The sequence below is a fragment of the Cinclus cinclus genome, chromosome 18, assembly GCF_963662255.1.
Source record: "Cinclus cinclus chromosome 18, bCinCin1.1, whole genome shotgun sequence".
NCBI classification, from domain to species: Eukaryota; Metazoa; Chordata; class Aves; order Passeriformes; family Cinclidae; genus Cinclus; species Cinclus cinclus.
The window spans coordinates 5,824,152-5,896,240 of record NC_085063.1 but is presented as its reverse complement, the minus strand read 5'-3'; positions in this window follow the sequence as shown (position 1 = coordinate 5,896,240).

The following is a 72,089-nucleotide window of genomic DNA, read 5'->3' as shown; positions in this document are numbered from 1 at the left end:
CTGGCAAGGCAGAGGTTCTGGTTCCTGGCCCTGCTGTTGTCCTGTGTTTTGGCTCCAGCAAGCTGGATCAGCACCCCATGGTCTCAGTTTTCCCTCCATTCCTTTGTCCAGCTTTTTCATTCTTGCAGATATCATTTTGCCCTGTGTGAGCACTTCTGGCCATGCTAAGTAGAAGATCCCATGAAATAACCTACATGTGCTCCAGCAAGGAACACAGAAGCCATACTGCTCCCAATGTCAATGAGAAACTGTTAACTCCTGAATGTCTCAAAGATGTCATTTCAGAGAGGGGAACCTGAGGCAATGACAAGTCTTTGCGAAATATCTGTGGAAGGATAGAGAACTATCCAGAGTATCATTTTGGGTCAGACACTGACACTGGGAAAGCTAAAAGCTGGTGAAAGCAGTTTGCTTCCACCAGCTTCTGGGATAGTGGGGCAGTGGGGTGAAGGTTCTGGGGAGAGGTTGAGAGTTTTCCTGGGCTATAGCACCTCCTCAACTTGTGCAGAAGAATAACACAGCTGTAGATATCTGTGCAGGACCTTCACATGATGAGTTTGGAGGGCATAAATGAAGTTGGCACAGATTTATGAGATGCCAGCAGGGGACTGGACTGGCTGACTGCAGGAGTGTGAGGTGCAGTCTTTTCTGCACAGGGCTGCAGCTTGTCTCACTGCCAGATCAACATTATTTTCAGTTTCCCTTATGGGCACTGTGCTGCCACACTGCTGCTCCTGGCTTATGAGAGAATTAACTCCCTGTAGTACCAGTGGAGTATAGGACAGCTTATGTTTTGTACTGGGTTCCTTCCAGCATACTACAGAACAGATCCTCACTCTGGTAACAGCAGTAAATGTGTTTAACACCATGACTTTGTGAACATCACCCTGATTCATGCTGTTGTCTCTAACTGATTGTTACTACAATTCACACTAGAACCCTGAATCGAGGAATTGCCCCTAAATGCTTGTGGGATGGCTGCTTCTATATACATTAGAGTTATCTGGTTTGGGTTGCTCTCACTATCAAGATCATAGATAAAAACATGAGAAGTCTAATCATACCTACCAGCTCCTATCCTCCCTTGGAACTTCAGCTGGTATCTCTTCATAGATCCTAAACTGGCCCATCTCCAGCTGGAACTGATTCCTCAATCAGAGGAACATTGGGTCCCCTTAAACCTGGAACAATTTAAAAGTTCTTTCCCATCACAACAGCTTTGACCGGGACTGCCTTCCTTAAACTGCCTCCAGAGTATTCTGTTTCATAACCAAACTGTTCATTATTATTGCTCTTTCCAAACTACCTTTGGTGGGACTCCTCTTCAACTTGTGTCTTGTTTAGAAGCAGTTTTGATGTCTCTTTTTGGCCTTTCTGTGCCTGAATGACCTCTGTAGGGGAAAGCTGGTGACAGCAGAGCTGCACCTCTTCTGATAAAACTCCCCATATTCATTCTGAGTTTGTAAGTGCACAGTAACATCACGCTACTTTAATTATATGTTTTCCTGCGCCTTCTCTTTCATCTTTCTGTAACTTTGTCAAGGTTGTAAACACACCTAGGCCTTAAGGCTCCTTCAGCAAGGGTTGCTTTCAAATCCATCTACACATTTTCCTTCTATGGATCTCCATGTTCTGTACTTCCCCAAATTGCAGGGCTGCAGTAAATGCCTGGGACTAATGCATGTGTACAAAGCATAGACTATAAAAGCAGAACAGTGTGATGGCGTTAGCAAGCACCTCTGATGAAAGATGAACACAGAAGCTGCAAGAGCCTTTCTCACATGTAGTTCTGTGGCTGGCAGACTTTCCATTTTTGTGATGCAGTGAATTGTTAAAACCTCACTGAAATATCAGCTTGTTTCACAACGGGTTCCCATTTTTCACTGACCCATTTTTTGTGTGTTTGGCTGACAACTCCTATGAAGGTTCCCTGTCCCATACTGGATTTCTTTTAAAATTGTTGTTTTAATTTGCCTTGTATTTTTATTTTTTTTTTTTTTTTGTTAAATGAATGTAGAAATGATTTGCTGAGAAGACATGGGATTTTTCTGGAATATAACTATTATCCTTTAAGAAATCCAGGCTTCTCGAAGATGCTGCCCCTTTAAACAGGACAAAAAGAAATCAACCATCTCCTGGATAATGCCATTCTCATCAACATGCAGGGAGCTTGCTTGTCTGTCACGTCGCCCACATCTTCTCAATCACTCCCTTTCATTTATCCTATTTTGCCCCTATTTTAACTCGTGCTGTGACTGATACTCAATGACAGACAGAAGAAATCCAGCTGAGCATCATCCCTCCTTTGCTTCCTCCCAGGAGATGCAGTGTAGGACCTTACCTGGCAGAGATCAGTGCTAAGGCACTTGATGGAACCTGAGTGGGGAGAGACTTTTTACAGCTAGAGGAAAACACTGCCAACCCAGAAAGATCTGGGTGATGAGCTCTGTTGTAGACACCTGTTCTTCTGACTGGTTCCCCCTTTTCCACGTGTGAAGAGACAGTAGGTGTTTTGCAAGCAGTTGCAGTTTGGAAAACATGATCACAAACCCTGACTAATGTTTGTGGCTGGTGGGTCCGTGGCAACTAGTCAAAGCAAGTGTTAATTACTATGGCTATTGCTGCTAATTTATTATTTAATTTCACTGTATTAGTGTGGCATTGCAGGGCCCTAACCTGGAGCCACGGCCCCAACCTGGAGCCACGGCCCCACGGGCAGGACACTATCCAAACACAGAACAAAGCAGCGGTCCCTCTTGCCATGAACTTGCAGCCTAAATATCCTGGTGTGTTGACTCCTGACCTGTAACCTAGAGGTGTTTGAGGCTCCTGACTGCAGGGATCCCAGAGCTCATACTGGTCTATGTCAGAGTGCAGTGGAGCTCTGTGGTTGAGCAATGGTGCTACTGACCCAATTGCCCAACCAGGAGGAGGTACCAGCCTGGGCACTTGCAAATGCAGGTGGAGAGATAGATCTGTGGGAGAACACTGAGGCTCACAGATAAAAGAAGAATACATATTTCTGGTCTTCTGAACTCGAGACTTAAATCTGAGCCTGGAGCAGTTTGCTCCCGTTTAGAAAACACAAGTCCTCTCACATGGCTGATTCATGGCAGTCTCCTCCTCAAGCTGTCTAGCACATGTCTACAAGCTGATGCATTGACACACAGCAGCTCAGGATGGAGTTATCCCTCCCTGACATGTGTGTTCCTGAACAGCAGCCAAATGGAGCAGCCAGCTCTGAGGCTGCTCTCTGATTGATCCAGTTCATGAAGACCTGCCCAGCGATTTCCATGCATATCCTGGGAAGATTAACACACCATGCTGTCAAGCAGTGTCCCACAGCACTGCAGGAGAAAGCCTTCAGTTAACCCTGTGTGCTGCCAACAGCTGGAAACTGGCTTTAATGGATCTGCTGGGTTTTCTGTTATAAATGATCCAACTGCATTCTGCTAATTGTGTTTCCCGGGTATTTCTTCAGGACATAAAATAATGCTGAGATCCCATGGGTCTTTCTTTTATTTATGTCAGCTTACTCTGAGCTTCCCATTCTAGTGAGAGCCTTGCAACTGTCAGTGATAATAATAGTAAAAATACTTAGTGCAACACTTTCTGTCTCTCCCTTAATTCAACAGTAATATAATTACCTAGAAAAAATTCTAAAGTATGAAATAATATAGGCCAAGATTCTGGAGGGCCTGGATGGGAACTTGGCTGTTGTTTTCCAAAGGAAAAGAGATTCCACTCCTTCTGTACATGAAGACTCATGCCTATTACCAACAGTTTGGAGTTTGCTGTTGAAACAAATTTAATCTCTCTTTAATTCTATGTTTTATCTTGGATTAGGCTGTCCTTGCTGGGAATTCAGAGTCTCAGGGTGGGAGGATGCAGTGACCCTAGGAGACACGGATCAGGTTCTGTTCAGACTTGCAGGAGCTGGGGTAGCCCAGCCTCCCAGCTGCCTCTGGGACTCCATCCTCAGGATTTGCTTCCCTGCTTTGGCCATTGCTGCGTCAAAGTCAGGGGGAACTGAGTCTGCAGGGATAACAAGCCGAGAAAGAGTGCAGGGAAAATCAGTATAAGTGTGCTCCAAATCAGCCCCTGCCTCTGAACAACCTCACAGCTTGGAAAAGCAACCCCTGCTTGGCATCTTCCAGCAATATGGATAATGTGGCACTGGGCAATTTGCTGGGTTATCTGAGGTCAGCAGAGTCCGACCTCTGGAAGGGAGGAAGAGGGAAAGCAAGCAAGATACTGTGCCAGGCAATACACTGTCACAGCTTGTTCCTCAAGCCCCAGAAAACTCCACACCCATTTTATTCTTCACTGTTTCCTCATCAGCTTGCGTGAGATGCTCCTGGGCAATGGATTTAGGAAAACCCTGTCATTTACACCTTATGGGGAAGCAGCAACAATCTCCATGGGAACCGGGCTCCCCCAGCCCAGCTCCACCCAGCAGGTGAGGATGGATGACCTGCCAGCTCACGGCACAGGAGCAGAGTGGATGGAGGAGGATGGACAGACGGGGGGAAGGCACACCTGTGGGGAGGTTGCTGCTGCTGGCTTCTGTTTGCTCGCTGTGGAGGTTTCTCTCTGGCTGACTTACAAGGCAACATCTGGCACATGCATAAAGAGAACATGATGGCTGATCACTCCAAGGGCATTTATCTTCATGAATGAGGAGGAGAGGGTTACAGTGGTGGAGCCCCAAGGAGCTGGCCTGTCTCTCCTCACCGGTGAAGATTAATGTGTTGTGGGATGTTGGCTAACACGTATTGTGTGCACACACAATGTACCTTTCCCTCCCATCCCCTTCTCCTTCCCCCAGCTCTCCTCTCATGGACTAATGGACTAATACAGCTTTGAATGATGACAGGTTACATGGAATACATTCCCTCTCCCCACAAAATGCAGGGGAAATCTGTAGCAAACAAAGTGCTTAAAATAGTTAAGAACTGGAGGGAAAACAGCTTATGGATTTTCACATCTTTATCTCTCTGATATAAACTGGACTTAGAGTATCTTCTCTTTTCAAATATATGGCCCCTGAATTAAATTCTTGCATTCTTTTTTTCTTATGTCATCCAATTACAAGACAGCACCATGGCTCACATTTGTATTTAAAAAAGCAGATTGCTTTCTTTTAGTAGTTCAAGAATAGAGGAGGCTTTTCACCCCAAACCAAAGATTTTTGAAGATGGGTGGGCACATGAAGGCAAATAAGAAACTGTATTAGATATTGGTCTTGCACGTATCTTTGCAATGTTGCAATAATCATTTAGGAGCAGGGTTGCTGCAAAATTGCTGTATGCAAAGGACAGAAATTAGCAAGTGGGAAAAAATACAAGAAAAGACAATGAAATGGCACATCTAAGCACAGAGCTGCCTTATTTATACCTGTTGTATATTTTGCCTAGAAACCATTGGTTCAAATTGTGTAGAGACTGATCTGTGCAAAGCATCTTCACTTGGAAACATTTATTTTACAGGTAAAATGAGTCCTCTTTGTACTCAGTGCTGCTCCAAGCTTTTGGGCTGCTGTGGGTTTTGGGTTTGGAAAAATCCAAGGAGCATGTCTCTCTCCAGGCCGTGATCCTGGCCACTGTGAGCAATGACAGGACTCCCTCCTGCACTGGTGGTGAAACATATGGCTGGTCCACACAGGTCTAGAAGGGAGAAATTAAAATAGCTATGGAGATATGGGAACAAGGGAAAAAGCCTTTATGGGGGGATGAAAACCATAAACATGGCAGCAGGCACGAGATGGGAAATTCGAGGGATTGGAATGACAGGAGTTTGTGGCTGAACTGGGAAGAGAAGTACTTGCATTTTAAGGCGTCTTGAGGCAGAGGGAGCTGACAAGGACAGGCAGAAGTATTTGTAAGCATTAAGGGGAAATATGACCAGCTCTCCTCCAGAGAGAAAGGTGTCCTTAGAGGAGCACACCCTGTCCTGCTGCAATCTGCTACAACAAAAGGAGCAGATTTACAAACCCTCCTGAGCATTTACAGGAGACAATTATTCTGGAAAAGGGCTACTCCTCATCAAATCCATTTTCTCATACAGTCTATCACTTACAAAGTCTCATGTAGGAAACTGGTAATCTACATAAAAGTGAAAGGAATGTCATGCAGAATAGCTTAAAATATGGATCCCCCATCACACAGCCTGTCATGTCTTCCTACTGTATTTCCATCACTGCAGACAACATAATGCCACTGCACCAGTCATGTTTCAACTAACACCTCAAGTCAGGTAGACACATAACAGGTTAATTAGGGGCTTTGGCAAATTGAGTCCACGGGCTGTAATTACCAGCACTCAAGACCTACAATTTCTGTTTTAATTAAAATAAACAGTGTGGAGAAGCTGACATCACACCAGAGTAACCAGCGTGTAAGTCACAGTTAATTATATTAAGCTGTGGCCTCCATCATAAAAAATACTCGGTTTGGATCTGGATTTATAGAGACTGACTTTACCATTCCAGCAAAGTTTAATTGCTGTACAGAGGCCACTGACTGGTCTGGACAAGTCGGTGTTGGGATGATGGGATATGCCGTGTGTGCGGAAGAGCTCCTTCTCCTCTTGGGGTGGAAGCAGGCGGTGCCAGCACTTGAATCCTTCCTTCATTGCCTCCTGTCAACCTCTCACACCCTGACAAGTCCTAGTTGTGCCCCATCCACACTCGGGCTGCCTCTGTCAAAAAGGACAGAGACCTTCTGCCTTTTCCAAAGACCATGGCCAGGGAAATTGAACCCAGGGGAAAAAAGCTGAAAAATTAGCTTTTGGGGAGAGTCCGGGAGATGGGAGGTGTAGGGCTCTGATGTGCTTTGGACACCTCTAAGCTCAGGGAGTCCCACAGTGATGGAGAGTCAAGCTCTGGGTATACCTGAGCACTCCCAGGGCACGGGTGGCACATTCATCCTCTGCATGCAATAAACGCTCCTGCTCTGGCACAGCTCTTGCCTTTCTCTCCTCCTGCGCTCCCAGGTAATTCCCTCGGCGGTGTTGCAGCGTAGCCACGACCCACACTGCAGCCTCTCATCCGCCACCTCTCCCGCTTCTCCTCCTCCACCCAAGCTTCCCTCCCAACCCTGCCTTTTGTCTCCTTCACCCACGTTCAACCCTGTGCCTCCTTTGATGCCACCCGACGTGCGAGGTACAGCCAGACCCACCCTGCCCAGCCAAAAACACACCTGTTTTGCAAACCGGTCCAGGTGTATCGGACACACGCTGTTCTGGGATGGCTTTTATTGCATTACACAACCCTGCTGCCTGGGAGTCTGCAGCAGGAGCAGCCGTGGAGGAGCAGACGTCCTGCAGGCTTGCCAGGACTCCCAGCAGGGCCCTGCAATACCTGGGCAGATAATTAGACACTCAGCAGGGTAGAGGTGTCAGATCTCAGGTTTGTACTTTTCCAGTCTGGTTATGAAGAGCTACCCGGTGTCCCCACAAGCTTTCAGTCAAACCACAGATGATAAAGCCCTTGACAGGCTCCTTGCAGGACCTGGGGGGACTCACCTGAGCTCCTTGTTGCTACTTGGAACTGTCAAGGATCATCAATAAAATGATGGAGAAATTGTCTGAGCATTTCTTGGGGGATGTGATGGTAACTCCAGCAAAAACTGCAGGGTGATGCCATGTGCCACTGGGGATACAGTGAGACCCCCACAAGTGACAGATTCAACTTCTGCAGTGGAGCCTGGGGAGTGAAGCACTGAAATTCCACATGCCCCTATCAATGCACTTTACGTCTAGGACCAACCTGCCCGTGGAATCCCTGGAAAACAGCATATCAGGGGAGCTTTGATGATATGATCTTCCTGGGGAGGGAGAAAGGGAGTGTAAGGCAGGGAATGCTGCTGTTTTCTGTTGTGAAAGGTGTGGACCTGGTTAATCACCCCAGGATGTTGGATGGGCAGTTCAGACACAGAACAGACAGCATTTTTCTTTTGCTTTTTTTCTGAACAAGAAAACATTTAAAAAATCATTTCAGTCTATTTTCAAGCATGTAAATGCTATGTAAATTGCCTTATGTTTCTTTAGGTTTTGCATTAACCTAACCCCTTTTTTCCCGAAAACAAATAATATACTCAGGCAGTATAAGTGGAAACAGTTGCTCTTTATTCATTCAGTCACTTCAGGATTTGTTTTTGACTTCCACCAACAGTGGTTGATACTTATTTAGTCAAGTATTATTTCCCTGCTACCTCTCCATATGAAATTTTGACTTTCTGTGATGTTTTGATTAACATATAATTAACCAGTAATTTTTTCAGAGCCATGGGCCTCATACTGAAATTCTTCTTTTCAACATATCTTTCACTGCCCTGCCACTATTTCCTAACAGCTGCTGCAACCTGCAGCCCAATTATTTTCATTTCCACGAATTTTGAGTCCAACCTAGTAGAAGCACCTTAGTGAGCTTTAAATTCAGCAGTTAATATTTAAAATAGAGCTCATTAAGCACTGCTGTCCAGCTGGCCATGGGTATGGCTGTTGGCTTGTAGCTCACCTACAGAGCCCCACAGAAAGGTGGTGTTTGTTTGTTTGGGGTGTTTAAATGCAGGATTGCCCTCTGCTTTTGGTAACCAAGTGAGACACCCCATGCGAGCTCAGACAGCAGTATTTGGTGCAGACCTGTGTGTTGCCCAAGCAAGAAGATTGCCCTGTGCTGTGGGTCACTAATACTTTTGGCTACTGCAGGTGAAAGCAAAGTGACAAAGCAAAGTCCCCAGTGCCCAACCCTGAGCAGGGTGAGCTGTGGCACTGCAGGCACTGGCAGAGCTGCTGTGATGTGGGCACTGCCTGACCAGAGGGACCTGGAAAGCCGAGAGTGTTCCTTCCCCTCCGGTGAGGAGGAGGAGGAGGAAGAGGCAGGGTGGTGGCTCAGAGGAACAGCAGAGCCTTTGGGGCTCTCCAGTTGTGCCCATGGGCTCTGCCAGCCCCTCGCCACCTTCAAAGCACCCAGAAGCAGAAGCAGCGACCTCCCTGCAGGAATGGAATTCTCCCCCAGGCCCCTGCTCCTCCAGGGCCATGCACACCAATTTTGGGACACGTCCGAGCCCTCCTGCTCCCACCCCATGGCTCCTTAGCCACCACTCCAGCTCTGCAGAGGGGCAGTGCCAGGGGCACAGGGGGCTGCCCCAGGCAATGCACTGACCCAGGGCAGGGCCACTTTCTCTCCTGGAAACCATCAGCCAGGACAGAGGCTTCTAGCAGCCAGGACACCAAAATTACTGTTGTTTGTGCTGCCAGGATACCACAGCATTATTCAGGATTTTATCCCACTGGAGGGATGGGTCATTCCACAGCACTTGGGCTTTCACTGGGTCTGGGGATGTGTGGTTTTAAATTCTTTTACCTAATTGTAATGAGCCATTTGGACTCTTTCCTCCTCTTTTTAGAACTGTTGCCAGAGAGTTTGTCCTGAAAATGCTAGTTACAGTGTTGTGTTCTTTTATTTTCCTCCTCTTATCAAAGCAGGATGCCAAGAGACAAATTTATAGTCCTGTGTAACATCCTCTTTCATATCCTCCCTTGCACACTCCAGGGAAAGCAAAGTGCCTGTACACCAGGCCCTTGATAGGTCAGATCAGAGAGCAGGCAGGAGCAGCCCCAGTCTGTGCTCATGAGAGGCTTTTACAAACCCCATCAGAGGGATGGGATGAGTTTTCCCTCACTTCATCCAGCTTGGGAAAGGGGCCAACATCCTTCTTGAACCCTCTGTCCGTACATAAACCATATACCTTTCATTTGGTGTTCCTGGATGGTGATGTGAGCAGCTGGGGGGACACTGAGCAGCGTGGCTGAGATTTTAAAAAGGAGACCCATCACTTGGAGGGAGACTGAGGAGGCTGGAGGGAAGAGGAGAAGGGAAGAGAAGCACAGAAGCAACACAGTCCAATCATATCCTGCTGCTGGGACAGGGACAGAAAATCCTTTTCATGCTACTGGAATTTCAGTGTCCCTGAATCATAATCCATTTAAACTCAGGTAATAATAAAGTGACGCCTAAGTTCTCATCACTGAGTGAAGACACACCATGTGTGTTCTCTTGTGTCTTCCTTCAGTGAAAGGTGCTGGTACTGACCAATGAACTACTACAAGAGCCCATTGTTTTCTGGTTTGCATTTACCACATCCTAGGTCTCAAGGGGGTTTCCTAAGCCTGATCAGAACTGCATATTTTTGAGGAAAAATGAAGTACATTCACATCTACTGAAACTTTTTAAAAACTCCCTCTCCTGCTTTTTTTCCTTCTGATCATTTTGCTCTGGATGCACCCTCAGGCCTTGATCTTGTAGGACAGAAAGCAGCTCCCAAGAATTGGAGGGCTGAAACCTCCCTTCTTTCAAATGCTGCCATAAACATTTCCAGCAGAGTAATATAACAAGGAGGCACCTGAATTTCTAGAGTCCAGCATTGCAGAGAAATATCACCTCTGCCCTGCAATCTTGCTTTTGAAGTGACCTGGCTGTGGGATGATGATGGGTGAGCTGCTAAAACCTCATTAAGGTCAGCGAAGCACATCCCTTGGGTTTTGGGGGCACAGACTTCGGGCTGCCTTTGTGTTGAGGCTGGAGCAGACCACTTGGAAATGTTTAAACAAAAGGAAAAAAATTAAAGCCAATTACAGTTGGTAAAAAATAGGGGGTGGCATCTCTGCGGGCAGAGAAGGCTGCAGGCCATGGGTGCTCATGCACAGCCAGGATGTGCCCATGAAGCTGCTCTGGGGTGTTCCCAGTGCTGGCAGTGTTTTGGGGGACTGCCCTGGTTTTTCCTCAGCTGTCTCAGCAGGTGCCCTGAGTGGCATTTCTCCCATAATCATTATGCCATCATCTGGATTGCCTTTGGAATTAAAAATAGCTTCAGACTGGAGTGGCTGGGCCATGATGGGTCAGCTGGTGGGAAAGGAAAAGCCCCTGTTCTCTACCCACTGGATATTTTGGAGACCTTGTGCAGGCAGACAGCCAAGGTGTGTGAGTGAGGAGCTTTATCTTGGCAGCACTTGGGTGAAGCCAGCTGAAAAAAACCCCTGCTTTTTCACAAAGCTTTCTTCCATCCCATTACCAACATGCTTCATCTCACTGGGGAACTCGCTGCAATGAGTGACATAGATGCTGCTGAGAGACCTCCTAATAAAAATGTATTTCCCACACTTACCCCAATTAACAGAACAGGGGTCAAAGTAGGTTGAAGGTTTCAGTTCAGTGAGGTGTTTTGAGGAGGGGGCAAAGGAGGGTTTGAGAGAAATTTGACTTTTCTGCGAAATAAAGTGGATGTGAATTGAATGAGATGAATATCCACACATTTTTTGTTGTTATTGATTTCTGCAGATGTTGGAAGTTTTGATTTCAAGTGAAACTTTTCTTTTTGCCATTTCTATTCTTCTTATGCTGTTCAGATACAATTCCAATCCATGCCAGCAGCAGTAGTGGGGGTGACAGATCAGGTGTCACATCATGCTGAAGATTTTACCCTCCTTTCCAGTAAATAACTTTTGCTCTGCTGGGGAGGGGCAGGACATGACCTGCTAAAGCTGCCTTGAAGTGAAAAATTACTCTAATTCCTAAATGAGCAAAAATACTGGATATTGACACAGTTGCAACACCAGGAACCCTGGAAAGCCTCAGGAAAGAGAAATGGAGGGCTCCAGAGCTGTGTGTGCCCCAGACAGGGCACCAGCCCCGCAGAGATGCTGCTCTCCTCTCCAAGCCCACTGGGGTGTCTGTGCACCCCCTGTGCTGAAAGATCAGTGCTGCCTTTCCCCTGGGCAAACAGCTTCTCCTGAAATGGCCAACGTGCTGCCATCAGGTTTTGTGGCTGGTCCTTCCAGCTCTTCCCCCCACATCCAGAAAAGAGGAGATAAGGAAACCCCTTTGGTGCAGTGAATAGGTAGCAGCTTTTGTGCCCTCCTCTGCTGCCCCTTGCAGCCCGGTGATGTGGGGATTGCTGGTATTTCCTGAGCAGCTGCTGGATGCTACACACCTTTAGGAGCTCCAGGTCTGACTCCTCCACACCCTTTCCCCTTCAGCAGAATTCACACAAAAGCAGGGGATAAAAAACCAAAACAAAACAAAACAAAAAAAAAAAAAAACCGACAAAAAACAGCCAGCTATAAAAGCCAGCCTGGTGCTCACTTGGATGGAGTGGCTCTGCTCTCAGTCATCTTTGAAAAGCTGGTGCAGCCCCAGTGTCCTGGAGGCACTTTTGGGGTGAGGTGTGAATTGGAGTATTCAGACAATATATTCCTCTGCCGCTCCTGAGTTCACTGGAATGGTTTCTTAAATATAATGTAGATGATTATATTAATTTAGAGCCTTTTCTAAAAATAGCTTCTTCTTTTTTTTTTTTTTAAGAATCTATGCACTGTACTTTGTTTTTAATTCTTTCTTCCCTTTTTTTTTAATAGCTTTTTTTTTCCTAAACAAATGTTACAATCCAGGTGCTTTCTGCCATCTGCATATGGAGCCAGGTTGAATCAGCCCTGGCTTGTTCTGTTCTTGGTAGCTGCTGCTCCTCTGACACCTCTCAGATCACACCGACAAGGAAAACTTTCATTCCTCAGCCTGTAATTCCTGTCTCTGTGTGTGGGACAAGCTCACACACCTTGTAACTATTTCACTTCAGCTCAGAACTCATCTCCTCATTACCCAGATATAATTACATCTGACAAAAGTATTGAATGCACCAAAGCACAAAGAAAAAAGACAGAGGGATTAAACTGATTCAGGTCTCTCACCCCTGAACATTATGCCCCCATAAGGAACTCAAAGAGGAAGAGGATGAACAATTGTTGAAGGATGAGTGCTATGGTTCCAGGTTATGGTCTCTCACATGGCACCTGAAGATTCAGACAATTATGGAAACTATAAAGAAAAATCCATCTCAGTACTGAGATGGGAGCACAGGGATTTTTTTTTTTTAATTTGTTTGTTTTCCTTTTCTAACAGGAAAGCAGAAAGCCCGATATGTGACTTAACATTTAACTTTGCATTACAGGTGGGTTTTCACAGGCACTTAGGGACAGCCTAGCAGCTGCCATGGAGCCTAGCGCTAAAAGAATAAAAAAGCAGGAAATCATTTGAGAAGAACTGATAACAATAAGAACAGCACTTCTGGAAGCAGGGTCAGGTGAGGGGTGCACGGCTGATGCCCTTGCTGGAGTGCTGTGGTCAGGGGTGCAGCTGGGGCTGGCGATGGGCAGCCACAGCAGCTGTGGGGTCCCCCAGGAGCTGCTGGTCACTGGGGATGCTGCCTGTCCCCCTTTGGACCCCCTGTGTGCCCTGCCTGCCTCTGCTCCCGGGCAGCAGCGTGCCTGCAGCAGGCCTTCCATAAACTTAGCAGCAGGTTTATGTGCTGCTGAAAACTTGCGGAAAGGTCGTGGCAGAGGACAGCGCAATTTTCTTGTAAAAGCTTTGCTGACGCATGCCAGGGAAAACGTCAGGAGGGCAGGAGAAGCTGTGGATCACTGCCTGAAAGTTGCTTTCCTTGTCGCCCCTCCTGCTTTGTTTTAATTACAAAATGGGGAGGAAAAAACAATAGAGGTATCTTCTTGTAACAAACGGAGGAAAAGAGAATGTAAACACGCAGAGGAGTGCCCAAAAAATTACCTGGGAAATTCCGAAAGGAAAGTATTTTGTTTAAAAATTTCAATTAAGGTTGCTAAGTAACAACATTGTATCTACTTATCAGCTCATTTACAAAAATCCAAGCACTGAAAAACCGAGACATTAATAGTGGTGGAGACATAAATCTTACGCGGCCGACATAAGTGTACATGCATTATTCTTATCAAGTACAAAGAAAGTAAATACATATTTCATCACAACAAGCTTAATGCTGACCTCTAAATAAATAGCTGTCTTTCATTAGCAATCTCAAAATAAAACGTAAAGCAAACCCTATTAAAAAGACCCATAAAAATTATGTATGTAGACACTAATGACACATATTGATCAGCTTCACGTGCAAAGCCATACGCATGCATAATTCTGCCACAAATCAACATGGTTATGTGATTTTTTTTCTTCAAACCAGACATTCCATAATATTCTCAAGGAAACATAATTATCAAGGATTAACTAAAAGTCAGCTGTCACTTTGATAGATATATATGTTTTGTACAAACACTCCTGTAAGCCTCAGTACTCACTGTATATCTTAAGAGCACTTTACCATTGTAACTGAGCTTACCAAAGGAATATGATTTCAAAGGTCAGAGTTGGGGCTGCTGAGTTCTGAGGACGTTCAGCAGTGCTGTGTTTTATGCTTCGTAAAGCTCCATCTCTCTGCTTAGCGCTAATTAGCAGAGTCCCTTGTAATCAGTGGCGCCATTCCAATTTCCATTAGCTAAGTTTTGGACTCCAAGGGCTGTTCCTTCCACGGTTGCCCCATTTCAGTTGAGCACTTTGCCATATGCCAGCCCTTCTGCAGGTGCTTCGCTTGGAGAAGTGTTTATGTTTGAGTGTTGGGATGGATCACAGGGTGATGCAGGACCACGTGGGAATGTGCTCGCCATACCTCAAAACCCCAACTCTAAGGTGCTTTGTCAAGCACTCTTTGTACTTCTCAGGAATTTTGGCTGTTTCCAGGGGACAGACACTGGACCTCCAGCCAGGCCCATGTCATGGGTGTTGGATCCTCTGCGGAGCTGTGGCCAAACCGAGCTGAAGGAGCACAGATGGAATGGTGAGGGCAAGGGCTGAAGGGGAACAGCATGGCAGCCTCGATGGACCAGGGTGATCCCCAGAACAACCTATGATTTGACCAGATGACATAAATTTGTCACATCAGCATTGTCAGGGCTCCAGGCCAGCCTGCCACGAGCCAACATTCCTGGCCGTGCTGAGATCTCCCATCCAAGCCTTCCCACATCACATCCATCGACTGAGACTTTCTGCTGGATGAACAACTGATTTTGACTCCTTGTAGATAACATTTGCTCTGCAGTTATTGCCACAATATATCAAATCTTTTTTTTAAAAAAAATCACACTAAGTGCACCGAGGATCATATTGTCGCTGAAAGAAACTTCTGAAAACTCACGGAAAATAGTTAAATCCATTCAGCTTTGAACACTTTAAAAACTGATCAGACCTCTTTCTTAAAGCCCTGAAGTGCTTTTAACTCCCACTGAAGCCAATCAGGGCTCTTTGAAAGCAGTGAATGGCAGAACTAGCCCCTGAAACATGTGAGCCCGGCTACTGAGAGTGGAAGCAGAAAATAGGTTACCCCTCCCAGCACAAAAATGCAGATGTGAATTAACGCCACATATGTAATGACATTTAAAAGCTACATTCAGTAGAAGGAAGAAATATGAAAGAAATCCATCAACATTAATTTAACTCAGACAAATAACTATTACTCAGTGTAAGCCAAATTGCAAACTGCAAGGACTCATGTATCAGTATATTTTAATGATCACTCCACCCCCAAAAATGTTTAGACAAAAAATGGATAAAGTAGTCCTTTCATTCAATGGCTCATTAAAAAAAAGAAAAAAAAAGAGCAAAACTGTGCTGAGATTTGAATTAAAGTGTTCATTTTGAAGTAATGAAGAACTATAAAAAATCTCTCAGGTTCTTAACTCCCCTCCTCTTGGGAGAAAGAGAAGGGAAGAGAAGTTTGTGTAGCTGTTCGTGTTGTGCAGAAAGCAAGAGTTTTTCAAAGCCTTTCAGCTCTGCTGATGAGGAAAAAAAGTTTTTCTTTGAAGCTAGTTACACTGCTCCCCTTCCTTGTTTTCCCCTCCCATATTTCTTGGATGGAGCACTGTGGAGGAAGGGGTGGTGAGAGGAAGAATATGTCTGTGTGGGCAGAGAACCACCAGGAAGGGACTTCCCTTTAAAATTCCTCTTCTTGTACCTTATGAGTAAGTTCAGAAGGGATAGAAAATTGGGAGAATGTGGGGAAAACCCCCAGGTTTCTTGACCAGTAGCACTAATTCAGATTTTGGCTGCCACCTCTTCCCAATAATCCACTTCATTTTCCCCACTGCAAAAAAGGAAAGCCTGGGCTCAGACCTGGAGCAGTGATGATGATGGTGATGATGATGAGACCAACATTGGTTTCAGATTAATGTTGAGCAAGGAATTAGCAATTAAAATGCTGATTGCCACTGTGCAGTCCTTTTCCTTAACCAGCACAGAGAGCACATGGCTGTTGGACAGTGATGTGCAGTGACTGAAGAAAACGTATTGTAAGGCAGAGGTAGGGGGAAAAGTGTGTTTAAGATTTCAGGAATACCCTGTGTAGGCAAAGAATAACATACAGTGGCTGCTAAGCATATGCCAAAGATATTTTTTAAATAAAAAAATAAGTAAAATAAAGGTATTTCAAACTTAATAATTTTATAGGCTATAATCAGTTTGTATTAATCTGTCTAAACATGCCAGTGATGACAGCACTTCCCTGTAGCCAGATAATAAATCAGGGTCTAAGAAGCAAAGAAATTCAGAGACTTCTTATTTTGTATGCTTTGTATGCTGGAATAAGTAATTTATGTCCATTTAGATTCACTTGGATATATTTAGTCTTGAGTCTGAATTTATCTTTAAAATCTCTATGTATGGGATACAGGGAAAGAAAATACTTTACACCTGCTGATACCTGCCTGTATGCCACTTGCACTGTTTATTTTAGGAAAACAAGAGGGACTTTTTTTTCTTTTCTGATCCCTTCAACAGGGTGCAGAACTAATTTTTAGCTCATTATGGAGGTAATGTTGCCTTGCTTATTTGACTTGGGCTGTTTCCATAACATCTGCTTTCGTGCAGAGGCGCTGGGCGCTCCATGGATGGAAGCAGCTCTGTATGTGGTTACATTCACATGTTGTTCACTTAATGAAAGCCTGGCAATTGGCCCGTTTGAAACACATCTGAACCACAGAGAGCTGCTCCACGCTGCTGCTATCCAGGAACCTCGAGAGGAGGGACATGGCATTGTCTGTGCTTCCTTGAGGGAGCTCAGCTAAAAATATCAGGGAAAAAAGAGTGCACATGTTTTCCTAAAACAACCAAGAATGCACAGGGAAGTTCTGGATCAGGTGCTGAGAGGTGTTCTTTAAATAGAGATGGAGGAAAGGTTCTTGCCAGTGCTTTTAAATTGCTTTATACTGAGCGTTCTCACCTGTTGGCTCTCTGTGCTCTGCGCAGAAATTCAGCTTTAGCCAGGCTCAAGGGCAGAAGTGGATGGACTTGTTTCCAGTCCTTTGAGTGTAAACCTGAATCCCCAACTCACCTGTGTGGTTCCCTCCTTCCTTCAGTGACCAGCGCTGGCACCCACTGGGCAGCACAGGAGCTTCCCCTTCTGCAGAACAGGTCACCTGGAACACGCTCTGGTGCATTTCTCTATTTTTTTATATACCTTTTCAAATGTATATGATTTCAGCTGACAGATACAAAAAATAAACTTGCAAACAGATTTTTTTCCCTGTGAAAGCCACAGAAAAAAAATCAAATTTTAAATATTGTTGCTGAAAAGCAAATATGTCATTTTGTTCACTGTATTTTTCAAAATTATTTCCATAATTTCAATTAATTTGTTTAGTCAGTGAAGTGGGGAAGGAGGCAAGAAGGTTCTGATGTGGAACAAGAGCTATCAAAGGCAAAGTTAACTGTTAAACTCTTAGGATAATTTGCTGGTGAGTGTGACCATACAGGACTGCTGTTCCCCCCATGGGCAGTGCCAAGGTAGGAGCTGGCCTTTCACAAATCCACACACATTCCTTGCTGGGATGCAAACCCCACTGTGTGCTGTTTGCTAATGCAAAGATATTTGTACTCCCCAAATCACAGCAGAAATAAACTGATCTATTCTGAAGCCAACCCAGACCCAAAGGCTTCTTTATGTATTTATTCACAAGCTGCTGTTTTATTGCAGGGCATGAGTCAGCCAACAATTCATTCTCTTTCTATTCCAGGGATTTCATGCTATGGGAAGTGATGGGGCTTTTTGAATAAGGCAGTGGAGAAAGCCAAATGCTTGGGGCTCTCAGGAGAGGCAGAGGGACACGGCAGGGACAGCAGCATGCCAAAGGGAATGAAGAGGCAGAGAGCATCTCAGGGCTCACGCTGTTTGCATCACTGCTTGGAGTGCCACCTCATCAGCAGCTAATGCAATGCACTGGGGATTGCTTCACCAGCTGCATCACCACCAGGAACTGCTGAGGTCAGTGGGCGTTCAGGTGGAGGTGCCCTGAGTCAGAGAAGACATCAGCTGATGGAGCAGATCAAGGGGCTAGTTGTGATTTTATTTCTTTTTTTTTCCCAAGATAATAGAGGTTAATTTCCTGAACTGCAGCTTGGCAAGATGAAAATGCTCTTGTATCACACTGCTCCCAGTCCATGAATCGAAACCAGACACACACACACACATAAAGTGCTGTCACTTCGTGTTCATCTAACACATTAGAATTTTTTTTTTTTTGTCACTTTGAGCCCAGCTCTGCTAGCAGCTACGTATTTCCAGAAGGATTTGAATGCACAGAGTTATGAGAGCAGGTTTTGGTGTTCAGCAGGGCCCAGGCTGTGGCAGCTGGAGCTGCTTTTCCTGGGTACCCCATCTGGGCTGTGCCAGGGCTCTTGCCAACAGTGTCAGCACTCACATAACCGACCTTGAGATCTTCCAAAATCTAAACCAGGAGAAACTGTGGCTGCACAAGACTGTGTGTGGGTAGGTGTGTTTGAGAGAGATAATTATTGGGTAAGGCAAGAAAACATTTACCTACTGCTGTAAAGTGTTCTCTGAAGACAAGAAGAATCCCTATCCTTTAGCCTTTTAATTGATTTTAATTATTCAAAGCTCTTTCTCTCCTTGCTCAAATAGAAGTGTGATACAATATTGTTGCAAGTGTCTTGGTGCCTTTTGAGATACTTAAATATGAATAGCTGGGAAGCTGGTGCCTGCTCTCCCTCTCAAGCACACAGCCAAATCTTGCTGTGCAAGGCAGAGCCCACCACACAAGAGCCAGATTATTCTAACAGCACTCTTCATTTCATGGGGATTCGTTTAAGTGGATTCCACACAATACTCTAAAAATGTTATGAGAGATGATTCTAATAAGGCAGAAGCCACTACGGCATTTAAGGGGAATTTAATCTCATTCTCCTACCACATAAAAAGGAGAGAAGTGCTGACATTTCAGCCCACTACTGGCCCGCTTCACAAACATTTCAAATGTGCTTTTCCATTATACAGCTGTGTATTCCACTTATACACATGTGTAGATTGCATCAAGCCCCTTTTTTCTCCCCTGTGATCCCCGGTTCACCTTCCTGCTCTTTGGAAAAGACAGACACAGAGAGCAGTCTGGTTACAGTCTTCACAAGCAGAAATTACTCTGGTTTGAGGAGCTGGGGTGTGCTGAGGCCTGGCAGTGGTGTCACAGCACAAAGGGACACACACTGCATTGCTCTCACGGAATCCCCGCAGTCAAGAATGTTTAAAGTGTGTCTGGCACTTGGGGAGCAACGCTGCAGTGTGCAGTGGGCTATTGCTGTGATTCACTGCTGGACAGGCACGGCTGTCCTGTCCACCAGAGCGGGAGGAACACACCGAGTTCAGTTCTCAGCTGCTCTGCTTTTGGCTATCCTGCCAGAGCCCTCTGTGGGAACCTGCCCTGGCTCCTGAGACACACTGGGGCACTCGTGTGTCACACGGACTGGTTTGCCATACCATGAGCACAGAGGTGAATGGACGAGAATCATCAAGCCTTTGGCAGCTAAGGGATGCTGCTTAAACATTTAAGTGTGTTCACGCACAAGTTCACTGGAAGAGTTTGCAAAAGAGAGAGGCCCTATTCCCCCCAAGCAGCAGTGGAAATCGGCTGGTTGGAAGTGCAGGGCTGCCCAGGTGCATGGGGTGTGGCTGTGCCGAGCCTTCTCCCTCTCCTAAGGCTGAACAATCCCTCCACACACTCTGCTTTTCTACAGAGGACTTCCCACCCCAGCCTTCCACACCGCGCTTGGACCTCCTGCTCGTGCATCACACCACTGCTCTGAGCCACACAGCCCCAGGGCAAGGCTTGGGGTGCCTGAAGCATCAGAGGGCTCCACTGGGTTTGCTCTCCCAGTGCCTCTCCCACTCTCTGTTGCACAACCAGCCCTCCTCCTTCCTGCCATTACGCTTCCCGGGAGTTGCCTTCCTGGGGTAGCCTTCATCCCTGTGATTGAGCTGCTTTACCCAACCCTGCTCCTACTCCTCCCTCTGATAATATTAGCCTATCTATTGCATATGCCAGGCATAAAGTTACAGAGGCAATTATCCTTCCAGCCATCCTCTGGAGGGGCTGTTTTTCTAATGCTGTCTCTGGTTTAGTGGTGGGCTTGGCAGTGCTGGGTTAATGGCTGGACTCAATCAACTTAGAGGGCTTTTCCATCCTAAATGATTCTGTGATTCTACAGGAGACCTCTAACTGCTGGTGGGTTCACTATTCATCCAGAAGGTGCATATAGAGAGGAGTTTGTGGGATGTTGAATACAGGGACCTTTTTCATAGAGGTTTGCATAGTGCTCACCAGAAAATGCCCTGTTTTCATTAGTGTCTTTCGGCAGTAGGGATGGTGCCAAAGAGATCAGCTGTACAAGTGTTAGCTTTTGTTCTTTGTGTGGTGATGGTGCTGTTGGGTGGGATGAGAACACTCTATGTTTGGCTTGGGGGTGCCCCAAATGTCTTTACCAAGTGACAAGGAGCTCAGGAAAGGGGGCACAACCCCCTCATTTGCCATTCCTGCTTAATCTGATCCAGCAACCAGTTGTAAAGTAGTCCCAGTATAAAAGGAAAGAGAAAAATCCCAGCTAGGAACCCCAGATTTGAATCTTGGCTCAGAGAACTTTCTTTTCATCCTTATGCAAATCAGACAACTCCTGCTTATTTCATCATGAAGTGGGAGGCAGGGTAAGGCTGACGTAGTCTGCAGTACCTCCCAGGAGTATTAGGAAGGTTAATTAGTTAATGTTTCCTAAGTGTGATTATACAAGTGCCAAACAAAACTAACAACAAGAGGAAAAAATGACACTGCAAAGAAAATAAACAAACATAAAGCCAAATTAAACATAGTTAAGGGAGGTAACTCTATGATATTAAATATGAAAATGTAGAATAAAAATAGAGATGGATGTAACTTATATGAATTACAGAGTACTGAGTGCAAAACTTTTTTGCTGGCAGCATTGTATGACCAGACAGACTGATTCTTAAAAGAGAGATTTTAGTTAAGTTTTAGACTTCTGTGACAATGATTTATTTTAATGATACACAGTATTTCGCATTTGTGATTTCAAGACCTCTCTAAGTTTATGTAAATTCTAGCTGCTAGGGCACAAGATAAAATCATGGCTCTTACTTACTTTTATAGTGTCACATAAATGTGAAAAATTGAAGAGTTGCTCCAGGCCAGCATGCTACATTTTGCCACTGTGAGAATCTGGATCCTACATACCCTGCTCTGATCAGGGAATATCTGTGCAAGTGTGTACAGAGGAGGAAACAGAAAGCAAAGGACAAAGGAGGATCCAGAAGCAGTGCTCCCTCATTCCCAAGCTGTTTCACTATGTGGAATGGCAGGTAAACAGGAGGAAAAAAACCCAACAACTTAGCAGGCCTTTAAACATATGAAATATTCTCAGTGGGATCCAAAGAAGATCAAAATATTTCTCATGAGTCTGTCAGTTGGCAAACTCAGAATCGATCCTCTCTCCATGCAATCCTCTGGCTGAGATGGGGCTAGCTTGCACGGTGGAAACAAGCCTTGCTCTGCGATTTTGTCTGGTTCTGTAATCAAATTTCACAATAATGAAAACTGTAAGGCAAGAAATTGAGGAAATATCATTGAGGAAAAAGAAACCCACGAAATAAATATGTGCTGAATAAATCCATCCACATTAACTTGGGAGTAACAGGAATAGTGGCTAGCACAGCACATCTGCCTTCTCAGCTGATCACTGAATCACGGCTAACTTTGAGCACATCACTTAAGTCTTGCTTAGGTTTGGTTTTGTCCTCCAGGAAAGAGAGAGAACAAAGGATGTGTGTGCCAGGTTTGCTCTGAGCAGTGGGTGCCTGGCAGCCCCAGGCTGGAGGCAAGGCAGGTGCATTCCTGAGGAGGCTGTCCCAGCACATCCAAGGCAGCACCGCATTCCAGCTGACTGATCCTCAGGTCCGGTGACAAAAACTGGCAGCAAGGACACCCCCCGTGTGCACCCTGGGGTGCCTCTGGGCACTGGGCACTGCTGGCCCCTTGCTCCTGGCACGCTGTGCTGGTCCTGCAGAGGATCTCCAGGCCAGCCCTGCCCACGCAGAGGAGCTGGGAAGGCTCTGCAGGGCAGGAACTCGTTGTTTCTGCCCTTACAGTCACTGCAAGGCACCGCTGCTGGCTCTGTGGCACCCTGTGTGCCAGGCTCAGCTGCACTGGGACCAGTGCCACTGCAGAGCTGAAACCACTGAGACCCCTGTGGGTTTCATCCAAAATCCTTGCAACTGTGGCTGCAAACTGCAAGGAACGTGTGGAGCTGTGCCAGTTGCACCAAGCTTCACCCATGCAAGCTGGTTGAGGATGCTGGTGCACTTTTCATGCTTGCAAGAGTTTCTCCCCTGAAATAGGAATGTGGCAGCCCCTGTGTGAGTCTCTCTTGCCTTTGCTCAGGGGCAGGGGACACTGGTTATCTGTGACAAGTGTGTGCTACACAAACTAAAAGTTAGTATGACATGAAATGAAAACTCTGGACCCAGATGAGGCCAATCTTTGTGGTACCACAGGGAATCTTTCAGACGGTCCCGCTCAGATTTATTCCACATGAACTTAAATCTAGTGCCCCTGCTCTGTGATGTCTGCTGTCCCCCAAAGGGAAATTTCCTTCAGTTGTTTTTTATTGCCTGGAAGTGACATTTATACCAACACACATTTACCCTTTTCATGCTGTACTTAAATTAACATGCTTTTCCTCTTCCAATCCATGAACTTCCAGTGCATCAAGCTAAAAGCATTTCGCTCATTCTACAACCCATAACAGCTGTTCTTAATTTTTTTTTTTTTTAACCTGAACAGTCCTGCAGATGCCATTCCAAGGGCCTCCATGTGATAGAAGCCAAAGAAATTGCAGGGCAGGCCAGGTTAAAGCAGGTCCTACTGGGTTAATTTTGGTTATGCACACTTCTGAATTTGGCCCATCTCCTTTCTCTAATATACATATCTTCTATACCTGGTAGTAACACTCAAAGCACCCTGCAAAGGAAGGGAGAGGAAGGGGAAAGAAAATGTGATTATGAAACATCAGAGTAGATCTGATCATGTCAAATTCCTCTGGAGAAAAAGAAAAAAGAAAAAAAATACCAGCACACAGTGCTTGAAGTCAATAAATGAAATTTACCCAATTCAGCAGAGGCATCAGGGAAATCACTCTTGATTTGTCTTTGATAGGTTGACAAAATCTCTGTTAAAGTTGTTTTAATGTGTTTGTAACTAGGCTTCCAAATACATTGAACCCAGGCCAGATCTCAGCTTAATAGGACCAGCCCTTCACGTCAATCAAATTTGTAGCTGGTGAGAAAAATGAACCTTTTTTTGGTGCCCCTTGTTCTCAAGTTGGGCAAAGAGCCCAAAAGTGTCTGAGGTTTTACTTTGCCAAGCTTCTGAAGGAAAATTTACTTACAGGAATGAAAATGCCTCATGGCTGTCTGTAGCACAATGAAACAAGTCAGGCCAGAAACTGCCCCCAGACATTTCCTTGTGGCATCTGTTGGAGTCAGCAGTGCCATCCTGTAGGTGAGCTAAGGGCAGAATTCAGCTTGTTGATAATGGAATTAGGCATTATGAAATGAAGGTATGTTCTGCTCTCTGTGTCGGCAACATTAATGAATTAATTTGCTGCTTAATTAATATACAAAGCCACAGAGTGCTGTTGGCAAATTAACTGTCAGCAAGACACGTTGCTCCAAGGGTGATCGGGCATTTCTTTTTTCTTCACCCTGCTTGTGTCAGGGGCAGAGATCACATTAGGTGCTGAGTCATGGAGTTATAATGGGAGCTACTGGGACCTGAGCTCTTTGGAAAAAGCAGCTCGTGTCCTCTCCATCTCTGGATGCAGGAGACAAAGGTCAGAACTCCATCCAGTGTGAAGCTTTTCTCCCTCTTTTAAATCCTGCAGTGACAGTCACCACCTCCTCACCAGCACTTGCTTTATAGTTGAGAAACAAGATTATTTATATTAAAAAAGGCTAAATATATGAGAACTCAGTGCCATAGCTGTAAAGAAGAGCTGAAAATCTAGCTGCAATGGTATTATGTGAATCTGTGCCTGACTTTCCCCCAAATCCAGTCAGAATATTTAAAAGGACTCTAGATTCACAGCAAAGCAGAATCCTCACTGCTTGCTGGTTTAACACAACTGATATTTCTCATCTCAGAAAAAGTGAAATGCAAGCTTGGATTTTCTTGAATTGCTTGAACTTCTGAACAGACTGACAATGAGTTGAAAACACCAGGAAATCAGGGAGTTGTGCCATTCGAATTCACCTCAGGAGTGAGCTGAGGACTCAGCTTCCCCTCTGATCACACTTTTAGTTGTGAGCTCAGAGTACACCACAGCTTCAAGTAAAGCCCCAGCTTTTCAGTATGTTTCTACAGAAATCACATGGAAACAGTGAAAACTTTGGTCAAAAATGAGCTCTGTGCACTTGAAAGGCTGCATGAATCATTTCTGCAAAGAGTTGCACATTCATGAACCAAAGCTGAAAGCTGGCAGGGTGCAGTGGGCTGGTTACTCACTGCACCCAGAGCTCAGTACCCAATCCAAGCCTCACCAAATCCTCTGGAAGCTCTTCTATGCATTCCTCTAGGCTTTGGGCAAATGCTTGAATGACAACTAGTCCAGGATCTCCTTTCCCTGCATGATACACATGAGGGTACCAAGGAGAGGAGACAGTTGTTTACAAGGAATGCTGCATCTCAGAGCAAGGAGAAGACATGATTACAGAAAAAAAAAACAAAACTGCGCCAAATGTTTTGCAAATCTGATTATCAGAAAAGTAATTTCACAACTATGTAAATACATAGTTATTCTGTGGAAAAAAAAAATTAAAAGCTCTGTCTTGCTACTTGCACAAGAGGCTCCTTTGCTGTGATGAAAAACATCTGCCACCATTTAGAGCAGTCTCCAGTGTGCTTTTGCACTGTGCTCTCTCTCCCAAATCCACGGGGACATGGAGTGGAGGAACTTGGTTTGGTGACTGGGGGAAGGATTTCTACAGGGGAAATGGTCTAGTGGGAGCTCAGGGAGAGCTCTGATCCATTTTCCACTCTGCCTAAGGCCTGATACCTCTTAGAGCCATGAGTGATCAATGACAGAGCCTCCCCACCTTCCCCAGTTCATCTCCATGGACTTTCTCTTCTACATGCAAAAGAAAGATTATCCTTTTTCACAGTAAATCTTCACATAAAACAGTGTCTCCTATCCTTTAAGAAGGATCCTGTATTTCACAGAACAGTAAAGCTGAATTCGATTAGAAGCTTAGCAGGAAAAGCAGAATCACAAACAAGTGGACCTTAAAGTAACTGGTATTTTTGTATTGACTTTAGTAAGCTCTGGGGAGCACCTAAGGTATAAATATATGAATATTGATACCTCTTTGGCATTTTAATATAGGACGAGTGACTGACTACAGGAGAAATGAATGAACTGAAAAAAACCTCCTCCACAAACCAAAATTAATTGACAGCTAATGAGGTATTTCCAGTGAATGAAAATACAAATTATATGAGAGCTATCCAAGCTGCTACAACTGAAACGCCTTTCTGCCCTCATTACATCTCTCCCCACTTTGACATCAGTTTTCACTTAAAAGGATGTGCTTCAGGTCACAGCTGCTATCAGCAGGACACTCTTTAGCCATACGTGCTTGACAGGCCACCAAAACTGTAAGGGATTTGCTGTAGGGTTGGTGATCTGAGTTTTTAAAATTTAATCATAATTGTTTTTCTGTATCAGTGTCTTAGCTATGCAGAACTGTAGCTTTTGCATTTCATATCATGGCAAAAGTCTATTGCTAGCATGCAAAAATAAAAATAATCTTGGTAATCAGAAGCTTATCAAAAGGCAGACACTGACTGTGCATTTGATTCATGTGCTGAGACAATAGACATTGTGTCTTAGAGCTGCACCACTCTAAATGTGGCATCTGCTGGTACCTGGCTGAACTGTGCTTCTGCATCACATCCCTGCTGCTTCCCCCCTGCCCTGGGCTTGCAGCAGGGACCTGCGGACTCCCCTAAACCTGGAGAAAGGGAGAAAGGACCCGTGTGATTCCACACCCAGGATTAAGAGCCCACCTTGGGCAGGATCTGACCCTTTGTTTGAAGTGGTTGGAGACATGGGGGCTGTTTTAGCTCAAAGCTTCTCACCAGGGGGAAAGAAGCAGAGAAGAGAGAGGTAGTATGAAGCGCTGGGGTGGTTGATAAGTGTGGAAGAGGTTCTCTACAAGTGTGGTCTGTTTTGGAAAAGCTCAGTGTAGGCATCTCTAGGATCCCTGGGAAGAAGAGAGAGGAGCTGCAGGTGAAGAAATGGGCAGCTACAAACCAGGTTTAAAATCTTGAACAAAGGTTCCCTATGAAAAGCCAGAAGCTTTTATATTTTTTTTTTCATATTTTCTTAAAAAATAGATAGGAATTAGAAAAAAACAACCAAACAAAACATCTGTTCTGGATCACTCAGCCACAAGGTACCATCGATTCCTACCTTCAGTGCACACTGATGTCAAAGCCAGTTTGTCAATCCACCACTATTGACACACTCACTTTGAGAGACAAATAAAACCCAGTGAAACCTCCCAGTCTTCTGCTTGTCTGGGCTATTAGCAGCTCCAGAGCTAATGATGGGTGAACCTCCTAAGGTCCGAGATGTCAATGGGAGTTACACGTTTGGATCAAAGACATGGTATGACCCAGATAAACTTAAGACAGAAAGGTAGATCAAAATGTGGGTCAGGCAGTCATTAGTGTTTCTTTAAAGATGATAGAGGAACGGTTTTTAATACTTCCGAGGAGTTTTGTTGATGTTCTTATGTGCGCTCTTTGTTTAAAAAAATAAATACATTTTTCATGCCTTCAAAATTCCAAGCTGCAGAAAATTTCCTCTTGTGATGAGAAGCATTCAAAACAAAAACATGTGGCCTGATTTGTCTTTTATAGAAATCAAAGGCTGTATTCTAAAGAGACTTCCTTTACCACACAAATGTAGCAGATGTTTTTTAAGATTATAGCTGCACAAGCAATCTACAGTTTGAATCTCAGAAGCATTTAAAGTTTTTTTTTAGAGGAAGAGTTTTTGTGTTATACTGTGATAAACTGCAATTGAGTGTGAAAGGGATTGTCTAAGACAGGTAATTAAGGTAACAGTGTACAGTAAATTTGGCCAGCATTGTTTTCATTCAGGAAAATAAAGTTAAAGATTATCAGACCATCCCAGCCTAGTGTTTTGCTAGTGGGTTAATTAAAACACATTTTCAATGCCAAAGGTGGAGAGATTAGATCTATGGTAGAAGGAGCCCTACAAAACAATACAGCCAAAATTGTGTATTTGCATATGTATTGTTAATAGGATGGATGTTGTTTTCTCAGTTGTTGCCCCCAGTGAAGCCCTCTGTGTGCACAGGAGCCAAGGCTGGGGATGTGGCTGATGCTGTGGAGGTACACCCAGAGGATTTGTCAGTGTGTTCCAAGTTGCTTGGTCAAGCTTCAAGCAGAAATGTCAGGGCTTAATCCTGCTTTCTTATCCATAATGTGCTTTTCCCTATCTGTTAAAGCTCCTGCAACTCCTGAACAACTGAGTGACCATCTCAGGGGGCTTTGAACCCTGCTCGCCAGAGGGACACTGTTCTGACAGTCTTAAAAAATTGGCTCCTGAAGTAGTCTGAAATGGGAAATGAGGACATAATCCATGTCTGCAGCCTTTTCATTAGATCCAAAGAGTACTGGTCACTGAGTATCCGAGTGAGATTACTGAAAATGAATAAATAAATAAAATAAGAAGTTTAAATAAATAAATAAACAAACAAAGGAACAAAATAGCAAATAAAAGTAAATAAATGAATAAATATACAAATAAATTGTAAATAAATAATCAGGCAGGAAAAGCTGAGGCCTGAAAAGACAGATCATGCAAGGGGGAAGCCCTAAGAGACTGTGTGTGTTTCAACATGCAGAACACTCTGCAGCAATCAGCTGCATGGGCTGTTGCTGGGTGGTGACACTGAGCAAATTCAGCCAGGGAGCATGAACCCTGCTGTGTTCACTGTTGCGTGTGCCTGGGGCACAGGGACATCCTGGCTGTTTGTTTTAACATCACCATCAACTTCAGCCTCCATAGAAAGGAAATTGCTTGGTCACTAGCAGGGGAGGTGGAGAACACCAGACTTTGAGAGACTTGAAGCCAGAATTAGATATCACAGCTTCTGCTCTCTCAGTAAATGTGAGAGTATTCCTGCAGGAAAAAACTACTCTGTCATTCCAGGATGGCTCTCCCATCACAGAAGTCTTTTATTGATTTCTGTGAACCAATAACCCACTCTTTTCAGGAATTCATCACTGGATGTTGGTGTGGGTTAGCTCTGATGAGGCAGATAGCAGGCACTGCCCTGCTGGGGCTCAGGGCAGTGTGAGCCAGCACTTCCAGGTGTGAGCCATCCCTCCTCCTGTGGTGGGCTGTCATCACCTTTGTGTGCCTTGGGAAGCTCTTCCTCATCCTCTGCAAAGCCACACTCATTTTTCATCTGACAGATTGTTGTTTTTTTAAAGAAACTTAGAGATGTGGTGTTACTTTGCTGTTCAGGGAGAGTTGATCACGACCTATTTAGTGGACAAGAGGACTGCAGTAAGGAGAGGGAGGGGTGCATGAGGGAAGGCAAGTGTCGCCTTTAAACCTGTTTTTTTTTGGTTGCAAGCCACCCGTGTTGTCTGGCGGAAGTGTAACTTTTGTGTTCTGCTTCCCTCAGTGTTGGGCAATCCATCCTGAGCACACTGCAAACGTGTTCTTGGCTGTGCTTGCACTCTCACTGGTTTTTCTGATATTCGTGGTTATATATTAATGGTATTTTCTCTGCACGGATGAGTTTTGTTTGTTTGTTTGTTTCTTTGTTTTTGGGGAGGATAACAGCAGATTAATCTGCAAAACCAGGGCAGGGTGTAAGCCTAGGGAGGAAGGGAGAAGTGGAGGGCAGGGGCAGGGAACAAAGGGCATTGTCACTTCCCCATTAGTGCCAGCACTTCTGACATTTGCTCTGGGAGCAGCTGTGTGACTGCCCTGTGTCCTCTCCTCAGCAGCAGAGTTCTAACCCAGCTCTAAAAATATAGGGAACACATTTTGTCAAAATGAGGAAACTTCTCGTGTTGGAAGCGTATGTGAAAACACAAGATGGTTTTCTGCACCAAAAAAAAAAAAAAAAAGCATCAGTAACACAACTTTCTGTGTGTGCTGATGCTCTGGGAGAGTGTGCTTCAGAAAAGAAAGCTTGGGGTTAATTAAAGTTTTTTTTTGGTTTTTTTTTTTTTTTTTTATTTTTCCCCCAGCAAGGATAGAAGTTTTGTCACTTCTGAAATGATAACATCTATGAACCTGTCAAGTGGTGGCAGATACCTCTCAGGAGAAATTGTACATTACCCTAAAGATTGCTCCAGAGTTGCCACAATTTTGGGAGGGTCAAGAGCAGTGCTAATTTTTATGAGCTCCAGCATTCTAATTGCAATGCATCACTACCAGTACATGATCCCCCACTGGATGCTTTTTCTCTGAAGATTGGAGAGGACCACCATTATGATCATAAAATTTCCAGCTACTGGGCAACATTGTCCCAAATTCTGGCTTCAGTTATACCATTTAGAATAATTTCACCTTCCAGAAATGCAGACACATCCATATTTTCCACTGATTGCAGGACAGAGCATAATAAATTTATTAAGACTGAGCCAAGATGATGGGGTTTCTTGTCTGCCTTTGCGCCAACGGCAGCTGCTCCTTGTTCCAGGACTTGGTTTTCTTGCTGCTGTCTTTCACTTATATGAGGTTATAAACTGTGGCCATGAATTATGAGAAAATACCTAAAAATGAGCCATGGCCCCATCCAAAGGCTATCAGACACCTTCCTAGTGGATCATTGTTCATACACTGTTAAACTTGGGAGGAAGCTTTGTCACGATGCTGGCGGAGCTGAGCTGTCTAGAGCTGACATCTCACTAAGAGACATCTCCATTAACCCGGGCCAGCAAGAGTCCCTGCTCTATTTAATTCAGGCTTCCTCACTCTTTAAATGAGATATTTACTGGAAGACTGTACAGCATTGCTTGCAGGATGCTGAGTGCAGAGAAACAGGGGAAGAGAGAAAATGGAAATGTGAAAGGAGGCTGAAAGACTCTTGGTGGTGGTGATCAGGGGAGGGTTAAGAGTAAAAAGCAAAATCCTTTGTATCATCTGCACTTTCCCCACAAATCTCTATAGACACGGTATCAGAATGTGTCCAAAATAAATAGAAATTATCTACTCAAGTAAATCCTGAGAGAAAGTAGATTTAGGAAGTTAATATCGTGCATGTTAAAGATCTGACCTATTGCTTTTCCCTTGGTGAGCAAAAAAAAGCCTCAGGATGATGATGATGAGAAGGCTGAGAAATAGAGTTATAATTTCAGTGAGAGTGGAAACAATTTTGACCCTGGTGGATTCTTTAAAATAAATCTCAGTGGTACCAGAAAAAGACCAGTAAGGATTGCTGGAGATGGGCAATAGATTTCCTTGGGTTTTTCCAGATCTGTGCCTCATTCTTTCAAGCAAGAACCAACCCTAACTACAAGCAAGGAGAGCCAGGGTATTTCCCACCTAAATTTAAATATCTTGTTGAGGTGCTTAAGGTCTGCTGTTTTTTCCAGCCTCCTATTTTAGTCAGTAGAGAGACCAGCCTTGGAAAATGCAATCCACCTGGGACAGTTTATTTGTCTTCATTGACCAGAGAAAGGATCCAGACTCCTGATGTCACTAAACCAGGTATAATGAGTCTGGATCAAAATGAGCAGCCACAGCCCAAAACTTGGAACTTTTGCTAGGAAAATATTTTAAAAGTGTGCAAAAATTCATTACAAATTCTGCTTGTATTCTCAACTACCTCTATTAGTTTCCCAGGAATACTGTAGCAAATTATTTTAATGAGGGGGAAGTCATGGGAACATCTGGGGTTTTTATTTAAAGCAGGAGAATTTTATATGGCTTGAAAGAAAGACTGAATAATTTTCTAGGAGATAAAGCTTTGTCAAATGTACTCATACATCAAAGTATGGGGGAAAGAACTGCCTGAAACCTCTGGTTTGTGCTGTTCAAGGATGTGGAATGAGTGAACTATTATCTCTTCTGGATTGAAAGCCTATTAACTGAAATCAAATTCTGAATTCTCACCTGCAAATCTAATAATTCAGAAATCTAAAGCTCTTCAAATCAATGAGACAAAAAAAAAGAACTAACAAAAAACCAAAACACCGGATCAACCGGATCTTGTTGAAATAACAAAGATTACAAATAATTGTTATTAAGTGTTGAAGAAATTTCTTTTTTCACAAAGCATGCACAGCAAGTGATTTGAACAGCATCATAATCTGAAGACAATTTATGAAACAGATAAAGCAGTAAAATTCATTGATCATTTTATGTACTTTGCATTGTCAGAGATTGGCAAGAAGCTCCAAAAGCTCCTGCTCCCAGCTCTGAACAGGGGTCAGGAATGGTTTTTGACCACTCCTGACTGCAGAGGGTTAACAGGAACTTTGCAGCTGAGGGAGGGATTGCCTTGGAAAGAGGAGGATGACAAAACCTTGCACCATGGCTCTCCTGGGGCCGTGTTTGGGTCAGGCCTTGAGAGAGGGAAGGGCAACAGCTCTGTCCTGGCTGTGCAGTCAACCCTGCTGTGCACCAGTGATCCTGGAACAACAAACCCCCAATGAAAAATCAGTTATCAGGCACTGTTCAAAAATCTCGTGTGCACCTCCTGTGCCAACAGCCCAGCTTTGTGTGCCGTGTGTGGAAGGGCCTTTGAGGGGCAGCAAGTCAGTGGCAGGTTTCTGTTTGAGTATTCATGCTGAGGACATTGTACAGCACAAGCCTACACGTTGCTCTTCAATTAATTTTCCATTTACATCCCCCTGTACCTGACACATTCTGTTTGCATTGGGAATTAATATTTGCAAGACTAATGGAACCATCTTGGGCATCGAGGAAGAGAAAAAAAAAAAAGATGAAAAAGAGGGGAGAGAGACCCCAGGGGAGGGGAAAAAGAGATAGAGTATTTAGTCCTTGAAGAGCTTCTTGCATTTTCAGTAAAAGCAAGTGTTGTGTTCAGCAGCCATTTCAATTAATTTATGTTGGGCTGGTGACTATACATGGCTTATCTATAGAATTAGATGATCCCTTCAGAGTTACTTAAAAAGAATAAAACACTCAGGCAAATTAAAAAAAAATAATATTTTACTAAAATCCCATTAAACCGTCACACCCTCTTCTTCCTGCAATTCCTCTGGCACTGCTTCTTTGGCAGAGTATTTGAGCCTGATGCTGTGACAGGAGACATTAGTTTTCAGCTGAGGACCCTGTCTTTATTATGCTCAGCTTTTGCACCATTCAGGTCCAACTGATACTTATCCAATTTGTGACTGGGAGCCTAATTTTGCATATGCATCAACTTCTACTGTGCGTGATAGTGGCTAGTTTTGGTCCCTGCCATGTGCAGCATTTGCCTGAAATCATTGTGATTCTCCAAAAAAAATTGTTTGCCTGGGTACTTAGCTCAAGGTGCTTTGGTTCTACCTCACCAGGTAAATAAAATGTACTCAGGAATAAGCACTGAGGCTAGCAGGTGGACAGCATACTTACAAGTAAACTCATTTATCCTCTCAAAAAGTGGGAGTTTCATGTGCACTGCTCATTGGCCATGCGGTGATCACCATTCAGTGAAAGAAGGAGCTGGAACGGGCCAAATTCATGCCAGAGAACAGCTTAGCAGTTGACTGTATAAACAGTTTTGTTTTAGTCCTGGGAATGTTTCCAGACACGTTTGAATTTACTTATTTAAATGTAGCCTTGAAGTCCCAATGCTTGCAATACCACTCCAACATTTCCCATGTGAGCAAAGGGAGAGGTCACGTGGACAAGATCATAACCACATCACTTTAATAAAACAGACAGTAGAAAGCAGGCAATTATAGAAAGCAAAACTTACTTAACAGGATGGGAGCTAGAAACCTTTTACAGAATTGGTTTACATTTTCTGCATAGCAATGCAGTGTGTTCTTACTGGAGAGGGTTACAGTCTCTCCTAGTTAGGAGTGGTAGTGAAAAGCACATATTCACCTCTGAAGTGCTACCTGAAATCATGTTGTTAGACTTTATTTTAATAAACAACGTTCCTAGATGCATGATGAGTCATAAAAAGCCATCATTAATATCAGGAAGTAATTCAGAATAAAGTAAGCCCTCTGGACCAATATATATTCGTAGGGTGGAGGCAAATGTTTCATCAACTCCAGGGAAAGAAACAAGAGAGAAGGGTGAAAAGGAAGAAGAATCTTAATGTGAGAGAAATCAAGCAAGCCTGGAATTTGACTTAGGACCTGATTCTCATTATTTCCTCAATTTTAACTTCCAATTTCCTAATTTTTCATACCTTTCTGATGCAGCAAATATTTGCATTTTCTTTGTCAGTCTGAAGAGTCCGGATGAAAATGTCAGTGTTAGACATTGTGGTGTAGCTTTTCACAGGCATCTTCCATTTTTGCAGACAAGTCTAGATGCAAATATTTGTAGTCTGCAGAAGTAGTTTGGCAACCTAATTTATAAGCATTAATGGATAATTGTTAGTAATTAAATGTTTGATTACCCAACTGGGCCCACAGATCAGGTTGCTAGATTTCCATCTGCTAATAGCTGTGTGCACGAGGGATCCCGGGACTGGAAATGGGAGTGAAGGCTGGGGTTTGCAAGATGCAAAACTGAAAGTACAAACATGAAGCTCAGTCTGTTGATGAGCTAGAAAATATGAAGCTTTATTTCTCTATTCTGATTGTACTTGTCTGCATTCAGGACTGCAGCGTAGATGTCTGCAGGTTTAAATATAATTCAGTGTATTAGAGATCAATGAATTAGATTGGTGTATAATTGGAATTCCCTCTCTGTTTTTGTAGGCTGCAGGTAGGCACAGGTCACTTCTGCTCATTTGTCCTACATAACCTTCCCACGTCTAAATGTGCAGGTCATGAAAATAAAACCCCATCTGGATCTCTCTCCATTCCTTTGGTAGATGAAACTCTGCACCCATGGAGACTGATAGAGATAGTCTGGAAATCCAAGAGGGTGCAAATCCTTTCCAGATGGGCAGCACAGCAGTGATGGCCCCAAAGGAGTGCCCAGCTTTCTGTCCAGTGTCTGAATCTGAAACTCTCCTTAACTGATGATGGAACATCATTCCTTTCCTTCACAGAGGCCATATGCAGAATGACATGTACGAAGACCTGATGGAGCTGGCAGAGCTAAAAGATTTCTTGTTCCTGGTTCTCTTGTTGCCCTCAGCTCATAGATTGCATTTGCCCATCCTGGAAGACCTGTACAGCAGATAAAGAGCCCAAAATCAAGTCAGCTTTGAATGGATTTAAAGCAGCCTTCTGTTTGTCTACAGACATGGATGTTATACAATGATTTCCTGACCAAGAATTTGGCTTTTCTCAAGGGTTTAAATAACAGTCCTGCACAGCTATGCATTCAGAGTGTACCATTTTTTAGAACTTGTCTGACTTTGTGTGCACTTGCTCTGTGCCTCAGCTGAGTTCCTCTCACTGACAGCTGTCTAGCTGAAATATAGAGCCACAGATACGAATAGCACACTCTCCTCGTGGGCAGCACCAATTAATATTTGCATGTAAATGCCCTGGTTGCAGTGAGATCCCATACAAAATAGATGACTCCCTACAGAGGCAGCAGCTCTCTGATGTCACCATCCTGAAAGGGGGTTCTTTTTGGATGGTGGGAGGATTCTTGAAGTCTGAAGAGAAAGCAAGATTCCCATCCCTGGCAGCATGGGAGCAGCACAACCACTCTACATCAATAAGTAATCTGATCATGAGAAGCAAAGGTTAATGACTAATCTGTTTACCTGAGCTTCATTAATCAAAGATTTACTAGAAGTCAGAATCCTATCACTGCTCAGGCACAGAGAGCTTTGCTTCCAGGTTGAAAAAGACAACTATGCAAACGGCACGGAGCATGTAATTCAACAGAGAGCAATTTTCCCAGTGTGTGGATGACAAAGGAGAGCATCAAAAAGAAAAGGCTCTAATCAGAAGGGATTATATCTGGGCTGCGTGGAGCAGAGGGAAAACCTCAGTCTGCAGTGATGTGATGTGATGTGAAATATCACCCACCTTCTGAAATGATTATGGAGTATTTTGATGGCGTGAAATATTATCCTGTTCTCCATGACAACTGACACCTCAATAATAGCACCTGTAAAGATTTAAAAGTTGCCAGAAGACTTCCTAAAACATTGGGCTAAACATCCAGCACAGAGATCTGGGAAACACAGTTTAGATCACAGGGACAGAACCACTGAAGTATTGCTCTGGCTGCCCTTTCTAAGGAGCTGGTGCGAGCCCTGCTGCAAAATCCATCTAATCTGAGATCTTCATGTCTGTTGTGATAGTTAATGTCCACATTATGGTTCTAATTGCCCTCAGGTTAGAGGTACTAAAGGAAAAATGAACAGCAGCTTAGGCTCTTAGTGCTGACTATTCTTTGTGCAACTTTAATCCAACAGTTTTCTGGCTCCCCAGAATTGCCAGAGGGAGAGTCCAGTTTTCCTAGGGAAAGCCCTGGAGGCAGAAAACTTTCTTATGGGCTCAGTACAACTCAGTGCGTTGTGATGACAGAGTCACTCACCTGTTTCAACTTCAGGGTGGGTAGAGTGGGTGTGGACATGAGCAGAGTAAACCAGAACTAAAAAATATATTTTTCCTGTGCAAAGTTAATTCCTTGAATTTGAATGACAGCAAAGCCATTTTACATAGGACTGTCTCTGTGCCAACTGATGGGAAATCAATTATATGTAAACCTAGACATGAGTAAAAAAAATAAATAAGAAAAGTATATTCTGAACAAGAGAGTCCAAGGCCCTGTGGAAGCCTGAGGTCCCTTATCTTGGTCTTTTGTTAGATCTCGTGATGCCACTGCTGTTTGAAGCGGTTAGAGAACTGCATGAGACAAAATTAATTCAATGATTTGTCAGCCTCAGGCTGAGTAGTTCCAGTCATGGCAGAGGCCATGTTCCAGTGCTACACTGGGACCACTGTGGGTGACATGGGACTGCTGTGATGCAAATATACAGAGGGTTCGTGGGGGCTGGAAATGGAGACTGAGGAATCAAAGACCAGACCTGTCCCAAGATGTAGCTGCAAACCATCTGCTCACTGGAATATATTTCTTAATGCCATGTGTTGTGCACTAATTAATTCAGGGGTAGGTCATGGCTTCCTTTCCATTACCTTACTTCCTCCATCCAAATAGGAGGCTCGGAAAGTCCTTTGGCCTGTGGCTGCTGCCCACCTGCCTCACCCAGGTGTCTGCAGGCTCAGGCAGAGATGTGCTGGGAGATGTTCCAGCCTTACCTGGGACCTGCACTGGCAGATCAGTGTGGAAAGAGGAAATGCATATATGCTACATTTAACAGTTTTAAAAGTATCTGAAACATTTCCTAAGGTTCTGAACTTCCTCTTCTCTACCACACAGCAGCCCACAGACCCATGAAGGGCTGCTCTTATCAAGTGCAGCACCTCATTCTCTGAAGTGATTTTCAACCACCAGCTCTGATGCCTCTTATCACACAAACCCGAGGGAAAATGCTGGTTTGCAGGGGAAGACGTGGCCGGGTGCTCTGGCTGCTTTATCTGTGCACCAGGCACGGATGTCATTATCAGCATGTGGCAAACCTGGCACCACGGTTTGGCATCCTTCAAGTTCAGCAGGAGCAATGTGACCTGACAAGGGAGATTCTGTTTTTTAATAAAACATATTTTGGCTATAGGCAATGCTGTTCTTTCCCCAGAGAGAGTTATCAGTTTCATGTGAGGCTGCTTTTTGCATGCACGGAAGAGAAGCTGCAGAACTGCACGGATTGGGAACTCCCTGTAAAGTGGGAAAAGATGCACCTTTACTAACAGAATTGATTTTTAAAGACATAATTTCTCACTTTAACACTGAAACATTTTGCACAATTTTAATTCTCTTCCTCTCTCTCCTTATATATTTAATTTATGGCCTAAAGAACACAGGCAACTACTCCTCTCACAAGTAGACCAATAAAAGTAGGGAAATATAATTAGATGAGCAATTGGAATTCATTTTGGGATGATTGAATTGAAATGAGTAAGACCAACACTTAGGTTATTTTACTGGGGACTGTGTCCTTTAGGCTGGTAATGGAGTACAAGCAAATAAAGAAACCACATATTTCTTAGTAGGAAAAAAGATGGTGGGGTCTCCTATGCAAGAATCAGGGCTCTTTATTGATGAGGCTAGAATGGGAACAGCAGAGGGCATGGACTTAGAGAAATCTTTGGAAGTTGCTGTCTGAGATTCGGTTGCATTGATCATTTAACAACACCGTGCCTTAATTGCATGGTTAATGACATGCCACAGAATTACATTCTTCATGGAATTTTCTTTTTTCTTTGTGATTTAAATCAAATGCTTATATATAAATATATATGTATCTTCTTCCTCAGAGACAGTAACACTGTCTTTGGCCATAGGAATTAATGAAAGATGCTGCAATCCCTGAAATCAATGTAGTTACATTGATTTATACTGGTGTAGGAACTGACCTTTGAGTTCAAAACAGATCTAATGGTGTTAGAAGGAAAAAAAACCACCCTGATAAATGTACATAAGACAAAATTATCAGAAGGGTCTAAGCTAATTATCATTAAATCAGGCTTCAGATTACTTTTCTATTCTACAAAATTTTAAAAAGAATTTTCTGTACTCCATCAGGGGAGAAACACCAGAAGGGACAAAAAAAATATAAAAAAACCCAGCATCTGGGGCAACTGTGTGAAGAAGAAATAAGAAAATCCAGCAGCCAGTGGCCAGTGCAGGCTCTCTGTGTTGGCGTGCAATGGGCAGGAGGGAACGGCAGGTAGGGAATTGGTAGGGAATATATTTGTAGGGAATGGCAGCTGTCGGAGGAGCTGGGCTGCGGGCAGCCCGCTGGGGAAGGTGCTCAGTGCGGGTATTCAGCAGCAGCAGGTTCCCAGGAGCTGATTACCTGCAGCATTCAGGGCATTGCTGCCGGCTCTCCAGCCTCATAGGGAATTCGGAGCAGCAGAGCAGCGTCTCGCTCCATGTTGTTCCTTGCCTGGATGCAATCAGTGGCATTATACCTGAAAAGTGAAGAGTGACTGGTGAGCATCTGCTGAAGAAATGGGGAAGTGATACTCCCCTGGTGTTTTCTTAAAGTCTCTCCTGAGTGTTTTTTTTTTTTTTTTTCAAAGTGCTTTTTTCATTGTTTTTTTACAATGAACTTTCTGTAAAAGTGCCCAGGAATAGGACTTGGTACAAGTTTTTGTAGCTGTTGAGGGTCTGGCTGTGGGTGTTCACTCTGCCATTGTTGCCCATGTATTCACATCATTCTATTGTCTGTAATTCTCATCACAGAAATTAGAATTACATACAGTCAAATCAGCTTGACTGCTACCAAATTTTCACTTTATGTATGTATATATATATCTGTGTATATATATATATATATATATATTTATTTATTTATTTATTTATATTTATGTCTATTTTTATAAGGGACCTCCAATAGCTACTCCATTCCATGACATTAAGGGAATCAGCCAAAGAAACAGCCGAGAATGCACTGATAAATGCAATTACTGCTAGATTGATGTTTTTAAATGTTCTGTTGTTGACAAAAAGCCCTCAGAAACCTGAAATGTTAATCTGTTTTTCTTTTGCAAATTGAGTACTGCCTGCTGTGTACATCCTTTTATTACTGTAGGGCTGCTCATAAGCTCCAGGCTGTTGGCATCTATTTATTAAAAATGAAAAAGTACCAAGAAACAGCACTGAAATATTTTTCTGTTGGTTTCCAAAACAAAAATAATTGGCAGATACAGGGAAAACAAAAACAAAACAAAATTTTGGCCAAAAGAGTATTGACAGACAAGAACAGAAGGAGCAGTGTCGGTACCCCCAGGGACACAGAGCCAACAAAACAAAGCTGACTTTCACAAGTAGTTGTCTAGACAATCAAGAGGCTTTTTACAGATTGATACTTAGGTTTAATAAAGAGGCCAAACTGCTTGAGTCCGAATGAAGCTGTAAGAAATCAAAAGCAGAATTCCACAGAGTGGTGCAAGAGCAGTATAATATAATTGCAGGGGTTTCAGAACAAAACCTTTCTGAAAATGGGCAGCTTTCTGAGCCAAAAGACACCTTCTGGTGTCATTTATCAGCAGCTGCTTTAGAAACCTGAGGTATGCTCCAGTGATCACTCATAGGCAGCTCTGCTGTCATTAATGACCACGTTTTTTCCACTTCTTCATTTTCCTCCTTTGAAAACAAGAAGCTGCTCCAGAATTTGTTTTCTAATACTAAAGAACAAGAGTCTGTATAGGTGCTTTAATGTAAACATCCATGATGCTTGTTGTAAATATATATGAGCAGTATCTGGAGTGGAAGTTTCCCCCAGACAGCTTCACCATGGACTTGGAGTGAGGAAATACCTCTGAGGGAAAAGTGAACTCAAACTGAAGTTCCAATCACCACTACATCATTACAGCCCAAGAACTTCAGTTCTTTAAAAACAAAAAGGAAGAGTAGATCAGCAGCAGGCATTTACTCATCCTGAGATTTAGGAGCGTTTCTCCTGAATTTTGCTTCTTTTCCTTTTCTTCTTTCTCTGAATTCTGCTTTTTTTCCTCTTTTTGAGGAAAGCAGTTCTTTTCTTGAGGGATTGTGTTTGACTAGTGTGCCTTTTGAATTTCCTTTATTATAGTAGTCCTTTAGATAGAAAACTCTTTTTATTTGTTTGCCAAAAGAAGCAAAAAATATTTGTCTGCATCATCTGGGTAACTGAGCTCCAGTTTTCCAATTCCACCTGCATTTCACAGAAAGAAACTACCCAGATATGACACAGGATTTGAGTGCTGTTAATGGAATATGCAGCATACAACAAGAGGAAAGATTGCACTTGGTTAGTATTTATATGGTTTTTAACATTCTTGGAAAGGACGTGCAATTACTGTGCTTTTTCTTTGAGTCCACAGACCAGGTTTTATTTGCAGTAATGCGTCACTGCTGGAGTCATAACGCAGCCAAGGTTTCACTATGACTTACAAGAAGTGCCCAGGGAGATCCATATTTTTACAGTTCCTTCAAATAAATCACAGACAGGACAAATATGAAGAAGAGCTCCAAAGCAGATCCCTATGTCCATAAACTTCCACCTGGGCAGGAGCAGATGCGGGCATGGTTTCAAGGGAGTGTACTTCATGCCTTGTGCACTTTAGAGGCATGTGCTCCGTTTTATTTATTTACTTCAGCAACTCCTCTGCGTCCCTGAGGTTTTGAAATCTAAGGCCAAGGTCAGCAGCTACAATGGGAGTTGTTGAGGTCTTTGTAGGCAGGAGGTGGAAGGAGTGAATTTAATTCCCTGCTGACACCAGCAGGACTGGGGAACAGCCAAGTCAACCTGACTCCCAACCTTGTGATGTAGGTTGGGAACCAACCAGGAGGACTCTCCTCAAAAATGTAAGCACAGAGGATTCCTAAAAGCAGATGCTTTTACTCTTTTTTTTTTTTTTTTTAATTATTTTCTCTCACTGTAAACATTGGGTGCAAAATTTGCTGCCAGCCTGCAATAAATCCCTGCCAGGTCTGCTGGACTGACAGCCTGTGTGTGTGGACTCTGAGGTTTAGGTTTTACTGCAAAGAGAATAACACTGAAATGAGCACAGAGCATGTTAAAGTACCAGAGGAACTGTGATTTATGACTTGAATAAGTCTCCTAATAATTTGGAAATTTCTCCTTGTCTGATCTTTGCAAATTTTTCCCTTATTCTCCCCATGGTTTCATAACTTGGCAAGTCCTATTTACTGATCAGCCTTTGTCTCTTTCTGAAAAGGAAGGCCAGGGACTTTCTGTCACCTTTGAGGTCAGCTGGCTTCCTCACTGTAAGCACAGCCTGAAAGAATGGGATAAAATTTGCACATTCAGCCCCATGAGTGCACTTCCACGGAGCTGGCTGTCTTCAGGAACAAAGACAAAACCTGTGTCCAACTGTCTGCACAGTCAGGACTCTGGTTCCCAAATGTTGCTCAGTAGCTGACAACCTCTGGCAAGCAAAATATATCCTTTTTATACTATGCTGAACATTTAAAAAGTGGTAATAAATAGATGGTAGCTTAGAGGTGTGATTTATTTGTTTTATGAATCACAGAAGAGTCCATAACTCATGCAAGATTAAAGCTGAAGCAAGTTGTATGGCTCCTGCATTACAAGTGGAGATTAATGTCTTATTTCATGAAGCTTCATCATTAACTGGTCTGCATTACAGTAGTTTAATGTAACTGACAGAAAGAATTGACTTTTAACATTTTTTAAATATTCTGCCATTTCATTGGTCTTTGCCAGGGGGATTTCTCCCAGACCTGAGAGATTTTGAAGGAAATAAATTCTATCTCAGCATGGGCTTTCTTACACACACCTGCACCCCACATGATTATCGTGAAGACCCAAAAGATCAGCAGGATAATACAGATGGTTTTTGCCCTGAATAAAGGCTGCTTCAAGGCTTTTGGGGCTTCTAGTCATGCTGAGTCACCCTGAGAGGACTCTCCTTCATTAGAGTATCTCAATTTACAGCTCATCTACCATGACAAAAGTGGCTTCTGTTACAACTGCACTGCAAAAGGCTGGAATAGCTCTTCCCATCCACTGTGACTACTCCTGCTTCTATCAGAACGGAGTAGCGATGTTTTATGGTTTCCAGGGCTTCTACCTTTCCAGGGATATATTTAGTTAAATATCAGCTTACATGAGAATCATCATATTTATTTTTGAATCACAGATTATATCTCTGCAAGTGACTATCTTTCATTGTAGTGTGTCATATCACAAGACCAGGGTATTGAATACAAGTAATTTACTTAAATCTATTAAAACACTCCCATTTTAGAAATCCATTACAACTTTCCTTGTTGTTATTGCTATATCCGAAAATGCCAATGCAACAAGAGAATTAACTTGATGAACAGTCCTGCAAAATGTGCCGCTACAAGCTGTTTCTAAAACATCTTTCAAGGCATCTCCATCAGCTCATGATTCTCTTTGGTTTTCTCTCTTTTCTAGAACCATTTGCTAGCCCTCAGTTGTGGTAAGCGATTATTTGTGCTTTCAAACAAACTCAATGAAAAACGTTTTTCAAGTGGAGATCAAAGAGCAAAGGCAAACATAAAAGCAGTCTTATAAAAACTATGTATTAAAAAATCTAAGCACCATCCATATGCCATTTACATCCAAACTTCATGGTCCCATCTCTATGAGGCTTCTTAAAGATGATAGAAATGTCAGATGAAACAAAAAGGGGCACATTATGGAGAGGGAAATTATGGAGATGAAAGAGGGCTCTCAGGAGCCATCCAGTGAGGAGCCCTGGTTGGGAAGGGCAGCTCCAGAGAGCAATGCTTGCAACATAAAGTCTGGTCCCCAATTACTGCAGTCTAAGGGCTGTAATAATTTCTAACAGTTGCAGGTGTCATTAAACAGAATTTTCACAAGCCCAGGGGTTAAAATGATGCCCTAAACCTACAGAAACATGCAAACTCTTCAGTCCCTAAGAAGGATTTACTCTTAAGAGCCAAGGGCTGGTTTTACACTCGGAGATCATGCAGTTGTAAAATTCAAATCTAAACCAAACTTATGTCCTATTCTGCTAGTACTTCCCTTAACACTCTGCACCAGGATATTCATTGTTTTGAGCTCTGCTGGGGCTGGGATGGTGAGGCACGAAGATTTCCTCAGAGGGCAGGATGTCACTGAGCACTGGAGACCCCAAACACCCTGGTATCTGAAGCACTCATGACAGTGAACTTAAGAAAACAGCATAAAGGCTCCAAGAAGTGCAATTATTTGAGATAATTAAACTTCTTACACTTGCTGACTAAAGTCAGCCAGATTGTGCTGCCATCTCCATGCAACCATAGCAACTTCTTCCTTCCATTGTGTCCCAGATTAATGTGAACACCTGGAATCAAAAACCTGAGGCTGGCAGGAAGGTGCATAAAGCTTTATTGATCCTTGGTGGATGGCAGGGATCCAGTCACACGGCAGTGATTCACCTTCTAAAGCCCTGCCTCAGCAAGGAGCAGTGGTGGGGTCTCCAGAGACCCCTCTCTTCTTTGACTGAGTCAAAGTCCCAGTCAGGAATATTTTAAGGAGATGATTACAGAAAATATTCAAGAGATGTGAGCCTTCTTTACTCAGATTTTAGCATATTAATATTCTTAAGGATGGTTCACAACTAAATAAGGTATTGCCCTTCTTATTATTTCTGCTGGATTGATTTCAACACTTTAAAACCCCTACATGGCAACAGGGTTCAACGGCAGCAGCTTGTGGACAATTAAGGTTAAATTTTAGTCTTGGTCATATGTGACTGCTCCTCTAAATGTGATGAAAAAGTTGGAGCACGTATTCCTCAAAGAGTAAGTAGGCAATGCTTTAAGGAAACCATGGAAGGATAAATGGATGCAGAGAGGCTCTAGAATTTTGCTTGAAATAATTTTTGCTTTGCTTTTAATGATCAAAACCATTCCTCCCACTGAACCACATAAAAAATAGCATTTGTGTCTGTGCCAAAGGTGGAGCATAGTGTTGACCCACTGAAATGAAAGACAAGTGAAAAATTAATGAGAAACTGGAAACCAGCAGCTCCCACCCTGTGAGCAGTAGTCTTTTATATCCTTCTTCCATAGTGAGCATCTCAATGGGGCAAAAAAATCACAGTAGTTCCTTTGACTTCAAAGGAGATGCACCGGTTGGGAAGGAGGGAAAACAATCCACAGAGCACTGTACCAAGTCTACACAACTCAGGAAAGAAGAGAAGAGAAGAGAAGAGAAGAGAAGAGAAGAGAAGAGAAGAGAAGAGAAGAGAAGAGAAGAGAAGAGAAGAGAAGAGAAGAGAAGAGAAGAGAAGAGAAGAGAAGAGAAGAGAAGAGAAGAGAAGAGAAGGTACAGGCACAACAAATGAACCTGAGGGTCACAAACAGACTTTTTTTGATGACAAAGCCTTCACACTCCAATGTCTGCTCTAGAAAAAAAAATAGCAGTCTGAAATTGTCCTGAACTCATTTCAAGAGGTATCACAGTTTTGGGTTATGTCCTGGGAGAGTCCTTTTCCTCCTTCACTAACTCCAAATAAGCCATTAATTAATTACAACTTTTTTATCTAACTATACAATGTTTAAAATAACATTTTCACAGGCTCTTTTGGGAAACTTAAATGAAATAAAAGGAAACAGTGTCTTTCTCATCTGTTTAGCCATCATGCAACCCAGTTTGCCCAAAAGGATGAGAATTTATGAGAAGATCCCTAAAATCACCTACAAATCATTAAAAATATTCATGTGTGTTCTTCTGTTGTTATTTATGAGCCAAAAGAAGCTGTTATGATGTAATATGCCTGCAGAAACTCAGGGAATTTTCCTGATCTATTGTCTTGCCCTGTATATTCCTATAATAACATTTGTCTTCCATAGCATGTTTAATAAATTCACACTAACATTTTGAAATGATGCCTCTGTGATGTTGGGAGTTATCACCTTCTCACTGGAGGGGTCCCTCTCCAAACCCACCATTTCTTAGGAATTAGATATGGAGTGTTTTTACTGCCTATCATTAAGTGTTGTACTTGTGCTGAACATTCTCTGTGAAGTCTGTGGGGCCATAATCTCCTCCCCTGTAATTAACTGGGTTCACGTGGCAGCACTGGCAAGGGATTTTTGGAAGGCAGGGAGGTTAAAACGAGCTGCACTAGGTCCAAGTGAGACCCTGACTCAAGCTGATCCCTGAGTCCTGGGTGTGTGAGTGCTACAATGACAAACTTCAGCAGCATCACATCCCTTGTGGCCCTGGCAGTAGGATCTTTTGCTCAGCTCACATTCTCCTGAGCCCAGAGGAGCTCCTCATTCCCCTCTAACCTTGCTTTAACTGCATCAGGTTGCATCAGTGATGCTCCCCTGCCATCCCTCGGCGTGTTTTGAAAGGCTGTTAGTTAACAGGACCTCTCGAATTCACCTTGTTTTACAGAGGAAGTAACAAAGTGGGAGATGATGTTTGAGAGGCTCAGCAGTGAGTGTGTCAGTGCCAAAAAGGAGCAGCAGAATGTGCAGTGTGGACGCAGCAGAAGCATCGTGGCTGTGCTGCCTGCAGCTCTGCACTGCTCTCCTGGCTGAGCCACACGAACTCCTGCTGCAGTGAACACCTGTAGCCTCACTCTCCTCTACTGATTTTAAAATGCCTGCAGGACCAGAAGTGCCCCTGGAACCTCTACCCTCCTGTTGAAATTGAGCAATGAGTCCAAAAGTTATAGGGGAGGGGAGGAGGATGTAGACACAGACACACAGACAGTACGATTGCATAAGCCTCGTTCCCATGAGAAACCAGGCTGAAAAACAAACTGTCCTAACATGGGTTCTCATAACTCTGCCTGGTAAGTAGGTCATGCCAGGTCCCAAACTCACGTAACTTTACCTTATCTCCAGTGGGCTCTCCTCTAGGAGGGAATCCTGGGTTTGCCAGGTTTGACCTTTCATTTTTTTATCTCACTGAGACTTCCTTAAGGAAAAATAAAAAACAAAAAAAAAACTACAAAAAAACCCAACAAACATAAAACCCAAACAAGCAAACAAACAAAACAAAACAAAACAAAACAGGTTGATATAATGCAATGCCAAAACCCACCATGGTCTTGTACTGCAGCAAGATTTGTAATGTAGGACAGAATTATGAGGAACAAACTAGCAGGGAGCAGCTCCAACACTGATTCTCTGTGCACCAGCTCCCACTGCTGTAGGCCATCAGGGGGGTCTAAAATAATATCCTAGATCTCTAATCGGTCTGCTTTTTCCATGAAACAGAAGAAGCTTCCCCATTAACATGAATGGCAGTTATGTGTCTGCCCTGAAAATAGAATATACCTTAGGCCTGGTCCTTTTATTTCCAAAGAAATAATATCTTTGCTTGCTTGCTGCAGGGAGACACACTTAAAAATATTCTGTCAAGAACATATGTTAATAAAGGTAGTCCTTTGATTTAATTCTGGGACCTCTCACTCTTCTTTAGGCATTTATTTCCAAGCTCATGGTCAGTTCTAAGTAAAAAGATATACTTTTTATGAGACTCCCATCAGACAAAACCAGTCTGTTTTTTCAAACTCTACAAACCCCTGGCAATAGTCACCCTTCAGCAGAGACCAGGTTCAGCAGGGCAGGTCTCCAGAAAAAGCTGCTGTCAGGGGAGCCCTGAGACCTCAGAGCTGTGTGTCCTTTGCCTGTGAAGGGAAACTTCATTTTCAATCTCTTTTGTGTCACATCAGCCCAGTGTGTGAGAGGGGCTGCCCAGCTGCCTCCCCACTGACCTCGGCACAGCTGGGAGGGAACCGGAGGCATCACTGTAAGGAATGTTGCACCCTAGGATGCAGAAGAGGAAAGATTTCCGCAGTGGATCAAGAAGCTTTTGTAACCCTTCATCATAATCAGGTGGGGATTGCAGTGCTAAAGGCAGGGCCCAGGGCACAGAGCAAATGTGAGAATGGGAAGAGAGCCTTGTGTTGTTTTGCTAAACATAGACACTTCTATTGCTTTGGAACACATAGAGGAACATCCTTTCCCTTTCCCTTTCTCTTTCTTTTCTTTGAAACAAACAAAAACAAAACCAGAAACTTCTCCAACTTCTGTAGTTTACAAATTTGTGATCTTTTTTTTTTTTTCCTGTGGGAACTTTTAACTAAATATATCCCCTGTAAAACTCCACATATACAAAAGGAAACCCCAGGTTACTTCGCATCAAACAGTGTATAGGAAGTGTCAGATCTGTTTCCATCAGCTACTGGACATGTTCAAGGCCAGGGTGGATGGGGCTCTGAGCAACCTGGTCTAGTGGAAGATGTCCCTATCCATGGCAGGGATTGGACCTGGATGAACTTTGAGGTCCTTTCCAACATAAACTACTCCATGTTTCTATGATTCTTTGGTCAAGTGTATGCTAAGGCTCTCACTGAGCTGTCCTATAACACACACTGAACTTTGTCTCTATTCATCACTATAAATTTCAAATAAATTGACCATCAAAGTCATCAGGGTTTGGTCAACGGGCTGTTTATTATTATGAATATGCCTGGTGATTATGAAAGGTTGTCCTATAAATGTCAGCTCCTCACACAGTCTGCTCTGTTCACTTCCTCCATATGCTTTCCAAAATGTTCCAGTCACAGGCCAAGTTTCATCCAGCACAGGTGTCTGAAAATGAAATCTGAAGAATTCTGTTTATAAACTGGCCTTGCATCTCAAATTAAAGGGCAAATGACTTTACAGCTCTGCCCCTTGCAAACCAGTCTGTGAGCACAAGCATAATAGGAGCCAAACACCCCTACAAAAAGGGACAAACATAACCATAATAAAAATGAATAATCATTTTAGAAACTACTAAATAAAGCAAAATGCATGCTCTGTTGTGCTTACTTTTGATTTCCATACCAGGTTGCTTCGGTCACACATAGGAGTTTTGCAGGTGACATTACCTCTCTTTGATGCAGCGTTACAAATGGATTAAAAGCACTTTGCTGGGGAAAAAAAAAGGGAATGAACTCAGCAGAGTAGAAGCATAAACATTGCTCTGAAAAAAAAAATCCATCTACAATCAGAAATAAATTACAAAGGAATTGAATATATATATATATATATATATATATGTATATATATATATATCAAAGAACATTTAGAAAAATAATTAGATGTTTAGTTTTACCTGACCATGGAAATAACCAGTGTTCCTTCAGCTGATTCATTCTCCATAAAACTGTTCTATTTTCTATCACCTAAAATTATCTGGCTCCTTTTTGAAGAACTGATTAAGAACCTGGCTCCTTCTTCTCCCAACATGCTCCAGCTTGAAAACATCAGAGCTGTGACACTGAGCTTCCCTCCTCAGCCAGAGTGTGAACAGCAAGGATAGGATTTCTCCCATGTAGTTTTAACCACTGAAAAAGTGGGTATCAAGTGTAAACCACCTCTCCAGGCACTTTTTACCACCTTTATGGAGAGAAAAGCCTTTTGGAGGTGCCCCTGACTACTGACACATAATTTAGACTAAACACCTGTAAGTAGGTGAGATGGATCCCACCCACAGAGCTTTCTTCTTCCTCCAGGCCAATTAGATATAAATGCTGCTTACCATGATCTAATTTCAAGACTTTGAAACAAGGCTTTCAGTCAAAAATGCAAATTCAGACCTTTTTGTGGGAAAGGGCTGGTTTTTGATTCTGTCTTTAAAAGATATTTAGAAGAAAACAATAGGTGTGGTTTCTATATTTTCAAAAAGCAAAATTTTCATTTTCTGCTTGAAACAAGTCTTGTATTTGAAATTCACATTAATGTATAGTCTTCAAAAAAAAAAATAAAGGTCAACATAAAAAAAAGGAATCATTCCACTGGCCCAGCCCTTCCCCTAATATTTAAATCACAGATCTGCAAAGAAATTTCAGTTTTTTCCCTTTCATCCTGATTTAGATGAGGAAAAAATCCAATCAAAACTTCAAACATCTCTTTTGGAAACAAAAACTATTTCCCATACAGCTTTAATGCTTCATCTACAGCTGAATCACCCTGTGCAAAAGGGCTGAGATGACTCCAGTAGGGTTGAGGGAATCCTGCTGCTACTGTTTTCCATTCATTTTTAGCTGTTTGGAGCCCAGCCCCACAAAAATTGATTTGTGCATCCAGCAGAGTTGTGGGACAAACGAATCAGGCAAACACTGTGAGAGGTGCTGGCTACGAGCCTGAGTGTGCTCTGCTCGTGCTCTGAGCCAAAAGGATTTGCCCCAGGTCCCTTCTGGGAGCCAAGCGAGCAGGACAGCAAGGTGCAGAGCTGCAGCTCGAAGGCCAATAAACCCTGGAACAGATACACAAGACCCAGAGGAAGATTTGCTTTTCCTGTGGGTGAGTTCATGCTGGGCTGTGCGCTGGAGATGGACAAAGCAGCCCCTGGTTTCACCCGGTCAGAGCAGAGCTGTCCTGTTCCTCACAGACACAGTTTCCACACGCAGCCTCCTGTAATGCCCTGGGAGCTGTTGCCACCTCTGGGCACAGCCACAGGGACAGCACTGCCGAAAAAGAGTTGGCATCTCAGCATGGAACTGAGCTGTCCGGCAGATGCTTTTGACATCAGAAAGAGGAAACTGTTCAGGAAAAAAAGATGCAGACCTGACAAGTTCTTCTTTGTGGGGGAGAAAAGAAGAAGGAGAAATGGTGAAGAATTCAGTCTTTTCTTCAGATGGAGAGAGGACAGAGGAGAGAGCAGTGGTCGGTGCCTGAGGACTGTTCTACTGATGGTGCAGGCTGTAAGTGACACAGGTAAATGCCCCATTCCTGGCACTGATGCAGGGTTGTGTTCCCAGACTTCCCCCTTTCCTTTCCCCTAGGCTGCAGGATGTGTTTTGCTGTCCGGGCAGAGCAGCAGGGGGATTTACACTGGCCCCACGTGATAGCCAGGAGCACAGAGAAGTGATGCTGACAGCAGCTGTGGGGTTCAGTGCCCTTTCAGAGAGTCCCCAGCTCCTTCATCTACCCAGAAATCTCAGCCTTCACTTATTTCAGTAATCAAAATTGGGGGATGATTGTGCGACAGAGAGGAACTTCAAAATAGTCACCATGTAGATTCCAAAAACAATAAAAAAATACATGGAGGTCTATTTATTTATTTATTTATTTATTTTTAACTGGGGAAAAACATTTTTTTAAACCAGTCTAATTATCTTTTGAAATTTGTAATGCTGGGGCTAATAGTGTTTTTAATGGAGAAAGTAAAAGATGCACAGATCAGACCTGGAAGACCAGACCTTATTCTCATTTCTCCAGTGGGCAAGGGTGCAGCCAAGTGTACAAGCAGGCCCCCCTCTGAGAGAGGAATGGGATATTGAAAACAGCAGGAAAATGCTTAATTGTTTGTCCAGTACCTTTGAGATGAGCATTGTCCCCCCAACAAAGCCACCCCAGCTGCCATCTTGGATTTTCCTTCTGATTTTTATGCAATGCCATTGCAGGCATCCTAAGGCAAGCCAGACCAAAAGCCCTGGGGGAAGGCTGTCTCACAGCTCACAGTGCAGCAGAGCAAGAGGCTGCCCCAGCCAGGCTAAGCCCTTGGATGTTCAAACCTTTATCTTCTAAAGGCAAATAGTTCACTGGGAACTGTTATGAGCTTCCAGGTTTGTGGGATCCACATGTGGGCTTAGGTCTTGCTGCTCCTAAGGGAGATAAAGACATGAGATGGTGATCTTGGAGTTACACTCGGTCTCTGGTTTGTCTTTCACAAAGGTGCAGCTCATACATCGGGTCCACTTTGCCTCCATCCTGCTTTTAGTTCCTACCTCCTGTGCATTTGCTTGATGTGTGAGAACACTCGTGTGTGCATGCACACAAACCCAAGGCATGTGGATGAATTATAGCTGGACTAAACATTTGAATGTTTTTTCAAAGAGAAACAGCCCCTCCCTCTTTCTGTCTGAAATCAGAAAGAAACCAGAACTCTGAAATAAGGCTGCAGAGCCCTGGAAGAATACCAGGAGTCCTTCAGCCTCTCCAAGATGCTCTGAGTTCAGATCAGTGTCTGCCTGGGTTACTGCAGGTTGGCTTCCAGGTATGGAGTCTCTAGGAACTCCAATTTTACCTTCTTACCTCCTGATTCCCTTTTACTTCTTGTTTCCATCAATGGTGAGATCTTTGCCTTTCCACTCCATGAAGTCCACATCCAGAAACTCCCCTCTCCACCTGAGAGAGGCAGGAAAGGGACATATTTGACAATGATTTGGTGTGGTTCTTCATGGCTTTAAGGGGACTTTCCCCTCAGATGTCTAAACCACATATTTTCTCTCCTCTGGAAGAACCAGGGGAAGGCAGGTGGTTAAGAATTTTGTGTACATATATACTGTAGGCAATCTGGGTTAAGAACATTTGACCCAGCCTAGGCTAATACACATCAGTGTGGCTGAAGTCAGAACAAAGGCCATTTTTTTGATTCATGGGCTCTACATGCAGGGGAATGGCACAAGACAGACTGTCCCTTTCCTCCTCTCAGCTCACGTCAAACACACAGATTTGCACACAAGTGAAAAAGATTGCACTGAAATTATATGAATCATTCTAAGGGGCTTTGCCCTACTTTGCCTTTTCCAAGTCACTCTAATTCCTCTTCAAGGTATCACGTGAAAGAAAACCACAACAGACTGTGCCATGGCTTGCTCAAGTAGCTTATTTTTATCCAGCAGTGAATATCTTCACTTCCCTCTTTTCCATAGATCGATGGCTCTCCCAAAATCTCTTTCTGCAACAGAACTCACTCCAATTTCAACAATATCTGCACTGATGGCTTCTTCAAGAATCAAATGATTTGATCGCATTTTGTCAAATAGGGACATTTTTATCAAGACATCATGGAAAAAATTCAGTGGAAAAAAAAATACTTTTACTTCAGAAAGTCGCTCTTGCCATCACAATTGCTCTCATGCCTCTGTTTCCAAAATTAACCTGTCCTGTACTGAGCAAAATCAGCCAGTTTACACTCATCTTTTTTCCATTCCATTTTCATACAAATTTAATAGCTAAGAATATTATCTGGCAAGGGCTGCATGAAAATTGGTGAAGGTATCATTAACTGACGTCTTTTCTTTTTAGAAATATTAAGGTATCCATGTTTCCTGCTTTTTAAAAATGTAATGAAGAAGCCAAAATAGTTGATTAAATTCTAAAGATATAGCACGTAGTCAAATAAAACAATTAGACACAAGAAGAAATGACAGTGAAAATTGTGTGTGCTACCCCAGCAGGTAACGTGGGCTGTGACTGCAGTCAGTGATGGGCCAGGGAATAAACTCATAGTCCAGGAATAAGGGTTTTACAGCCTTAACTGAGACAGAAACAAACCAGACACAAAATAAATATGCTGGAGAAAGGAAGATTTCTAGCCATGTAGAGCAGTGGTGTTCTCCCAACAGGACAAGGAGCAGCAGAACTCTTCACTTCTTTTCAACCACGTCTTCATCCTCGTTTAAGCACACACAGCACAGCTGACAGCAACAGCCTGCAAACTTCCCCCCAGCCCTGCATGTCTGTACTCTTAATACAGTCACTGTAAGAAGAAAAAATTGATTTTTTTTTTCAGTGTGCCTGCTCTGAGCTAACTGGGAAATGAGGAGTGCTGGAATTAAGGCAAGCACTCATTTTGCTGTGCAGTTTATTACATTTAAGCAATTTACTACCAAGACTTGATAAATCCCCTGTCCTCCCTCCCAGATAGGACACTTTTATTTGCATCCTGGCTTGAGAAGGAGACAAATCTTTCAGAGTCTTCTGACTCTGGTAGAAATCTGGTCCTCTGGAGTCCTGGAGCTCCCCAAATGTGTATTCTTGCTCTAAGACAGGGACAAAGCATGGCCCCCTGCTACAAGTGACTGCTCAGAATTTCATGTCAGGCATCCTCCTTTAGTGCAACATCATGCTCTTCCTCTTTTATCTGAGCCCAGAGCAGGTCCAAACTGGAACTTCAAACATATAACCAACAGATGTTGTGAACATCAAGGGCCACAGAGGGCGATTCAAATCCCATGATCCCAAAAGAGGAACTTGCTTTGTGAAATTCTTTCTTGCATATACCCACAGATACTAGAAATCTCATGAGGACAGCTAAGCTGATAACATTTCCCCTGTTCAGAAGGAATACTTGCCCAGCCAGAACAAATCAGGACATTTTAGTAGCTTCAAACATAAACCAGAGCCCTGCTGCAGCCACACAACTGAAATGCTGCATCTCTGCCTAAGCACAAACCCCAGCTGGATCCTGCAGGCACCCTTCTCACCCACATTCGATTCCAGCTGCCATGAAATTGCCTCTCTGACCCAAATTTTGTTTCTCTGTACCTGCTAGTTCCCCTGTGCCCACCCAGCGTCCATCTCTTGGAGACATCTGCAACACATCAACTACCTTTTATTAAAGTTTTTATAGCTCACAAGGGGATATCTTTTTAAAGGGAGAGGTGGGGTGGATTTCTTTTTCCCCAGGCTGCCGAAATACACAAATATTGTCACATTTTCTGGGGCTATTTCAAAATAAATAAATGAAGCCTGTGGGCTGGGGAAGGATGGAGATTTACAGCTGCAGGGTGTAAAATTGGAATCCCCATCCAAGGCCCCGCCGCAGGGCTGCTCCCCTTGCACAACACGCAAAGGAAGGAAGTTGAAAGGAAGCAATTTATAAGTTAGCTCTGAGTAATACAGTGATATGGTTAGCAATGCAGAGGTGGAAAAGCCTGTACGCCAGAGTGAATGCACGAGGGCTTGTAAATCAGTGCTGGACGGGAAACCAAAGAGAGAGGAAGAAATGCTGCCAGTTTTACCAGGGAGCATGTGGCAAGGTCATGGGCAACAGTAGGTGCATTAAATAAAGGGACTAGGGGAAGAAAAGCAGTGTTTTGTATTTTATACCTCCACCTCAAAAGTCACATAAATGGACCAGCAGCGTTTTCCTTCCCTTTCCTTCATAATTTCCACTGAAGGAGGCAACTGCTGCAGAAAAAAATAAATTTCTTCTAAGAGCCAGTCAGAGAAGGATGGGACATATTTACTTATTCAATAGGCAGAGTCCTGATTCAGAGATAATAGAAGGGTTTTATCCTGTAATTTTGCTTATCACTCTCCTTTACTTTTTCAGAGCTCTTAATAATGAACAGCTTCAGATAGAACAAAACACACTCAGAGTCACTCAGCTCCTGTGCTGAGCTTAAATAACACAGCAACTTTTTCTAGAGACCAAAAATATTTAGTGAGTTTTCCCCTATGTCATTTGGCACTTCTGTCAAATTAACTTCTCGGACCTTTCGATAATCAAAGATATCAAAAAGCCCAAAGGTAAAGGCTGCCTACCTATGCTTCTAATTCCTTATTTATTTTTTTTTAACTGAGAAAGAACAACACTGCTGATGTATGCTTGAGTTTTGATAATCCATGAAGGTTCAGAAAAGGTTTGGGAAATTTATCAAAACATAAACTTGAACCTTTTCAGATTTGGCAATTAATATTTAATCTATTCCTTTAGACAGCCACAGCTACCATTTCCTACACCCTTGTTTAAAGGAAGAGGTCTAACAGCAATGTTTCTGTCTCCAAAGATAAAGTCCAGCACTTAGAGTGGTACAAGAAATGTAAATTGAACAGAGAATTTGAAACCATCTGCTGAATTTTTATTTAATTAAGGCCTCATCTGCATTTGAAACACAAATTAAAGTACGAATTTAAATGAAAAAGAGATTGATGAATAACTTCACGGGCATCTGAGTTCTGGAACAAGAGGGCATTGTCCTTATTTACCTTAATACACTCAGAAATTATGTTATTCAAATTAGAAACATAGACTTCTCTCCTCAAGAACAAGAGCATCGATACTTGGAGTTAATCAGAAACACTCAAGAGCAATAGATGTGAGACAGTCTATTAGAAAAGTTAGCAAGAAATTGTGAAATGAGCTTTGTGCTCCACATGTAACATATTTCACAGAACTTTAGGGAAGTTATGAGTGCACAGCTCTCCCAAGCCTCACAGATTGTTCTGAGGAAAAGCTTCCTTGGGTGTAAATCTGGCACAATGAATAGAAATAAGGGTTTGTTGTCAAAGGACACACAAAATAGCAAGCACAACTGTAATCATAAGCAGTTTGGGGTTGCATGGATCTTTTTGATTTTGCCAGATAGAGTCAATCTGAGCACAGAGAAGTTGCAAAAATGGAACACCCCAGGGAGAGTGTAAGGTTGAAATCCCAGCTTAGCTGTGCAGAGCAGATCCAAAAGTCCATCCTGAAACTCAAGATTTCCTGGGATCTCTCCAGCCACAGTACAAAGGATCCATCTCATTCACTGCTGCACCAGAAAAAGGAGTCTTGTGTTTTTCAGAGCAGGACTTGCTCCCATGCATTGAGAAATCTCTCCTTTAACCTGGCATGAGCTGCAGCAAGCCCGAAACTCCCATGAGCTGCCCATGAAACTGATGAGACATTGGTTTTCTCTCACAAGTCCCAGTGGTGAAATGCACCCATTTCAAGTCACACTTTTGCTATATTCAGTTTTTGCTGTCATGTACATTTCCCTGACCCCACTGCCCTGCAGAACAGGACCAACTTCATTATGGTTAAGAAGATCCAAAATATTTTTCTCTAAATCTTCTCCCACAAACCTGGATTAAGTCATTCACATAAAAGAGGCTCTGGAGACAAGCAGGCACAAATTTTCAAAATGTAAAGCTCTCTTTTTCATTTGTTGTCAAAATGGATAAACCCCAGCGTGTTCAGTCTGACCTCTGCTCGACCACACAGGCTTTGGAACTGAGACAGCCTTGCTCAGCTCTAGGGAGCTTGGCTCATGATTTCAAGGGAAACATGAGAATGGAGGCTGAGTCTGACCTAAAGCAGGTCTTGTCCTAAAAAATAAAAACCAAATTCTTCCTTTTTTGGAAAGCTAGAATGTCTTAATGACAGTGGGCCTACATCAGGTGTTTCATTACAGAAGGTCACGTGTGAACATATTCCCCTTCCTTTGACAGTTGGGTGGACCACCATATATGCTGGAACAGTACTAATATAAAAAAAAATTAAAATTAAAATCCTGACCACACTAATAGTCCCATCAGGGAGCAGCGATGAACTCACAGTGTAGATGCTAAAAAGAGCAGCTGTAGTAATCTTATATTCATTACTTGTGTTTACAGCCTTCTGCAGAAAGAAGGAAGCACTGTACTTCAACACCCAAATTCATGTTATCCCCCCTACAAATAAACAAACATATATTTTTAAAATTATTTCTTCTCAGAGTCAAAACTTACCTCAGAATGCACAGAGCACAGACACAACAGGTTGCACAGAAGCCTAAAATCCTCCTGTAAGTAAATAAAACCAAATAACTGTAATAAAAAAAAGTTAATTCTAGTCTTTTGTTTGTTTCCATTGTAAAATTGCCATGGGACTCAGGAAATATAGTAGCGCTTAATTTTAATAGTTCCATCATTGTAGATTGGCTGGGTATTAATTGTGTTAATGGTGATCATACTGAATTCATTTGGTATTTATTGAGAGACCACCTGTGCACCCATATGGTTTCCATCATTATTTAGGAGTAGTTAATGGACCCATTAGGAGTTAGCAGAAAGATGTGGGCTGGCAGTACTTCCCGAGAGTGGTAGAAACATTCTGTTGATATCCATTGCATTTTGAGGATTTTCCAAAGAGCTATTTGCTTCCCACCAATTTTCTCTTAAAATTATATATATATATATATATACATATATATATATATATATATTCTCATCTTAGCCTTCAAGAACTCCCGGAAAAATTAACTCATGTTTCTTTGCCTATGACAAATCTGAGGGGACAGCCTTTAGCCTTTTGATTTTGCAAAATATCTCCTTGCACGTTTCCTGCATGGCTCCCTGGGAGAAGCAGGGCAGAGGAAATCTTCTAGCATCTCTGATGGGTGGGTGCACTCGTGTGCTGGGGGGAGAGGTTGACAGAGGATGGGGAAAAGGGGAAATGTTTACTGGGACTCTTGGCCCGCAGTGTGACAATTTTGTCCACGCAATGTGTAGTGTCAGTTGTGCAAGACCAGAAACCTGTGGTGGGGAGGGGATGGTGGGGGAGTCACATGCAGGGAGTCAGCCTTGAGTGTCAGCAGAGGAGAAGGAAGAATGCTTTGGCTGGGTGTGGTGGTAACCAAGGCTGCTGGCTGACCGCAGTGACCTCCTGCTTTGATCCACAGATCTGAAAAGACACTGCTCAGGCCCTGCTGCTGCACGGGCTGAGCAAACACGCCAGGGGCTGGGGCAAAGAATTTCCATTTTTGGTGCCATGACAATGGGCAGATGGAGGAGCATCTGTGTAGCTTCAGTGCAAAAGGACAGTTACTTTGTTCGAACTGGAATCTCTGAAGCAGTCTAAGGGTGTTCATTTCCCCAGAAACAGGGAATATAACACACCCCCCTCCTCTTCCCCCCCCCCCCCCCCCCCCCACGAGAAAAATCCAAGCTTATTTGCTGGGCACATCCCAAACAATACAAGGCTTATGCAAACTTTGCTATGTGCCAGTGTCCAGCTGTCAGCCACCTTCAATAACATCTGAACTTGTTGGCCAATTGCAACCAAATTCAATAAAACAACAGAGGTCCCAAAGGTTTTGGGTTTTGTAAAAATGGGGGGAGAGGATAGAGGAAGGGGAGAGAGCCCTGCTAATGCCCCTACGGAGTACAAGGGGCTCAGTTTTCTAGTCCTAGACAACAGACACTCCACTCCTCAGTGAAGCTTTTTTTCTCTTGTACAGGTATCTCAAAGATTTCCTCCTATGTTTAAAGATTTTTCAAAACTCTTTCCCTCTCACAGACATGTTTTTTGAAGGAAGAAACATTGATGCAGCTCTCCTAGATTTCAAGTAAGCCAGAAAGCCACATATTGCAAAGGAACCTAAATTCATTGCTTGTCTTGCTTATGGAAATACTTCTTTCAGTAAACCAGGAAGAGACTAAGCTTTCTTCTTTTTTTTCCTAGGTAAACAATTAAGTTCACAGTTATTCATCATGAGTATATTCACAACGTGAATGAGGCCTGAAACAATAATTTCTGCATGTTGGGAATATAACCATGGTATTTGTGGCATGACTCTGGTGATTATTCATACTTACATTTACAACCTGATGCTGATAAATGGGGCTGTGTTCTCACAATCACACCCTTGGTATTTAATAAGTCACTTTTCTGTAGTTTAAGAAGCCAGGTCAGATTTCAGTGCATCTCTTGACAAGGACACCTTCCTTCTCTAAACTGTGTTATTTGGGCTGTTTTCTTAACCAGGTACTAATAAACAGACACCTCTACATTAGCATTTTCACAATCCCCTTTTGAAGGTAATCTCCCAAATCTCTTAATTTACTGTGCTTAGATTTGAAATGCACAACAGCCTCGAAATGTACAAATGGCATTATTTTGAGGGAAATTTCAACCAAAAGTGGTGCATTCAAAGGACTTCAGCTGCCAATGAGCTCTCAGTCCAGTGCACTGGATTTGATCTACTGCAAGATCTCCCCCAAATATGTGGAATGGGAGGTCAGATTCCCATCACCAGCAGTTTAACTCACAGACTTGCCCCCGTCACCTTGCTCCTCCAGCATGGCCTGTGTTTGTGCCCATGTCAGCTCCCTGTGGAGAGCAGAGCATGAATATAGGGTGGGGTATTGCACTCCACGAGTTCTTAAGAACTCAATATATTACCAGGTTATTTGTCACGTTTTAAGAAAACTCAGTTCATTTTTTTTTCTATCTGCTGCTTAAAAATAGAGCAGTGCTTTTTTGCTTTCTGTTTCGTGTATCAGTGGTGTAAAATGTTAGTGACTAGAAATTTCATAATGGTGAGAAGAAGGGAGAATTTGATGGCTTCACAGCAAAATCTAACAGCTCTCCAGGCTTCTGAGTCCTCAGCATGGCTGTGCCAAAATCCACTCATAGCTGGTTCCTCATTGGGCTGGTGTGAAGCAAGTTATGTCTTCAGCTCCTGCCCTAAAAGGTTCTGCCTTAAAGAGAGGAGACCATCATTGACACCCTGCATATAAAACCTGGGGGCAAAATTAAATGAGAGCTCCATAAGACCTGAAGCACCTTTGTGCCTGAAAGAGAGACCAAAGTAAGATCTTAAAAAATGGGGGCAACCCTGAATTAACACATTCAGTGAAAAGAGGACTGTAAAAACATCCAAATGTTTTCTGGTGGTTTTAGTAAAACACTCAATATACTGAGACCAAAGGCTTTGGCTTGGCTGGTTGTTACAGAATTTAGTGGCATCTTTCTGAAACGGGAAAATTTGAAAGCAAGATGTTTTCTGCCATAAATTACCTTTGATTCTTCAGATTTTCTTCAGTCTGATACAACCCTGCCTCCCTTTTCCTGCCTTGTTTTCCACTCAGCCTGTCTCACCAGCCTCTTAATAATGCTTCCTCCTTTATGCTTTCAAACTTTTTCTAGTCACTTTATATAAAAGGATCTAAATCACAAACATTTTTAATTCCAATATCTTCATGCTTACATTTTTTTTTCAATATCAGAATAACTCCCCTTTATATTTTTCAATTTTTCCCTATTTGCATCTTCTCTCATCTAATTCTAGCACTCCTGCTATTGTTTAGTCTACTGTCTTTACTTTTCCAATCTACTTTGCAAAAATACAATATTAAAAATGTTGGAGTTGTTTCACATTGGAAAGTTTAGCTTCTCTGTGGCTCCATGTATGTGAAACTTCTCTGTGCTGTTCCAGTGCCACAAAATGATGCCAAATTTCCACAGGGTTCTCCTGTTCAGCTGTACAGGGCTGTGCTTGGATCTGCTAGCCCTGGTCCAGCTGTTCCAGAGCAAGAGGGGTTTTAGGATATTAATGCTCAATGTGGGTTTTCTCAGGTCTTCATTTTCTTACCTTCCTCTCTAGTGTGATGAATCTGTGCACAAGGGTCACCCTGGAACCATTTCACTGCCTGTTACTTCAAATCCCCCCCTCATCCTACAGCTGAGGCTGCACTTGAAATCCAAACACCTCCATGCCTTGTCTTCTGCTTTGTTCTGTAACAAAGCACTGGAAAGGACTGGAAACAAAGCAAGTCGAAACTCTTTGCTTTTAAAAGGGATTGGAAGCCTCTTGCAACATCCCTTTTAAGCTAAGATGAGCAGACAGTGGATCCTCCAAAAACCCACACTGAGGTAGCTCTCAAGCAGTTCCATAAGGTACAGATCCATCACATCTTCCCTACAAATGTGGAGTCCATTCCATAGCTAGCACCTTCCAGGGTGCTTTTGGGCTGTAAACACCATAATGAAGCACAGGATGCTGTACAAACCTTGGGGAAGAACAGGCAAGATGTATGGAACCAAGAAAAGAATTCCCATCAGCCTTTGATCCTTAACCTGTGTGTTAAAACTCTACAAAACTCCCCCCTAAACCTAAATATCTCATTATTTATAATTATATATTTTAATGGACTTCTACCCTTCCCTCCCCTGGGCACAATCATGTGGCAAAAAAAGCTGTGAGATCTGCTCTGTCCCCCATGTTTTGGCTCCCAGGGAAATGAAGAACCGTGAGAAGGTCTGATCTGATGTTATTTCAGCCCCACAAATAGCTCCCTGAGTGATTCAAAGGGCTTGCAAAAAGAAAAAAAAAAGTAAACACAAATACCTGGAATGAAAATATAAGTCTCCAGAGCCACACACACACACTGCAGTTTGTCAGAGCAGGAAGGACTGACAACCCCGAGCCCTCTTGGTGGTGTCCAATATCTCTGAAAGGCTCTCTGGGTGATTTGTCCATGTTTAACACCACTTCAAGGGGAAGTGGAAGGAGTTCTATTGTCTCTTGTCACCAGTTGTACTCAGCTGCCTATGGCTTCTCTTCTCTGAGACCTAAGCAGAGACTGAAAAATACCTCAGGCTTCTAAACCAGGGAAGCTCCACAGCTCCAGAGCGGAGTGCAGCATTTTCCCTCTCAGTCCTCTGTGCCTGCAGGCTGAAGGATGACAGGAATTTCACTGTGTGCTGCCCTGAGTGAACTGTGCTTTCCCTTCTAAACACTGGGCTCACCACTGGGTGCCCTACACCTAAACTTAACCCAGCTGCTCCCAACACAGCCTGCCACTGCTGGTTCCATCCCACCCCACTCCAGAGAGTGTCTCCTCTGCTCCCACCAGGGGTATGACTGTGCAGGTAAAGTCATTTTGTGCAAAACTTGTGTTCCAGCCTCAGGGAAGACACAAACACTGTGTCCCCTTCCCCTTGCACTTGACCAGACACTGTGGGAGCCCATCAGAGCTGATTTTGGAGCAGACCAACAAGACTTTTGTTGCTCCCTGTGGGAGGCCACAGGTATTTTCTGTGGCTGTGTAGACCACCACACATTAACTATAAATTCTTAGTAATCTGCAAGGGATGTATGCCCCCTTCATTCCTTACCTTATTTTTAGGCTTTATTCTCTTTAAAGAATGAGTCTTGACTTTCCCTTTTTTTTTAGACATGAATGTGTGAGGATTCAGGAATACATTGACATAAGAACTCTTGGTTCTAAGGCAAGGGGTATCTAAATGTCATGGAATTGAGAGCTTGCACTCTGCGGCACAGCTGATTTCAGCCAGTGAGTGCCCAGTTTAGGATAATACTGAAGAGCTTGACCTTGGTTTTACCCATGCAGCATCAATGCCCCAGCACAAACTAGGAGTTATTTACAGTGCTGCCCTGGGAGAGATGGGATCTACTGGGACTTTTTGGCTGCCAGTGATGCAAAAGGACTGTTTGGGTAGGAAACAGCACGCCTGCACCACTGGGCTGTAGGTCATAATACCCAAGATACTACTGACATTTTGGCTGTGCCCATTTGCCCTTAAAAATCCTTTAACCTCCTTGCCTCAACATCCAGCTCTTGGCTGTTCTTGGCCTGGGCACAGCTTGGCTGCAGTGGACGATTTTATCTGCCATACCCACCCAGATGATCCCTAAATTGATAAGGTTGATCAGACACAGAAGTGAATCTTGAAGACAGCATGTCGTTTTGGGGAGGAAAAGCCTTTTGAAGAAAAAGGCTGCAAAGACACATCTCACATTCACTGAGTTTCCAAATAATTTAGGCCCAGATTTTTAGCTCAAGCGCATCTGGAACAATTACTACTCCAAACATGTGTTACATGTCCTAGAAGAAAGTCTTTCAGAGCTAAGTAAATACAAAAAGCCCCAAGCAGAACCAACCCTCTGGCTTTTCCACAGAAGCAAGGCAGGACTGCCACCAAATTTGGTGCCAATAACTTTGGGAGCCCCAAAGAGAGTGACATAATAATGACAAATATCAAACAAACTGAAGAAAACATGGGTAGGGGGAAATGCTGCTCTCCCTTTCCTCGTTCCCTCCTCCCCTTTTCCTGGCCCACCCCTGTGTAAATGACTCCAATAAACCATGAAAAGAGCTGCTTGCCAACAGCTGGCACGTTGAACCTGGGCAGATGCCAGCCATGGGGCTCACACTGGTTTGGAAGCATAGGAGTTTTTTTAATATATAAAGTACATATGTGTCAGTCTGAATGGCTAAGTGAGCCACTGAAACCAAGATAAGCAAAGGCAGCACTTAGCATGCACTCTGCAGGTTCTCCAGATCCTGTGTCCCCTCCTATGCCAGGCTAACTCCTCTAATGTGGTTCTTATGTAACTTTATTCCAGTTACAGAGAGCCTGAGTACTTCTTCCAGTCAGCAGGAAATTTTCAGCTGACTGTGGAGACTGGTTTTTTGTCATAGATTTGTCAGGCAAAAGAAGCTGCATCATTTGGCTTTCAGTGCTCCAATCATGAAGATTCCTCTGTGCAGTAAGAAATCAATTTGATTTTTCTATGCAATTAGATGCAGAAATATGCCATTTTCTTATTCGTGTCTGATTTATCCTGTGGAGCATCTCCTTAGCAAGATGATGATGCTTCATAAAAAGGAAAAAAATGACAGTCTCACCTAAAGAAATGTCCAGTGAGATGCTTGCGGCTAATGTTTGAAAGCAGCAATAAGGGCTGAGAAGAAGAAAGTATTTCTGAATCAGTTGTGTAGTGGTGAGAATCCTTCAGGGCAAAAGGGCCGAGGCAGGTTGGTATCATCATCCAGAGGAGCACAGCCTGTATGAATTTCTCTGGCTGCACCCTGTCATCAGGTGTTTCATGGGGAACCAGGGCCCAGATCTTGAGCACTGCATACCTTGGGGTCACACTGACACTATGTCACTGTTTTGCTTTTCTGAGCCCCCAAGAGGTCTTTGAGGATCTGCTCTGTGCAGGCATTCAGCCATGTCTGAAAAGAAGACTCTCCAGGAAAACAAAGTATTCCTGTGTCTTAACTGGAGATGGAAAATAGAGCATGGACTCCAATTCACAGACTGGACATCTGTGAATGTCCTGAAAAACATCAGGACCTATTCTTTCTCCTTTTGTTTTAGGACTCACATCAATGACAAGGAGTGGAAAAAACGTGTGAATCAGGTCATTTCCAAGTTAAGTGATTCACTCCAATAGGATGTTGCATTTCTCTGTCTCTCTTCAAGGAATCACGTGGAACAAAACCACAAGAGGCTGCTGACTTGCTGTGGGGTGGGGGTGGGTGGAGGGAAAGAATAAAAGTGCCTCTTATTTTAGAAAATAATTATTGTGCTTATCTTCTTCCAGGTGTCTCCAAGGCCTGTGGAGGTTTGACAGGATTCCCACGGATGAGAACTTTTGCCCACAATTCTGCCCCATTATCTCCCTGACACATAATAAAGCTGGAGGCTTGTGGTCGAGTGACCTCAGCATCCTTGCGAAAGCAGTTTGCTTGCATTATTCTCCCCACAAGTGACTCCATAAGAAACACCACTCCGTGCCTGGTTATTTTTAATTAACTCTTTCTTCTCAGAGGAAAAGCACTGGATAAACTCTGATACGTGCCCCTCTATCTGTGGAATCCATGCTGGACAATTTCTGGCATTTGCCCATGTCAGTGCCCTCCAGGGTGGAGACTTTTTGCCTCAGCAGGGCAGTGCTATTGGAGAGCAGTGCATGGCTGTGCCATGGCTGGAGCTGTGTGAAAGAGCTTTGCTGCTTTTTGTTGGATTCACTAAAGGCAGCTGGACTCCAGATAAGGTGCTGTGCACAGACAGAACCCAGCACTGTCCTCGTGGTGCCTGTTTGCCAGCCAGAACACTCTGGCTCCCCTAAAGTTCTGTGATGGGCATCTGGATCCTGTGTTATGGGTGTAAGAATGGAGTAATAGAGTTTTGGATGAAACAGACTTTTCCTTATTCTAGAAAAGCTGAAATCCTGAGAGGGCATAAAATGGAGAAGTTCTGTTCTCTTTAAACTTCTTTATCAAGTATATGTTTTTTTCTTACAACACTGCTTTTCCCCTCCTGCTTTCTTTGAATAGAGATACTGGGGCAAGGAGTAGTTAGAGGAGAAGTTGTTCTTTCCCTTCCCAAGCACTCTTAGCTAGTGGGAAAAAGAAGAGCAGATAAAGTTTGTCACCCCCCACAGGCACTGGACAGAGAAGAGAATAACTTATAAAACTGTCTTCCTGCACTTAAGGGTCCAATTGTATTACTACAGTGCTGATAATAAATATTGTTAATAATGAAAGCAGGAAGAAACTGTTTTACTGGGTGCTGCATGAGAAAGGCAAAGTTGGCTATGACTGCTTCCAAATGTGTGGAGCCTGGGACAAGGAACTGCATGTGCAAGGTGATATTCATAAAATATAGCTTCTGAAATCTGAATGAGGATGTATGGGAGCAACCCTTAATGCGTTTGTTCCTGCTTTAGGTAAAACACAGAGACCCAGTCCCATTGCAGGAGGGAGTCCCCAGGCAGCAGGGATCCAGTGAGTGGGTGCCACAGGGCAAGGCAGGCTCACATCTGACACTGCAAGCAGCACAATGAACCTCCTCATTGCCATGCAGGGGAGCTTTGCTCAGTTAATTAGGTCTCCCCTCTGCTCTGGAATAAAGATGTTCCCTGAGTGACAACAGGTTCAGACAGGACACTACCAGCAGCAAGCAAGTAGAGCCAGTAAAAAGATGGGAGCACACAGTAACATCTCCCTGCGCAGGAGGAACATGTTCCTGTCATGTAATAATGGAGGTGGTCGTATTTCATGAAGAGTTTTCATTTAAGCACGTTAAAGCTTGTTGGTTGAAACCTGGATGAAGTCCAGGTGTTCCAGAGGGCTAAACCATCATCCCCTCCAAGATGCACTGCTCGTGGTGAGGGTGCTGGGCTCACAGAGGGGTCCTGGAGGCCACAAAAGCTCTGCAAGCCACAGGTGCCACTGTGATCTGCACTCCTGAGTCAGGGCCCCCACTGGTTGCCAAACCGTGCGTGGTGATTTCACAGTGTGGACACCTTGTCAGCTGCTGAGGCCTTCTGACTCATTCCCACTTAGAAGCTAGATGACAATTTGGTTTGAATTAGCTGTGGGCTGAAGCCAAAATCCTGGGTCTGAACTTCCTCAGATTTTGGGAAGACTCCAGTCTGGATCCAAGTACATGGCTGTAACTTACTGCAAGATTGGAGCCAAAGCCTGGATCAGAACGTTTCCAGACTATGGGGAAGCTCACAGCCCATCTTTGATGCTGGGATCATCACAAGGATGAAATACTGCCCTTATGGTAGGATACTCCTTGTTTTTTTTCCATAGCTGGCGCATTTTAGCACTGCAATTGCACCATTTCTGTTCTTACAGTGACATTAAAGAAGAAAAAGAAAAGATGTGTTTGTGTTTATTTCAACTGAGAAAACATCTTGCTTTCAATTTGCCTGTTGGATAGACAAGAGGCATTTTGGCTTTAGGGCATGAGAGTTGTGCCTCATTAAAAAAAATTGGGATGGAATTCTCTTGCCCCAGCCAGCATTAGCACCAGTACCACCAGTTCCTTTCAGTGCAGGAGTTAAAATATGGCGCAGCGAGCACAGCAAGAGCTCCTTGGGCGAGTGCTACCCCCTTGCTCACCCTCACAGGAATCCTTTGAGGAAAAGGAAAGGGCTGAAGTGTTACAAAATTCCACTTTCAAGCTGCTCAGAAGACACGGTGTGAACAAACAGCCCCCAGAAGGCGAGATCCTGCAATCTGGTGCCGGGAAGTGCCGGGGATCCGCGCGTGCGAGGCGCGGGCAGGGAAGCGCGAGCAGTCCCACAGAAGGTGTCCCTGGGAACGTCTGGAAAACGTCGAGCCTGCCACGCTGCAGGCGTGAGGGGAATCTCAGCCCCCACAGAAGGCTCCGGCAGCGCAGCGCCGTGCCGTTAGCTCCAGGTTTACACACTTCACTTGACACCTCTGCCTTGTCCTACAGATGTTGCACTCCATTTCGGATGGAGCCTCCGACAATACAGCTGTTTGAACACATGTGCATTTTCCACTCAACAAACCGCAAGAATAAGGCATCAGGGTTACAACGTTTGGATCCTAGGGCTAGAATGAGAGAAGCAGGAGAGGCGTTTCTTTGGGAAATCTCCATAGTTTCTCCTGGAGTTTTTCCGATTTTATTCACTGGCTGTTTGTTCTGTGTTCAGGCCATGGGGAAGGTAAGATCTGATTGATATTACAAGTGACAACTGAGGCCTTGAAATCCTTTCTTCAGTTCATCTTCAGGAGGTGATAAGCCCAGAGTGTTTTGCTAGTTCTAGAGAAGTATTTTATCTTTCATTTGCAAAAATGCACTTTATTCCAGTTCCTGTTAATTCACTGTTATGAATAAATTAGAGTCTGCCCCAATAAAGGAGTTTAGAGTGGAATTATCACATATGCTCAGAAGAGAAATATTTTATAATGTTCTTTTCCCTTTTGCCACAATAGACTATGAGATGAGATGGTTATGTCCCACCAAGAGTCTCACAAAACCATTGATGTATTTTCTATCACTAAACAATAGAAGTTGGGAAGACTCATGTGAATGATTTAATAAAATAAAGTAAGCCCCAAAATGGGCTTCTTAAGGACCATGAGATCTCAGGCATCATTATTGTCTCATTGCCAAGGGCATCTCTTGCAGGTACCTTCAATTATTTGACTCCTGATTTACATCAGTTGGTTTAAGGCAAATTGCACTTCTTTTTCCTCTGATCCAACATCTGTTTTTTTGAAAAACAGATGTGCACAAATCAATCTGATTAATGTGCTTGATTCTGCAATTACTTCAGGACAAATCAACAGCACGCTACAATCAACCTGGTGTCAAATTAATGCTCCTACACCTTCAGCACCCAGCTTGTCTTGACTTAGGTCTTTGCTCTGTGAAACTTCTTTAGATACAACAGGGCCAGAGTAAAATCCTGAGTGCCAGCATGTGGAGCATTTCAGATGTTCTGATGTGGATTTATCAATAATGGGGCTTCAGTGAAAAAATTCAGTGCCTTTAAAATGGCTGTAAGTTACCTGGTGTGCTAACAGGGCAGAAATATCCCTTTCTCATTTCGTTACACAGGCTTCATAGATATTACATGAAGTTGCCAAGGCAAAATAGAAATATATATAAATAATAAAAAAGTATACATATACATATGTGTATATCATATATATCATATATATAATATAAAATATAGACTGATTCAAGGTGAATACACCTTTCTTAGAGTGCAAGCAATGGATTATCTGGTGGAGAATCAGTCTCCATGCTCTGTAAGTCAGCTGGAAGTCCCAGCACACGTTGCTCTTTTCTTTGAAGGTCTTGCTGCTAGAGGAGACAGAGCCAACACAGGAATTAAGATTAAAAGGTTTCCTTTACAGGTTGGATTATGACTTATTTGCTGTCTGTGTGAGGGGAAAGATGGGTGGGAAGATCCACATGCATCCTCTGCTGGTGTTTGCACTGCTCTGTGCTGTGAAAAGCCTTACACACAGGGGTTGTTGGGTGTCGTGTTCTGCATCACTTCTGAGTAAAGCCCATTTTGCACCCCTGTCTTCCATCTCCTCATGTGGGTGGAAGCTGGGATCCCCTCCCCAGCTCAGGACAGCTAATGGTCACCAGTCCTGGTCACCAGTCCTGGAAGCAGCAGCCACTCGTTGTAGGTCTGGTGCTGGTGATGATTGCTACTTGATCATGGTATTTGTATGAGGGGGAGAAATTAATACGAGGAAAAAATGAGAAAGAATTTTTCCCCTTATTCATTCTGTCACAGCTGTCCTTCATCTTCTGCAATTTGGGACCTGCCATCAAAATTCCAATCCAGATACAAACTTCCATTTTCCCCAAATCTCAAAGTGCTTTAAGCTGGAATCCATCACTCCCCCCCCCCCCCCCCCCAAGATGAAACCTAATAAATGTGCTCTATAAAAAATGAGTTTGGTCAACATCTGGAGGCAGATAAAAATCTTCCAAGCTACTGTTCCACAATCTTAGGGATTGTTAGTACTGCAGAACGTCTATACAGAATATTTATCTTAAGTAATAAAATGAAAGCTACTCCGCCAACTTCAGAACAACCTCTGATGAAAAGAAATGCTCCACATCAACATCAAGCTGGAGCTTTTCTAGCCAGAGAGAATCTTTTCTTTAGCCAAAACACAGAAACTTGTAGTTACAAAAACTTAACACTAAACACAGGGTGCAAATGTATTATTTTAATTGTGATATTTCATCACTGGTTAGTTTAATATCTTTTTCCCCCTTTTTTCTTTTAATCACCCTCCTCCTCTCCTTGGGATGGTTTATCGCTTGTAAATTATTTGTCACATGGTTGTAATTCTATCCAGATCCTTAACTTTCTAATCATGCATCTTTTATGGGGTCTCTTTTAAAGGAGCACTATAATTACTTGCCAAGGGTCCCTGTAAATTTTATCTGGCTGTAAAATATTATACTTTAATTATTTGAAAAAAAAATTGGAAATGTTCCCTCTGAAAGGTTGCACGATCAATATTGCAAGGAGCAAGGCACCTTCTGCAGCCCTGTGTTGGTTCCTGCTGTACACCTCAGAAACCTTCAAAACTCTTCCACTTCATTCAGTGACATGGAAAAGTATTAATAGAGAAACTGGCCTTTGATTATGATGAAGAAAGTGCTTATTGTATGTTTCAGCTGTCATAAAATGCACTAAGAAGATGACAAGGATGCTCTCCCAGTCCTTTTGTAGGTGGCACAGGGATTCTACTCTCAGCTTGGTGACAGAGCTGTGTAGCTCAAACCAGGGCAGAAATGCAGAATAAACTGCAGATGCAGAAATAAGTCAAATCTTCCTCACAGGAAATTAAACTTTTTTAGAGGAAAGATTCTTCGTTTCTACACAAACTCTGAAACTTTCATCTTGTTGATTTGCTAAACTTCATTAGTAGTAAATATAGAAATACTAAGAGTACTTCTACAATTATTTCCTATTATCAGTAGGCATTTGTGACCCATTTCTGTAATCCTTTATTTCACAAACTAACAACTTTCGTGATGCAGTGTTCTAAAAGTGTGGAGAAATTAGGTACTTGACAGTGACTTTAGGTGGTTTCTGGAACAAAGTTTCCCATGCACTATTAAAATAAAAAAAGGTTCACAGTTAGTTTCAGGCTGGATGTTCATAAGGTGTGGAATTATATCTTGTACTCCTCACCAGCACTTCAATTAAGTGTGCATATAGCTCATGTCCATTTCTGGTAAGTTTGCATTTCTTTAGATCGCTGGGCTGAAATATGAGGGAGTTAAATGATTTGGTCAAGGAGCACGGTGAGCTGGAAGCAAAGTATAATATAGATCTCACCTCAACTCCTTGCTCCAGAGGAGCACTAGGGGAGGTGCTGAACAGGAATGACATACTGCTTTATCTGTACCCTTCCTCTTACCCTATCCTTATCCTGTCTGTTCACTGGCTTTACAGGTTCTATCCTGGGAATATCACTATTATTACCCTCTAAACAGTCCCAGATAAGACTCACCAGTACTTAGGCAACTGTGAGATCCATGCATGCTGCACAGACAGTCCTGCTCTTTCCCAGGTTTTCTGTGAATAATGACTAAAAGTACTTTTCCTAAAGCACTTTCTGTAAAAGCACAGTACTGCTAGTAAATTGCCCATGTTCTTCACAGCAGCAGATTTTGCAGCAGGCTTTGGCTTGGGTGTCAGTGGCATTGGCAAACATCCCATTTTAATGTAGTACTCTGCGCACCATCCCACCTGTGCAGGTGACACGCTCTGTGCACAGACCTGTCACAGATGAGGTGCTGAGAGGGCCAGGGCCCTGCGTCACACCACAGAATCCAGGAGATCAAACAGCAAATACCTTTTATTCTTGACTCAGGCCAAGTCCAGCAAAGATTTTTAATGATTGTTCGTGAATGGCACAGACCTTGATATTTATTTACAGAGGTTGTTGACCATCAGAAACCATTCAATAAATATCTCTTGTAAACCACACATGAGTAAATACAAAGTTGGCTCAAGCTACTGTATGTTGTTGCTATTTTTAATAACTGGATGCTGGCAGAAGGCAGTGGCGAGAGTGTTTACACATGGATATAGTTATGGATGGTTCAATTATTCATTTCAAGCCAAGGTTTCAACTGGAGTAACCTTTCTACCTGTAGGCAGGTTGTCCATGATGAGATCTGTGTTTGTTTTGTTCCCATTCCATATTGATATAGGTGAATAAAGACACTGTAAAGCCTGAAAAGCACAAAACATATCAGCTAGCAATTAACAAGACACACTGAAGATGTTTGAAAAGAAGTATAAAACTGATTTCCATGGCTTGACATCTAGTCCTACCAGGGGCCCTGGAGACCTCTCTGCTGTTGAGCCAGCTCAGGGGTGAGGTTCATGCTCCAAGACAGCTCCCCAGACCCATCACCTGTGGAAGTTTGCACCCCTACTCATTTCTGCAGGGAGCCTACTGTCTTCTCAGTTGGAAACTCAAGTGCCAGATGTTTAGTCCTTCATAGCTGCCCCTTTGGGCAGGGAGAGTGTCACAAACTGGACTGAAACAGGATTAAATCTGAAGATTAAAAATTGGGGGGGGGGGGGAAGGGAAAAAAACCCAAAAAACCCCCCATACACAGAGCTGGTATGCATCCTGAAGGACAGGGAGCAAATGATGAAAATAGTTGGCTTTCTGGAGCCTGCAAAGGTGCCACTGCCTGCAGCCAGCATCACCCCTGTTTTCCAGTTAACACCGGCCCCTTCAGCATGGCTCTTCTATTCGCCACTCCAAACAACTGCTTCCCTTTGATTCCTCCCAGTCGGGGCCAGCAGCTAGAACCCAGCCTGCATTTCTGGGCTCTGGCTTTCCCGGCTTTCCCCGAGGAGCGGGCTGGCCGCTGTCTGGGATGCGGCACAACCGGAGCTCGGAGCGCCGCTGCTGGGAGCGCATCCCGGCGGGACCAGCGCCGGGGATGCTGCAGGGCAGGGAACGAACGGGCTCCCAGCTCGGGGGGTACACGGCGTCCTGCGGGCTGGCTGGCGGCTCCAAACCAGCTCCACCGAACGGCAGGGGAGGGAGACACTTCTGGCGCGTCAACTTTGGAGAGAGGGATTTGGGGACTTGCTCCTTTCCCCTGGCACGTAGATGGTGTCTCTCACAACCAATATTTTCTTTGGAGGAAACGGGGAAAAGGAATTCAGTAAAGGAGCAGAAGTAAATTCTGATTTTGGTGCAGGTTTTTTTTTTTTTTTTTTTTTTTTTGTTGTTGATTTACAGCTTGCACATTTCAACAATTACTCCGTAAGTGGTTCACAAACAGTAATAGTTTCTGGCAGTTTAATGATTGGTATCTATAATTCTGAGAAATGACAGTAAAATAAAGCATGTCTTCAAATTGTATTGCTATATGCACACAAAATGGAGTCTTACAACATACAGATTAGTAGAAAAGCTGTAACTGCTTTCATTCTCCCCCCCCCCCCCCCCCCTATTTTTTTCCCCATGCATGATTATAAAAGCATCTTCTGTTCTGGAAAGAACTGTACCCCACAGTGTCCCCTTTATTAGACCTCCTCCACAGAAGAAAACTTCTTATTTTTTTTTTCAGTATAGTAATATATATATACAGCTATATATATATATATATATATACATATATAGAGTTATAGTTATATATAAAAATATATATTAGATTAGAAACAAAAAAGGCAATTTTTACTGGACTGAACACCAAAAGATTTTCGTAATGGTGATGATGCTAACGTGTGTTTTGAAGCTGCCAGGG